At 35.9% G+C, this 72,089-nt stretch overlaps 2 protein-coding genes across 2 annotated transcripts; both read right to left on the reverse strand.

Moving 5' to 3' along the window:
- Positions 1–34,860: 34,860 nt before the first annotated feature.
- LOC113111669 (peripheral myelin protein 22-like) lies at positions 34,861–44,220 on the reverse strand. Its single transcript, XM_026276641.1, has 5 exons — positions 44,064–44,220; positions 43,284–43,378; positions 42,940–43,033; positions 38,286–38,426; positions 34,861–37,070 (listed from the first exon to the last, which is right to left on the reverse strand). The coding sequence occupies exons 2-5, from the start codon at positions 43,359–43,361 to the stop codon at positions 36,910–36,912; spliced, it is 474 nt and encodes a 157-aa protein (XP_026132426.1). The 5' UTR covers positions 43,362–43,378; positions 44,064–44,220; the 3' UTR covers positions 34,861–36,909.
- A 10,019-nt stretch (positions 44,221–54,239) lies between these two features.
- LOC113112215 (tektin-3-like) lies at positions 54,240–59,352 on the reverse strand. The gene is made up of 8 exons (XM_026277650.1): positions 59,281–59,352; positions 57,969–58,567; positions 56,900–56,983; positions 56,505–56,575; positions 56,247–56,390; positions 55,449–55,671; positions 54,708–54,862; positions 54,240–54,575 (listed from the first exon to the last, which is right to left on the reverse strand). Exons 2-8 carry the CDS (start codon positions 58,539–58,541, stop codon positions 54,359–54,361), a joined length of 1,467 nt encoding a protein of 488 aa, XP_026133435.1. The 5' UTR covers positions 58,542–58,567; positions 59,281–59,352; the 3' UTR covers positions 54,240–54,358.
- Between the last annotated feature and the right edge of the window lie 12,737 nt (positions 59,353–72,089).

The following is a 72,089-nucleotide window of genomic DNA, read 5'->3' on the forward strand; positions in this document are numbered from 1 at the left end:
CCAACAGAAATGGGTCCTGAACACTGGCATTCTGAGAGAAAATGGGGGTGGAATGAAATCCAAAGGACTGAAAGAGAGAAAAAGAAGAATGAAAGCAGGAATAAACAATGCTGAAAGTGAAAAGGAAGTTGGAATGAAAGAAGTAAACTGTCTAAAAAGAGGAAAAGAACAAGGTAACGAGAAAAAGACAAGAACAAAAAATGGACCAAAATAGAAAGTGGTTTTGAAAGCCAAAACATTTTGTTTTCATGTGAATGTTTTCCGTCCATTATTACGAGGTGTAAACTTTGTTGCTGTATTATGTGGAGCTTCAAACTTCCTTTTTATTTTGAGTAAGTCAGTGAGTACGAGGGTGCACTCAATTCTTTTGAATGTGACGATAATTAAAACATGAATGAATGTAATGCTAATCCTCTCTTTCCCTGGTGTTGGCTAGATACAGGTTGCTCAGTACAGCAACGAGCAGAGACTGCCGATGGGCGCTTTGTGCACGGCTCTGAAAAGATCCGCCAGTCTGGGCCGATGAGACAGAGTTAAGGGGTCAGAATGGTCAGGCTGGTATAAATACTTCTCATTGTGCACATTAGGGAGATGCTCCCAGCAGGGAGTCTATAAAGCTCCAGAAGCAACACTAACACCCAATGCGCTGCTTCCCCCCATCCTGGAGAAACACCTCACGTCTTGCTGACAGAAACAAGCTGAGAGTGATGAGATGATGATGGCATTAAAGAGAAAAAGAGAACTTGCCATAAAGTTCCTTGGTTGTTTCCTAATTTATGAATTACATAATAAAAGTTGCTGTAACTTTACTTTGTGCTCTACTTTCTTTGCCTTCACAATACTGGGGACAAAAAGAACCTACATAGAAACTTTCATCAAATAGGTGAATCTTACAACACCTGTGAATAAAATGTTTATTGGTCAAATGTCAGTCTAAAGTAATCCAAAAATAAATGCATAATAATAATAATAATAATAATAATAATAATAATAATGTTTAGGAAAATAAAATGATACAGTACTTTAATTTGGGGAAAATATTCTATATTTTTTTTACCACTGTAATATTACAAAAACTAAGATTTAATATATAATGAAGGCATTTGCACATCATATGCACTGCTTTAATGCTGAATAATTCAAAAAGTTATAGAAATAGAGCAAGTGAAACATGAGGACACAATATGGCAATGATAATTGGATGGTAAATGTGCTTAATGGTCTTGAAAATAAATTGTAAAATATTACTGGTCCTAAATATTTAATTCTGGATTCATATTGGGTTAAATATAATCAGGACATTCTTGAAAGTGTTCCATGAGATTCCACCTCCTTTTAGCCATTTGTGTTCAGACAGAGTGTAATGTTAAAACATGTTAGAAAGAAGAAAGAGGGAAGGGTGGTTGATAGAAGTAGGGGCTATCTTGGGATACCCCCTCTCAGGAGGATAAGATGGGCAAACATGAAATCAAAGTGAAAAAGCCCCACAAAGGGGTGGCAGAGGAATGATTAGAGGAAGGGGGTGGATGGGGGCTCTTTTTTCCTTGTGGCTCCTTCCCAAAAAGTGCTGGGCCCCACAGTGCCATGAAAAGATCCCTTATACAGAAACTGGCTGTTCCGCCTGCCTCAGATTAGGCCCCAAACAGCCTGTCAGCCGAGACGGAGTATATATCTTTTATTTTATTACTCACTCACGCATCAGTTGGCCATGAGATACCCTGGTGGTATCCTGGGTTATTGTTCACAGCTGAGCCAGAGTCTGACCGAACATAGCCAGAGCAAAGAAAGTACATGTTTGAACACAGTCATGTGCCTACCACACACATGATGTTCTACAATATCATAATTAACAAAGACACACCATCCGTTATATGTGGAGCTTAAAGGAGAAGTCTTTATCATCAATAAAAAGAGCATTAGTGGCTCTTACGTCACAGGCCCATGTGAAAGGTCAACAAGCAGAGAGATTACAGGACGAATGCAAATTAAGTGAAGACTCAGAGTTAGAGTAAACATGGTAATCTTCATATTATTGTTCATATTTTCTCATGCTGTCTTAGAACCAGACATTTCAACCCAATCTCACGGCAATTCGTACATTTTTCACAAGGTGGCTTATTATACCACACTCGTACAAATTCATATGATTGTTGCCAAATCGTACGTATTTTACGAGTTGCACAATTGGTATGAATTTGTACGAATGACCTACACCTAACCCCGCCCCTAAACCTAAGCGTCACTGGGGTTTAGACAAATCGGTTAAAATCGTACGAGTGAGGTTGTACTAATTCGAAACTTCCAACTGATTTAAAAGTGTTTTGATTCACTAAAAAGAACCGGCTCAGAATTTTGCTCAGGATTCAGACTAGTCGCAAAAGGCTAATGCACGTGTTTTCGATTCCCTTCATTTATTATTCATTCTTTATTCATTTAAATGACTTCTGATTCAAGTCATTTACTCGGGAAATGGGAACTTACTAAAAGAAAGTAAAAGATGTACTAATAAGAAAATGGTAATTTGCTAAGGATTGGGAATTCATTGGGCGCGCTGTATTTTTCATATTCACTGAGTAAGAATCGCCTCTCAAGACACTTTCACTTTAGATACGAATAGAAGTCAGACTTCATTGGTTCAAATCAGACTTCACTGGTTCTCTGTAAATGGCTGAAACATATTAGTAAGCTAGTATGATGGTTTAGGATTGAATGGTCATGCTGTATGATTCATAAGATAAACGAGTAGCCTACACTGGATTTCACTGAGCAATACTTAGCAACTAATATTAATGCAGATACGTAAATCGGTTAAGAACCGTTCCATCTAAACGAATGAATGGCTTTCATGACGTTAGGTTTTAGCATGGTTCAAAATGGAATGGAAATGGTTCTGAATACTAGCATTAGGTGCTAACCAAACCTTGAATGCTGTCATATGACCACTCAGGTGGAATGGATCTGAAACTGTAAATTCCGATTACTATGCACTGGTACCATTTGAAACCTGGAGTTGGATTATATGCATTTTTGGTTTTATTTTGACAATCCTAATTAAACTCTAAGGAAGTTTATTTGTTTTTAAGAGAACAGGACCAATCCAAAGCACCCATTTTAGAGCAGGTTTTGCATTTGGGTTTTACAAACATCATGATATGGTGAGTTTTGTCCTCTTCCTGTATCTCTTCATGTGTAACAACCCAGTAAAGTGATCTGTTCACCTTTGTGTAGTTGGAAATCTAACAATACTTTCTTAACAGCTTGTGTTCAATCACCGTGCAGCAATTCAATTTGAAGTAGGTTGCAGATGTGGATGTAAAATATATGGCTTTGCAGTATTTAGCCCAGATGATGATGTGAAAGCCAAGCAGTGCGTCTTATGCAGCTATGATTGAGCTTTCTTCATGAGCCCCCTGGCTGGTCCTTTGTAAACCCTTGGCTCTAAATGTCTTACAATAAAGATGTCTCATGCACCAAAAATTATAGATTTTTAAAGGCAACGGTGCTTCGTTTTTTAAAGGAACCTGGTGCATTTCCCAATGTCAGGAGATTGATGTCATAGGTAATATACTGGCTATGAAGCGAAAGGACAATTTATGGTTTATGCAGTTGAAAAGTAAAAAATAAGCCAGGTTATTACCATCACCTGGACTGTTTTCCATGTTTTCAGAGAGAGAGGGTGAGGAAAATGCATTGGGTGGAAAATGCAAAGACCTGGTTTTGCTTTGGCCAAAGGAACTTTAGTTTTGAAAGGGGTCCATCTGGGTTTTTTTTTAAAGGCAGCAGAGGTACCGTCTGCTCCCTAAATCTTCCATCCCATAACCACTATGAAATAATCCCCTGACAGCTTGCCAAACTGGGAGAGGGGGTGGGATGCAGCGGGGTAACCAAAGCTGCTTTGTTCACCCTGTTTGACCGACTGACATTGAGTCTTTTAAGCAGGACTGTGAATGAATTGTGAATATGCTTGCAGACCTTGTGTTTTAATTATTGCATCAGTTGTAAATGTGTTAATGCATCAGTTGCATGTGTGCTTTTTTTGTATGTTTATTCTCTTCACACCTGATTAACATCATATGACGGCTGTGACTGGCATGCTTCAGGTGACCATGTGTTTGAGTACAGTAGGTTTTTCCTAATAATGCTGACGCGAGTGATGTCACACATTAGGTCATAACAGTGTCAGAGTCATAACAGAGGATCCTGTGGGATTGTACTGCTCAAAATTGTACCAATTAATGTCACATGTTCACAGACTGACCGTCTATTTGTTTAGTTGTAGTCTCACTGCACAGGAAACATGCTTTTAAACTGACCTGTGTGTTTACTCAAGTGATGCTGATGTCACTGTCTGCAAAAGGAGTGATTAATGTCTGCACTCACGAATTCAGAGGAAAAATAGAGAGCGTGGGGGACTTATTGAGAGAGAAAAAAAAATTTGAGAGAAAGATCCAAATGACAACGCATGGTGAATCACTGTCAAATACTCTTGAACCTGATATTAAGCTTTGTCCACATGCAGTGTGTGTTTGAATGTGTTTGCATTTTCTATGCCTTTTACTGTAAGATTTATAAAATACTTGATCTGAATAGGAATGAAGGGAAAACATTGCTGTTCATCAGACAGATAATATTGTTGGAAAAGCTAATTTATCTTAAGCATGACATTCTCCTCTCTTCTTGTTAAGAAACTGCTGAGAGTTGCTGAGAGATTTGATATGTTAGAGAAAAAAGCTGTTTATTTTTTTTTTTAAGAATGGCTAATTTGTTTCTAAATGTTTAGCATTATATTTTTATTATTATTTTTCGCAAGTATTAAAGTGCAAAATAAATGTTTACATTACACACACACACACACATATATATATATATATATATATATATATATATATATATATATATATATATGTGTGTGTGTGTGTGTGTGTGTGTGTGTGTGTGTGTGTGTGTGTGCATGTGTGTGTGTGTGTGTTTTATTTTATTTTATTTTATTTTATTTAAATGAGATTGATACTGGGTCATTTGTCTTAAAGGAATATTCCAAGTTAAAAACACATTCTAAAATAAATCCTTAAAAAAGGGCACATTGTATCATATTAAAACAAAGGAATTTTTTGTTTTGTCTTTTGAATTTTGCACTTCATTACGTTGTTTTACAGTTAATATAAATGTTTGTAAAATGAATGGATAATATCTTGGCAGAAAATGACCACTATCTCTCTCTCTCTCTCTCTCTCTCTCTCTCTCTCTCTCTCTAAATACAGTTAAATCTCTTCTCTTCTCTTCTCTTCTCTTCTCTTCTCTTCTCTTCTCTTCTCTTCTCTTCTCTTCTCTTCTCTCATTATAAATAGAATCCTCGTCATTAAACTGCTCATTTCAAGGACACTCAAATGAGTCGAAGGCATCATTACAGTTAAGAGTGTGTGTTAAGAGCATCTGTAGTGTTAAAACGAGAAGCGAAGCTTCCGCCACTTAAACACTTCAGCCAATCAGACGTCCTGTCAAGCACATGAGGGGAAGTGTCAAGGTATTTGTGCTGTGATTACCATAAGTGCTTTCCTCTGTTCAAGCGCTGGTATAACTAATTAAAAAAGCCAATTATCCCACTCAGACTGGATTTCCAAGAGACACGTCCCAAAGGTTAACAGGCATCTTTAATCTGTTTTTTCCAAGCTCCCTGGCTCAGACTGACTGTATCTAACAACCACACAGCAAGCGTTTATCACAGGATCTGATCCCAAAGGGACACACAGTGCTCTCATTGGCTGAACATCTCATGAATAAACAGGAAAACATATCTCATCTAGGTTTAGGTATAAAACAGGTTACTGGAATCATAGGGATCTGTCAAGCATGTGCTCTGCTAGATAAACGCATTTGTACATTAGCACAGCTTCACATTCTTGGTCACCTTATGCACTGAATTTCAACTAGCTCTGCAAAATATCCCAGAGGCTTGCACTAACGTTCTCTAACCATAACTAATCTCAGAGGCCTGATCTTTGGGTGGAAGAATGTTGCCCAGCCGAGGACTTGCTCGGCCTGCAGACCAAACTTTTCCATCCTCCATCCTGCCACGACAGATTCACTGTAATCTAGCAGATCAAAGGAGAACAGGCCAATCCGATTCCCATAATCCAGTCTAAGGGTGACTTTTGTGCATATTTTTTAAGCCTCTAACGTCTAGTCAAGTAAGTTATCGCATATTTACCTTTGAAAAGCAAGGGCTCATTGACTATTTTTAACACACCATTCAAATTTTAAAGATGCTCTCAATTCTAGATTTTTTTTTTCAGTAGTAGTGTTTCAATATAACTCATCAGAATGTAAATATTTGCTTTTTTAAAACCATTTTCTCTTTCTCACAGAAACATCCCTGTTCTCAGACTGTGAAAGGAGACATTGCCATTGTACTCGTAAATGCATGTGTAAATGGATTATTCACCCTTAACTCCAATTCATGAGGTTCAACTCACCAGCCAGACAATAAGGAGATCTATATTTAACAGTAGCATAGCTGTGGAATGCAGCCGTCCACCAGGCATCTCAAGAATGATAATTAGCATATTGTGTCTGACAGCTCAATCATTTTGCATGGCCCGTATGGAGATCAGGGCTTTGACTCGCTGAAGTAGGGAACAATTACAGACTGTGTCTCAGCACGTTTTATTTTTTTTATTTTTTTTATTGATCCCCCTGTACGATCACACTGTATTTTGGTTAACACCCCTCTCAGCATTCACACAGCTTAGCAGGCAGACAGGTGGTGTGCAGTGCATTGAGATGCCGATGAGTGTCTGAATATGTTCCAGGCAGGACGGGTTGATGCTTGAAGATGTTTTTCAAGAAACAGTTATGAACACAGTAACTACCTGTGTACTATTTTTATTTTTATTTGAATTCTTTATAATAATTAAAATTTGGCTTCAATTAAAATTCAAAACCGAGCTCAGCGTATTACACTGCCAGATCAATTCAAAACACTGCAACCTTGGCTAATTGGAATGTGTCAAAAGTTACGGTAAAAGAGCTCAAAGACTTGTAGATGCAAGCTAAAATGGGATATTTACTTCAGCAAATATTTTTTTTATCTCACAATCGGTTTGGTTTAGAGTAGGAGAAGTGTAAGTGGTACCAGGGTTGCCAGGTCTGTGAAACAAATCCAGTTCAATTGGTACTTAAAACTTGCCCAATCATGGCCAAATCCAACCCAATCATGTTCCAGGGAAAAATGGCAATCAAAACTTCTTGCAGGGATTCCACCTTCAATCTCGTTCTGAGGGGCAGGGGGTTTCGCTTCAAACCGCGAACTAAAATAAAATCCTGCAGCAACATTATAAAAGTAGCCTAATTCCACAGGAAAACTACTGACTTGGCAACGTATTATTTTCAAATGTGATAAAGAATCAACCTTTTAGTACCACTCTCCAAACTTTTAATTTCTGAACTGCTGTGATATGCAAAACAGCCAGCATTTTTAGTGCTACTCACTGGACATTTTACTTCGATAGTTTGTGAAACTTGCCAGAAGCAATGTAGTTTGTTGCTGCACACACATTTTTCCTATGATCCTGGGTTGGAATAGTGTTTATCTTGTTGAGAAATTTGTTTGTTTTTAAGATTGGGCACAAATAGAATCAGGCATTGTCCGAGCAAATGTGCATTAGGATTCTTCTGTTTACTGTGTAGAACTGCCAGTTGAAAGCAATATTATGGCTTTATTTCTCATGACCAGCCTCTTAGAAGTTATATGGTGCTTAGAAAGAAGGTTTAAACTTATCCACTTGACAGGTGTAGCTTTTCACTTTTGATTCTGAAGGTCTTTTGCAAAACTCATCCCACATAATTTCAAGCTAATTTGGCAGCAGCTCTAAGGGAGGAAGACTGCAGTTCGTCATTGCTCTTTGACACAACGCTAACATTGGATGTGTAGGTGCATTTTGTGATGCAGACTGCCTCGCTTGTTCCATTGAGTTTTTGTCTGTAACATTTCAAGTCCTGACATACAAAGGTTGCTCAGGTTAGACAAATTACCATGTTTTGCTTGTTTGAATTAGTTTTGTAAACCTAACCCCGAACTTTAGTTCTGCATACCTTTAATAACACAAATAATCTATTTTCTTGGTCTCCTTCTCTTACTCCAATAAATTGTGCAGTGACTCTAAAAAGCCACCTAAAGCCCTAATCCTAACCTAACCCCAACCCTAACCCTAACCCTAATTTGGAAACTTCTGATTTATTTACATATTTTGGTGTTTCTTCAACTATGGTAGAAGAACTTGTACAGTAACAATAACCACCATTAGACATGCACACACACACACACACATATATATATATATATATATATATGTGTGTGTGTGTGTGTGTGTGTGTACATGTGTGTGTGTACATGTGTGTGTATTATTATTATTATTATTATTATTATTATTATTATTTAAAAAAATTATTTTTATTTTCTTTTTCATTTATTTATTTATTTATTTTGATGTGTTGATTGAAACACATGAATACAGAGATCACTGATGTCCACTGACATTACTTTCTCTACACAAAAAAAAACTAAATTTTAAGAATCTCACTAAGAGAACAATTGTAACCCTTTATTCAGCTCATTGTGTTGTGTGTGTAAATTTCCATGTTTCAGCATTTGAATTGCTGCCATTTCCCTCTGAGTGGGTCCAGATGAACCAGGGTGGTCATCAGGCCCATAGCACACATTTATCAGTTCTGCTTTTAACACACCAGATCCAGATGAAAATTAATGCAAATCCAACTCACTGATTAATGTGGTTTCTGTGCCATGGTTTCAAAATTGTACCCCATGCTGCACTTCACTTCTTGTTTTCCAGTGTGTCTAGACCAAGTATTTTGAAGCGAGCAGGAGAAAGAGATTTAAAAGAGTTGGAGGATATAACCTGTGGGATAGACTCCTCCTAGTGGCAGATGCTGCAATGGCAACTAGTGCGATGGCCATTATTAAGGAGCTGATAAACTAAGAGATCAGGGTTAAGACTCAGATCAACGTTAGCCACAGGGGACAGGTGTGACTGATCTCCCCTCTCTCTGCCTGCCGGCCGGGGCTGGTGGGTCCGAGCCTGGGTGCTGTCTGGGTTACTAGCCCCTGGGACAAGTCAAAGGGAGCCTCAGGGAGTGGATTGCAGGGTCCTGAGGTGCAGTCCTCATGGGGATTCCCAAAGCCCCTAACCAACCCCCACCAGACTTTGAACTCATATCAAAACAAATGGGGCGTAAATTATAGACATACAGCCATTCCTGCTGGTGTGATTTGCTCTTGTATTTGCAAAGGTGCACGGGCTTCTGCTTGATCAATCATGTGGAAGAGTAATTGTATTTGTATGAGTTCATACTTTGGTCCCCATTTCAAAGCAATTTGGTGACATTTACCGAAACTGAATTCAGTGCAATCACTGATGTATAACGTTCAAATAAAATACAATACCCAACTCAAAAGGTCGTTCAAATTTATCGAGATTAGCTAGTTGTTTTTTTTTTTTGCATTTCTACTCAAATTCCCAACCGGCTGCGCTGGAACATTTGCGTTGCACAAAAGCATTCTGGATCCTTTTAAGAAACCCCAGTCTTTCCGTTCCATACGTTCATTGAATGACTACATCATTAAAATCATTCAAGAACATTCAAGCATTTGCATGTGACCACACTCTCCCCGTCTCACCCTCATCAATCCACTCGAATTTCACTGAAATGAGCGTCACAAAATAACACATCATGGAAAATGTTTTCCAAAAGAACCTCATCAAAACAGCAACCAGATTTTTAGAAAGCTAGCCAGCTTCGTCCATTGTAATTGAATAAGATGTTCTTGAGTGAACTTTGCTGCATGTTCTGATTTGTCTCGGTGATGGCACCATTTGTTATTTGACTCCCCGCAAAGTTTAACACGATACAAGGTTGTGTTATGTAGACAATGTTAGTCACATATATAGTACAACAATTAATATAAAAAAATGTGCTCTATTACAGAAACAATAATGCATTATGAACACAAAGTTCATAATACGTTGCAAGTTTCATACTATATTTATTTTATTATTTTTTTATTATTATTTTTTTCTTATATCATTTCTTCATTTTAAACACAATCTGATCAAATTACAGTTATGCTCAGAATAATACATTGTGTTTTAAGTATATCTTTCAGTAGGCTAATTGTCTCCAATAATTCCCAATATTCTCTGAAACAAGTCTTGATATCTTACACATTTTTACTTTTCGTTTGAAGGTTGCTGCAATTAACTTTCAGCCATTAAAACCTACTAAAAATAAGTACATTCTGTGGGCCACAAACACATGTATTTTATAGAGAATTTGTTCCACCAATGATATTTAAAATGCATCACTTGAAAACACTTTTTTGTTTGTCTTTTTTCTTTAAGGGGCGTCTGAGAACTGTGAAGGCTGTGACAATGATTAATGAAGTACTGATGCATAAAGGGACCCCACAACTGGGGTTTCATGGGGACACAGGCCATGTCCCCAGATAACCCCACCCAGTTGTGTATTGGCACACCTGCTTGCCAGTCACACTGGACCCCTTTCCTTGTCTTTCTACGTCACCATCTCTTTCTTCCTCCATGCATCTGCATGATATCTAAAGGAGGTGGCACCAAAGAAAATCAACTCTAATGAAACAGGAAAGGGGCACCCACAAGAGCAGCGGAGCAAATTGCATCCATGTTTATGTTGCACAGCGGAGATGAAAGACTCTGGTCGGTTGATGATTGATGGGCCGGCAGTATTGCACAGATCCGGGTTGGTCAGTCGCAAAGGATCCTAAGATGCCGATAGCAATGGTCAGGAACTTATGAGTGTGGAGGTGGTCTTTCCTGGAGTTAATTAATCCCCATGGACCCCAGATGCCACTGTACATTTGGTGGCTGGTGGCTTAATAGGACTGTGGGTGATGTAGAAGTTTCTGGAAGCTCATATGGCAGCTGGTATGGGGTGAATATGGCAGGGTTGGCATATTTGGCAAACACATTGGGTCTGATTGAGTCACTGGTGCCAGTGTGTGCGAGGGTTTGTCATACTAAGTAGCACCAGAATGCCTTCCTGCATCAACTTCTTCTGTGTGTATATGTTTGGGACATGATAATTAATGTGTCTACAGATGCATACAGACAGGCACTGGAGCTGTGACAAATGAACAGTAAATCTCAATCTATTTTTCTGGGTCGCACACATACACGGCACGCTCAGGGTTTCTTTGCTGGAAACTGGCCTTGACAGCGACACCTGTTTTCCTTGTTAAAGTCTACTGATTTTGATAGCTGACATTTCTTCATAATAACATCAGAACATAGTAATCCGTTTCCTAATTTCATAATGCATGCAGTCAAACAGAGATTGCACTTGCAGCCAGACATTTATATTAGCATATTATTTATTTACTCTAGAACGATTAGAGTAATATTCATCATACATTTTGGGGGGGGGGGGGGTTGTTATTGTCCGTGTGCAATACATTTGAAACCATATTATTTCTAGGTTCCATTAGTAGAATGCATTAGTAAGTGTCAAAAATATGTATGTGCCTGTTGGTTGGTGTAAATCAAGTATGGAGGACACACTTTCTTCTAGCTTATTTTTTCTCATTCTCTCAATGGAAATGCAAATTGTCAATGGTAAAGCTCTCAGAGGAAATAATAGTTAATAGAATAACTTTCTGCAGTTTTAAACCCTGTAATGGATTAAGGGGTTGAGGAAAACCTGCATATAATTAAATAATAAACATTAAGTCAGAATGTTCTAGAAAAGAGAACTTTTTGTTTTGGCAATTTGGAGAACAACCTAAAGCGAGGGGAAAAAGCTCTCAGACATAAGACATCAGTGTTCAGAATTGAAGTCGAAATTGCCCTGGTTACTCTACCACATTGCAGTAATGGTGTTTTCACATCATTGTTCTTGTACTCGAGTTTACAACCCAGTGCTTTCACATTGCCTCTAACATCTGTCTTGTTGTAGACTTCTGTTGATAACTTAATTTTGTTACACTGCTGTTGTTTTTCTATTATTGTTCAAATTAAAATAACTGTCGCTGACCCGATTCGTAATTATTACTGAAAATGAGATTGTATGGACTTCAACATTATTTGAAAACGTGCACGGTTAACCTCCATTGACGTCAGTACAATAATAAAAGCATCAAACGGCTTGACAGCATTTCAGACAATTATTCATCCATGTTTATGAATAATCCGTCATAAATGTTCTTTGTCATACTTCATTGTACGCCTTTATTCATATAAATATAGCCATGACTGCATAGACTTAGTCACGCTGGCACTGACATTCCATTCCACAGTTATGAGCGCTCGCTCCGGTTATGGGATGTCTAATCTCTTTCCCTCGCTCTCTCTTCGAGATATCCTGCGTCGAGTAGTTATTCTTGGATGCTGAGGCAGTATGAAGCTTATTTCCCCTGCTGCAATCTCAGGCTGATAATGGTCTGTCATTAAGGCTGAGGCATGTGGTACAGTGGGAGGAGGTTGAGTCAAACCAGCATCGCCACATTAGGTAGGAACGACGATGAATCTAAACTGTAACATGCATAGGCCCACATACAGGAATAGTTACAGTGAACAATGATATGTTCTTTGAATGTGAATCTAGAATCAACAAATGCTTGAGTAAAAGTGTTTTTATTAGTTTGTCAAGTGAACTTGGCAATTGTAGGTTATATTATCAACAGCAGCTGTCAAATTTAAGCAACAAAATGACATCAACTATTAACGAGTGCAGTAGTGGTGCACGTGATTGGCTTCCTAATGCAAATGGATATTATAGTTGAATAGATAGCAAGTAGATTGCAAAGTCATCCATTTTCAGTCTGACCTGTTGATCTCAAGGATTCTGAGTGACAGAAATCGCTGTTAATTTGATCGACCTATATGCTATTGGTTGAAGTTGCATCTGTTACCGACCTTATTCTACCGACTTATTCTACACTGCATGCATTGCATGCAAGCTTGCAAAGTCTAAAATACTCCAAACAGCTCAAACACATAATAATAGCGGCAAATGTTTAACATTTAAGCATGTGAATATTTGTCTTATTCACTTTGTGCATGTCTGTTAGAAAAGACTTATCTGGCCCAGTGCCATCTACAGCAACTTAACATCTCTAGAAAATAGTTTTGACATGGCGTTTCTCAACTGCTTTTTGATCACCAAATCTGGTCTCTTTATTGAAATTGAACATTAAAATATTCATTCAACATTTCTTAATTTAACTTTTTTTCATATATTTAACCTCTAAGTACCTTAATCTTTGAGAATTACAAAATGTATGCTTTCATAGAGTCACATGTTGTGCACTCAAAAGGGGTCATTATCCAGGCTGTTTTCCGTGGTTCTTTTGTGTTCCCTGCCTGTCATACTTATGACGTCAAACATGCATGTAGCATCCATTCAGATATGTCTCTAACCAGATGGGTTTAGCGCACAGATTGTTCTCTCCTAACTCTAACAGACTACTCATCCATATGTCCATACCAGCTGATACATGTGAACATGTGCTATGACACATACGTAGGAGTCTTGTTGAGAGACTGTCCTTGAATTTCGGTTCTTTGATGGCATATTAATTTATGTTTTGTTTAGCGTTTTCTAAAAAGAATGAAACGTTTTTGACTTGATGAAAGTCAATGTGTTTGAAAACAATGTTGGATCCCACTGATTTCCAAACACCTGGACTCTTTGGACTTTTTAAGCACAAATTGTTGGTGATTTCTTCAGTTTGTGATTTAAAAAGAAATGCATACGAGTTTGAAACAACATGAGGTTGAGTAAAAGGTGACCGTTTTAATTTCGGGGGAACCATCCAGTTTAGTTTGGAGAAACTTGTTTTGAGAATATTTGAGTAAAACTGAAACCGGTTTGTGTGCAGTTAAAACAGTGTAGATAACACAATGGTCTGAAAAGAAATGGCAGTTTTTATGGTATCGTCTAACCCATTGGGCTTTGATCCCCTGTTTCAAAGATTATTCTTTGAAGAAAACATTTTGAATTCTTAATGTCACTGATTCAGAAATTCTGACATTCATAAGCATCACTCAAAGATTAGCAAATTGAGCTACCCATTTACTTTCAAAGGAGATGACCCTCATTACAGAAATGAGCCTTTTTTCCATATAACTGACGGAATGCTTTATTGTAGCACTTCTATCATCTCTTTCTTACACACTGGACACAAGCACACATCATAATAAAGATGATGCACGTCACATAGCGATGGCCGTTCTTAGCGTGGCTGATCTGTCAGTCTCTCCCCGTGGTCTCTGTCGGCAGGGCTGTCGTGCTGTGATAAGCCCTGTGGCATTTTCATCGCTGCTTTGGCTGCACAGACTGCATTTCCATAAGAAAAGACAGAAAACCCACGACACCGGAGACCTCCCCTCAAAGCCTTCGCCTCATGTTCAAAGTTCGGATTAGCAATCTGTCCTCTCAAATCCCTTCAAACTGGCCTGAGCCCGGCAGACCCAGATGCATCAGGCATTCAGGAGATAACTGGTGTGTGAAAGGGGACAAGGGAATGTGGGGTGACGGTGGAGGTACCTCAACATATCTCTGGTGTCCCTGCGCTAATAGTAGTCATGGTGTAGCATAGATGACCCCTGACCCTAAAAAAAAAACTTTCACAAAGGTCACTCGCTGTTTGCTGGTCCTGTCGGGTGATACACCCACATAGTCATCAGTGTACAAGTTGGGTTTGTTATCAGTTCTTTCTGTGAAGGTCGCGTTATCGCGTGTTGTGTATGCATGTTGAAGTTGTCATGGAAGTTGTATAGACATCAGAATCAGAGTATATTCCATTTTTAATTTTAAAATGAGACTGTGAAGTTGGTTGTAGCGGTTGTGTTCCTTGGTGTTTATTCAATCAGCATAACATTTTTCTAAAACATTTCCAAGAGCACAATAAGTAGATGTGACTTAAAGACCATTCAATTTCTTTTTAAAAATATATCCCTGACCACCTTCTTTCTTTCTTTCTTTCTTTCTTTCTTTCTTTCTTTCTTTCTTTCTTTCTTTCTTTCTTTCTTTCTTTCTTTCATATACCCTATACCCTATTTAAAGTATTTTTATTTGTATTTTACTTTATTTGTAATCATTCAAATTAGTAAATATGTTGTCTAGATTTAATAAGGGATTTTTACTTATTATTTTATATTTTTTATATGTTGTAGTGTAGTACGTACATTAAACAAGAAAGACAGTGCATTATAAAAGCATTCAGAGATCACAAAATAAAAAATAAATAAAAATAAAATGTATAAAATGCTAATTGTAAAAAAATATATATAAATAAATGAATGCAGAAATATATATATATATATATAAATATATATATTAAGGTCTCTTGCCATATGGGGCAACGCTATAATACCTTCATGCACAAAATCAGAAATACACAAAATTTCTTTTTTTATATTTGCTTTTTTTGTTTGTTTTGTGTGAAATGTGAAATGCAAGTCTTTCAAAAGGCCAGATTGATTTTGTTGTTGTTTATTAACAAATATTCAAAGGAAAATGTCATCAGCATCAATATCTAAAAGAAAAATACCTCTTTTCAACTGGAGCTCTCAGCTCAGACAGTCCTATGATTGGCAAACACTCTTAATGTGAGAGTGGTATTATTTAAATGATGGCTTTATTTAAACAGTATGTAGCGAGGATGATGCAGTGGGCTAATTTTACTAACGCTAGGGTGCTGAAACTATTATGATTATGTCAAATGCTACAAATCGTATCAAACTGAAAGTCATGAACCATATCACACTTTATTCAAACATGACGGGTTAAGATCTGTCTTGGTGAGGTTTAAAAGCCTTTCTTTTTAATTGGAACTAAATATGCAAAGTATCTTGTTGCTATTATCATATTTCAGGCAACTTTTTCTTGCAAAAGATAAATGATTTAGAAAACTCTTAGGGAGTAATGCTAATTCATCCAGACATGTTAGGAGATGGATAATGCACACACTTTGATTGCGGGTCCGGGGGGCTCCCCCACACCGGCAATCAAAGTGTGTGCATTATCCATCTCCTAACATGTCTGGATGAATTAGCATGCCTCCCTAAGAGTTTTCTAAATCATTTTTCTTATTCTTGATATTCTTGAAAAATTATGTCTTAATTCAAGCTTTGAATAGTCGACTCATTAAATTGATGTAATCCAAGATTCTCATTAACATGTAGCTTAATTCAGCATATTTACTATTATGAATTAAATATTGTCCTAATTAAATGCACAGCAGTTAATTGAAAGGAGATATCGTGTTCAGACAACATCCTTTGGGATGTCGTTGTGACTAAGAGCATCAGAAAGAGATATTATTTGGTAAAAATCACGTATTTCCTTGTATACATTGTTCAACAGCAATTTATTTTACAGTTGTGTTGCAAATGTACATAATATGTGACCATGGACCACAAAACCTTAAGTGTAAATTTTTTTCATAATTGAATAATTGCTTTCCATTGATGTATGGTTTATTATGATCGGACGTTTGACCGAGATACAACTATTTGAAAATCTGGAATCTGATGGAGCAAAAAAATCTAAATACTGATACTTTAAAGTTGTCCAAATGAATGCTTAACAATGCACATTACTAATCAAAAATAAGTTTTGATATATTTTTGGTAGGATAGGGAATTTACAAAGTATCTTCATGGAACATAACCTTTACTTAATATCCTAATGATTTTTGGCATAAAAGTTAAATTCATAATTTTGACCTATACAATGTTTTTTTGGCTATTGCTAAAAATATACCCCAGCAACTTAAGACTGGTTTTGTGGTCCTGGTTTTGTGTGCACAATTTGGCAGCTATATGAAACAAATTTCTGTCCATCACCTGGATTTTAGTTTTGAACGCTCAGTAGACACAAGCTTTACTTGTATGCCCATTATCTTTAGATGGTCACCAAGTAGACTGACTTTCTTTAAATGGCTTTACTATCATTCTCACTGCACCATGGGATGAGGTAGAGTGTTCATCAGCTAGACTGCATTAGAAAGTAATATGGCTTCTGGTGTTTCTCCAAACCAAATTTGCGCCCATTGTATATTGCAGCCAGAGAGTGCAATGTTAATATCTTATCATTCTGGCCACATCTTCAGTCCACTTGTCTCTGAGCTCTAATGAGGCCTTATGTTTCAACAGCATCTAATGGAGAACAAATGCACTCAGTGCAACAGAATTAGCACAGAATCACAGACCACGCTCCACCTCGCCACTGCTACAGGGATTCATTAACCAGGGTAAATACGAAATCCTCTCTGTGTTCGCCAATTAGCCAGTGCTGAGACAAGTGCCTAATTGATGCTGCTTTTCCAAATTGGGGATAAATGCAGCAGAGTAGAATATTATGATTATGATCCCTATTATTTATGTTATTATTAAATCAAGTCTCTTCAGGTTGGCTGCTATGACTGCTCTCTCTGCCTCACTTACATAATTCATTTCTGTATTATTGTTTTCACTCTGCTTTGTGGTTACTTTGTTTTCATTCTCGTTTTTTATCATTTATTTTCTTTATCTTCTTTATTTATTTATTCCCACACATCCACCACCTTGTTGGTATCCACGTCATGGTAGCCTGAGGTTTTTAACTGGCCTTTATTGTTGCATGCTCATATATATAATACAACAATATGAGTTTTTAATTGCCATTTACTCATAAATATAAATGTTCTTGACTGGTATTGATGATTCCATGAAGAACATCCATGGAAAATATTCAATGGAAAAAGTCCTTAACGGTGGGAAAGGGTTCTTTAGATTATTAAAATATTTTTCACGCTAAGAAAAAAAACGGTTCTTTTAATAACTTCAGTGAGAGGTACCTTGGGTAACCAAAAATTGTTGAATGATGAATGAACCAGTTTTGGTTCCTCGGTGGCACTGTTGTGAAAAGCCTATATTAGAACCTTTATTTTAGGAGTGCTTTTAATCCATAGAAACCTTCCATTCAGCAAAGGGCTCTTTATAGTGAAAAAAAAGGTTTTTTAGATTTTTAAAAAATGTCCTCCAGTCTAAGAACAAATGGTAATTTGAAGAACTGTTCAGTGAAAGGTTCTTTGATGAACTAGTAACGGCTTTAGATCCTTTATTTTAAAGGGTTAAAACAATTTTCACTTTTCTTTAAAGAATCCGTGGTTTCGCTTGTTTACTCTCTTTCAGGACTGTCATGTTGTTTATCCATACTCTTTTGACAGGTAGGAGAGTTAACTTGCCAATCAAGCCTAACGTTCTTCTAAGGTTCCTTTCCCTGACTCTTTTCTTCTCTAGAATGGACCTATTGAATCCATCACTTGGGAGACTATGGGACAATGGAAGCCAAGCTCTTGATGGGCGTTTGAGGGGGAAGGTGCTGAGAGTTTTGGGGGGATGCGGTGAGAGCCCAATCTCTCTTTGAGCTCTCGAATAAGAAATAGAGTTCACTGCAGCGTGAATGCAGGGCCATCCCTTCCTCTGTGGCGGCGGTATAGGTGGAAGTCGTCATTGTACGCAGGTTAAGCTCTTTGGAATCGGCAACACAGAGACGGCCCTGGGTTTTCAAGTGCGCTGAGGTGTAAACATTCACCAGGTTGGAGGATTGTTTCAAAGTAGGATTCAGAATGCAAAGAGGAGGGGATAGATATATGTTTGTGTGGGACCTGATTCACCTCTTCAAACAAGGATTAAGTTGAATTTTCCAGCCTCAGTAACATTTTATAATGGGGTTTGTCTCCGTTCCATGGGGTTGTTCATTAGCTCTGTCACCCTCACTTTCTCATGTTAAAAATCTAATTTCCATTAAAGCCTTTAATGGTTGTGATTCATGTTAACAATTACAAGATCCATGTGGTCTCATCTTATATTTTGTGTGCTTAATGCAGCTACACTTGAAGTGGATCAAAACCTTTCATCAAAGTTCAAACTTCAAAAATGCGATCTCTGTTTCGCAATGAAACTTTATTGCTAACAATTGCCACATTCTGTCTTGTAATTGCGACTTTATATCTCACAATTGTACTTTATTTCTTATTTTAATCTCATGTCAAGGTAATATATATTTTTACAAATTTCCATTAAATTAGGTACCAAAATAGTACATACTGTACCAGAATTGTGTAAAAGCTAAATGTCCTTAAAAAATCTAACACTGGTTGATTTAAGATTGCATTTAATTTAGCATGTTTTCATTGCTGCTTTTGCAACTATTTGTTAATTTCTGAACCTTTTAAATGAAACTGGAACTTGGATCCACAGATGTTCTGAATAGAATGAATTTAACGGTTCAGATGTAGGACGTTCACAAAGTTATTCAAGAAGCAAATACTTCCCCTTTGTACTTCAAACCACTTGCTAGTGCAGGTGGCTCATTTTTTTTTTTTTTACTGTGACTTTCAGTTCTCTGAGAGAGACACTCATTGTTCTTGTTCTTCACTGTGCCAAGTTTCCAGCATTTTAATGAACGTGTCATTGCATGCCATTGTTAATACTGATGCTGTTCCAAGCAAAAATGAGGATGCTTATCCTATGTGATCCAGACTGCTGATGTTTCCTGTGGCTAACAGTAATGACCTTTACCATCCAACACACACATCGCACAAATAGTTCATTGGTGCTTCAACCGCTGCAGACATCTGCTACCTTTCAGTGAGGTCTAATTTAGCATTGCTTCTAGGAGGTCAGAGAGCAGCAAGGGGGAAGTTGTGGTTCTACATTCATTTTGAAAGTATTACTGCAACATCCCAGTGAAACAAAAGTGAACTGGGCCCCAGACCGCAATGGACGGTGAGTTGGAGTCAATGAGCTCGATGATGTTTGATTTATGACATACAAAAGAACTCATCCGCTGTGTTTCATGAGGAGAGGTGCAAACCAGATTTGAATGAAAAGAGGTTATAAAAAACCTTTTAGTTATAACCAGTTATTGAGGCACATTAGCCAAAGAATAAATCCATTAGCACCAATCAATCCCCCATTATCTTCTATTTTCTTGTAATTGGGTCCGCGAAGGGTCCTGGACGGCTTTTGTGACTGACGATAGTAAATCTCATTGTGTCCATGTAGCTCTCACCCTGCAATAACCAGGACATTGAAAGGCCTGTTACTTCACACCAGGTTTAGGGTGGAAAAATGGGTATCAGGCCCATTGTTCTCTTTTCTCACTGTTGCCAGCTGTAATGAAGGGCTAGGGTTTGCAGTGCATAAACAGGCCAATGGGAAGCCCTCTTCTTCACCATATGAAGGTAATTCATTGCTCTCTCTTTTGGAAGGGCCCTATTGAAATTAATCAGCCTCCTCCTTCCTCTCCTCTGCCTTTGACTCTTTTCTGCATAGTCTTTGAGACAATGCATTTTTACAACAAGTCATTACTCAGTTAATAAGTAACTTGACTGGACCTTAAAAAGAGATTTGGGCTCATTGTTGAAGGTTGTACAATGGAAAGTTAGCTCAATCTCAAGAGGCCGTCTAAGATTACAGTACATAAGACAGTCAAAGAAAAGGATTCCTTTCTCTTTTCAAGAGTCTTTCATTATCATTTGAATGCCTTGGTTCTTAAGCGAAGTTCTAATGCCTAGATTTTTCTCAACATGAGATCCTTTTACAAGTTTGAATCTAAACATTTTTCAAAATTAAAGTGGCTGTTCTGAGATCTTGGTGAATGTGCTGAATATAATATCAATAATAGTATATTAAGTGTTTGAGTGGCAGATTTTTGGATTTATTTCTCTTATTTCTATTATTATTATTATTATTATTATACATTCTTGTCACAAAAAATGCCTAACGTGTGCCGGGAAGAGCTTCTGGATGTTTCACACTGTCCCCAGACAGGTCATGTGGTGAAAGTCTCTGTAATTACAGGGGAGTGCTCATTACTTTATAGTCATTATCCAAGGGTCATGACACCTCAGTTTTGAGAAGAACAGCTGGTAGCCAGAGCTGGGGTCCAGCCCAGAGCTGCTCAAATGACCCACAATCCACCTGCCTTCTGGAGACCATCTCCATCATATCAGGAAGACCCCACAGACAAACACTGAGCGAACAAAGGTTCCCCCACGGCTACAGCAAGCTGTTACGAATCAGGCAGAGGACAACTTCATAACATGAGCATTAGCATATGAGGAGGGGGGAAATGCCAGTTCATCAGACCCCCTGGCACTCTTAAATGGTCGATAAGGGCTCGCCAGCATCCCAGAGCACAATCAACGCAGAGAGAAAGAGTGTGAGGGAAAGTGTGTGTAAGGATGTCACCTGCGTCTCATGGCCTCAGGCGGAGGAGAGTCCTTGTCGTTATCTGATGGATTGTGTTTGTGTGTGTGCTGGGAGCTTTGAGTCAGTGGCCTTTCTTTACTTTTTAATTAACAATCCTTCTTTCTTTTTTCTCCCTTCTTCTTCTCCTCTTCCTGTCTTCCTACTTGTCTTTCATTTCTATTCCTTATTATTTTTATTGTAAATGTTAAGGTTGTCAGATTAAAATGGTTATTAATTAATTAAATAATTACTTTCATCGTTTTTGGATGGATGGATATTTATTTTGTGTGTGTTTGTGTCTGTCTGTCTGTATATATATATATATATATATATATATATATATATATATATATATATATATATATATATATATATATATATACACAGTATATAGTGTGTGTGTGTGTGTGTGTGTGTGTGTGTGTGTGCGTGTGTGTGTGTGTGTGTGTGTAGATAGATAGAATTTTGGTGTATATTTTAATGTGCATAAATTTGACTAGATTAACAGACCTAGTTTAAACACAAAATTTGAAATCCATATAGCTTCATGTAAGTGACATTTTGCAATGAGCCCCTGATGCCAAATAAAGGTCACTAAATGTGAAATTGATGGCCTGTCAATAGATCAATCCTGTTACATCATCAGTTTAAACTCAATGAGATGTTTAAAGTCAATGAGATGTTGCCAGATTGGCAGTGAGTTGACATGATTATAGGTTACACATTAACCAGACGACTCTTCATGCGATTCTGGATGAACCAAGAGAACAAATAAACCCTCTACACAGCTCTAGGTGCTCAATCAAACATGCTTTTAATGATTTGAGGTCTTCCTGCTGTCCTTGAGTTTACAGTCCCACTTATTTCTCTACGGTTCACGACCCTGATAATATCAGTCATCAGCTCCTCACCGCACGGAGTGACTCATCTGAGAGCCTTTAGAGCCTGTGGTGTGATTTAGACCCTAGGACACATCTAGAAATATGCATTCTGCATGCCAGACGCTCTCACTGCCTGCTGTCTCCAGCGGCTTGCCTCTTCTGTCACGTTCCGTTCAGAAGAGTGATAGTGTTCTTCGTCAATTCCTCCTCCTCCTCTGGTTCATCAATGTTTCTCTGTTGCTGCAGACAGCTGCTGGTCTCTGATGGAGAGGCACACTGATGGACAGCAAACTGTGCTTGCTAAGTCACTGCTCTGACAGATGGGAGGTGTGTGTGTTTGTGTGTGTGTGTGTGTGTTTATTTGTTTGTTGTAATGATTCATTGAATTCAGTTCAGTCAATGTGTGTCTGTGTACTATCTATCTATCTATCTATCTATCTATCTATCTATCTATCTATCTATCTATCTATCTATCTATCTATCTATCTATCTATCTATCCATCCATCCATCCATCCATCCATCCATCCATCCATCCAGAACTATATAATGAATATAATGTCATGAATTATATATTCATATAATTTAGTACATTAAAAAAGTCCAAAAAATGTGAATGTGTGTGTGTATGTGTGTGTGTACTATAGGTTTTAGTGTGTTGTTTAGTCATTACATTGACATTACAAGCCCATTTTGTACAGTAATAATTTAGTTCTTGCTTATTTGTATATGCAAATAATTGATTTTAAATAGCATAATGCATTTACCTTTGATAACAGTGCACTGAATATGAAAATTAAAAGCATTTGCGCCAATTTCTGCTTTTTTAACCTCCTCGCTGACTTTAACAGATTAGCTAATTCTATTATTAGATGTAGTGTGTCATCTGCTCATTAAATTAACATTACAAATGCATTCTGTATGAGAATCATTTAGTTTATGCTTATTTGTGTACACTAGTATTTATGCATAGCAAGTTGCAACACATTCATCTTGCATTATCATGCATTAAATATGAAAATGAAAAGCATTTGCAGCAATTTCTTGGCTTTTACCCCCCTGCTGACTTTAATGTATTACTTAATTTTATTATAAGTTGTAATGTGTCATCTATTCATTAAATTTAGATTAGAATAATTAAAAGTCCTTCTGGAGACAATGTAAAATGTTGTATATGCCTTCCTACAAATAGCACGGTAAGTGTGCTATCTGCACCTGAGCCTGCCCCTGGGCCGATCTGTTATCAATTATCTCTTCCTAACTTCTTATATCCTCCTCCTATCATGGGTTCTTTCTCAAACATCCATGTCTTTTGATTAACGCCTCTCGTTCTTTTAATACCCTCTCTTTCATCCCCCACTCCAGAGTTAAATATTTCCCTGTGGTGCCATGTGGTTGTTTACTTCCTGTAGTGATCGACTTCATCATGTGCACAGATTTCAGACCCCAGGGCCCAGTTCTGCAACTCTTTTAAGTGTCCTTGTCTCACTGGGGCACCTGGCTTTCTCTGCCCTTTAAATACAATCGTGCACTTTGTTTCGTAAGGTGTTTTTAACTCTTTCAAGTTCCATTGGTCGTCACACTATCAAAGGCTGTGGGGTTATTGCCTCAGAATCCTCCCAAAGGCCAAACAGCTCTTTTAAGTTTTATGCACGTGTCTCACAAACATCTCAGTATTTTCGAAAAAAAAAGAAAAGAAATTTTGTTTTTTTTTTAAATATTATAACAACAACAAAATAATTGTAATGTTATGATTGCATTTTCCCCCATTTCTTTTATTAATAGAAAGGTCAAAAGAGCAGCATTGAAGTGTTTTTTTTTTTTTTTTTTTTTTTTTTTTGACACTTTTAGTTCAGTTTTTGGTCACCACTTTAAAAAAAAAGTTTAATAATTTTGCTGAAAATGTACACATCTTCAGGGCATCTGAGATGTACAGTAGATGTCTTTTTTTTTCTTCTATTAGAACAGATTTGTAGAAAGTTTGCATTACATCATTTGCTCACCAATGGATCCTCTGCAGTGAATGGGTGCCGTCAGAATGTGACATGAAAAGCTACTTTTTTTATATTTTTTTCATTCATTGAAAAAGTCCATCCACAACAGTGCTTGATTGGCGCATATTTCTCTTCTGATTCAGATGAGATGTGAAATCTGTGTCCTGAAGTAAAACAAACTTCAGCAATTTGTATTGCCAAAGCATTTGTATCATAGCAGCATATAAGACAAATCGTAGTGCAAATAAATGCATGGTTTATTTATAATATTCATGCATATTCCATTATATTTACTCCTCCCTCAATTTTACATGACCTGTTCTTTAGGTTTAGAGGGCAAGGGGGATCCAGCATAGATGGTTTAGCCCTTGTTGAGCTGACCGCTCTGACCCCAGATGCTGTCCAGATGCAGGTTAGTGCTCAGGTGCAGGGGTCTGTCTATGTGAATTATAGCCAACGTTATGAACTGAAACAGAAAGGTCCAAAACAAGACTACATATAACAGAGTGAACTATATATCACAGGACATTGCTAAAGCATTGAATCGTAAGTTCCTTTCTTGACCATTGAGGGATGTACACACTGATCAACGCTGGACATTGCACACAGACAGAAAACAGCAGGGGAGCAAGTTGCCAATATTCTGGTGCTCAAAACATCAACTGCTCTCAGAGTAATATAATTAAGCTCTAATGCTGTTTACCAGACACATAATGGCTATTTGATGTCTAACTCACTTAAGAAGCAAAAGGTTATTGTGAAAGTAGAATAATCAATAGTATCAAATGTAATTGGAAACAGTCATGAATGTAATAAGCAATTTCATTTGATTTATCCAGTTGACAAGCACTTTTATCCAAAGTGGCTTGGAGAACATTCAGGATGTTTTATCAGTGTAAGTGTTTCAAGGGAATTGAGCCGTAACCTTAATGGAATAGTCCAGATTCAATATAAATTAAGCTTAATCAAATTTTTGATCATCACAAAAATAATGACAACTCAAACCCCCCACTTTAAGCAAAATTTGAGAGGATTAAAAAACAGAAAAACAGAAAGGTGACACTTCAAATTTTATAAACCATTTAAATGTTACTGTCAAAAGTGAATTATATGAGATGTAAACTTTTTTTTAAGATCTATCTATTTGATATATTTGACAACAAAGGAGCTTCCATTAAATATTTAATTTTATCTTAAATTAAATGTTTTATTTTTTTTCGAAATGTAAGTGACTGTTAATATTTTATCTTGTTTTATAAATGTAATCAATTTATATATATATATATATATATAGATATAATTTACATCTATATATATATATATCTATATATCTATATATATATATATATATATATATATATAGATATAATTTACATCTATATATATATATATATATATATATATATATATATATATATAGCTTCCATTCAATATTTATTTTATTATTTTCTTTCAATGTGAATTTCTATTAATATTTATTTTATTTTTTAACATTTGTATTTCAGTAAATTCAAACTTTAGAGTTTCATAAAAGCATTTTAATTTAACAAATTCATAAAATGGGATACAACTTTATTTCCACACTAAAATCTTTGCTATTTGTACTATTAAAGGGTAATTGGCCCCTTTCACTTCTATTGTAAATGCCTCCCTCCAACCTTAATAAAAAGTGGAGAATTTAGTGGAAAAGACCCTTTTTGTGGTAATCCTTCTTATGCTACAAATACTGTTGATTGAACTGAACTGTACTCGTAATATTCCTTTAAAGCTGATTGCACACAGCCGCTAATGTTGTTTATGCCTGCAGCAAACACACATTTTATTGAATATTTTCAAAAGGGACACTTTTGAGATAACCAAACAAATGCTTACAGTCAGCCACTTTTGCACTGGCCTGAAAGTCCTCTCCGGCCGGCCCGCAGGAGAAGTACTCTGTGGTCATGTTGAATGGTCCCTGGGCACTGTTCCGCATGCACTAACAGAAATAAAAGCTCTTTAATAGCTGACTGTATCGTTTACCCTCATGAACCTGACACATCCTCCTTTACTCTTGTAGCAAGTGCAGTAAAACCCAATGAAGCAGGGAAATATGTTTACCATATGGCCTTTGAATGTAAGCTGGGGTCAAAGGGCAGAGAAAGGACACCCGCATTTCTCCAAGTACCAAACTGAAGTGTGAGAATACTGGTAGTGTGAACATTATCCAGATGTATGAGTGAAAGTGTGTGTGAACGTTGCCCCATGCATTGACCTTTACCTTTTAAGATAGATATCATAGAGCTACATTGTTTTGGAAAATCGGTCATAAATGTAGGTTTTATTTTGATGTATAATACCTGACTGTAATACATACTGTGGAGCATTATTTTATATTATTTTATTCAATATTTTAATTAACAATATTTTAATTATATTAAAATATATATATATAAAATATAATAAATAACAATAACAACAACAATGAAAAATTACAGTAATATCCTTAATATAATGTTACAATATAGTATTTTATATAATTATTATTTTTAATTTTGTATAATTATTGTTGTTGTTGTCGTTGTAACTGTTACTAAAATAATTAAAACAAAAATTATTATTGCTATTTTAATTGTAGTTTTAGTAGTAGTAACAACAACAACAACAACAACAACAAAAATATACTACTGCACTAATTTAAAAAAAATTATAATGTTAGCAATAATTATTATTGCATATTTTGATTGTATTAGTAGTAATAGTAGTAGTAGTAGTAATAATTTGTAATTATAGTAAAGTGTTCTTTGTGAAATCTATTTTTCGATCATCTTTATTTATTTATTTGTAATTATAATTATTCTTATTTATTTTTCAACTGTTGATGCGTTAGAAATGTGTTTGTTGGCCCTGATGTTGTGAGTTCTTGCAGTATCAGCATGGCTGTGATGGATATTATGAATAGGATTTATCGTGGTCCGATTGCTGCATTAATCTCTGCTGCTGCGATTGCTCTCTGCGGTTTGTAGATTAATGGTGATTGGCTTTTTCAGGGCTATCCAAGAGCTCAAACTGAAGTCTGATAATTAGGTTTACTAATCACGCTTACATTAACCCTGACCTTTCACCTCCTTTTTTACTTGTTTCTCTCCCTTTCTTTTCTTTACTTCGCTCTCACTCTCACCCACATCATCTTCCCATTGAGTCTGAACCTGCCATTTTTCTTATCTAGGTCCTTAGTTCTGTTTTTCAAATGAAAATGATCATAATTATTTGCGCATATGGGCCTTTAATGCCATGAATAAATCAGAGAGATATCTTTCAGGTGGCCTGTGGATATGGAAGTCATTTCTAACTAGTTGTAATAATAAATTGCATGCAGAACAATGCAGTTCAGCTGAAGTTCACTGTGCTGACCAGCTGGGGGCAGTGCACCTTATATTCTCAATTGAAGACCAAAAAATTCTTATTTTTTATCTACTGTTCTCAAAATATCTAAAGTCCTTGTACTGCCCTGCTAGATTTATTTTTCGTAATATTTTGTTTATGTGTGTATCTTTAACAGACAATAAACAATAACAACATTAACACTATTTTATGCAGTACAATTGATTTTTAGAATTGTGTCCCGAAAAAAAAAAAAGTTTATTTATCCATGTATCTGTTTTATTTCATTTAATTTTATTTCATATTTAACAATGCAAACTTTCATTTACCATAATCTAGGCCTTGCAGTGATTTATTTAATTTCTTCAGTTTTTGGCTTTTTGTTGCAAGTTCAGACTTAGAATCATAAAAGCTGGGCTTGCAATCAGGTAAAAATACATTTGATTAATATATGAAAAGTTAACTTCATATTCTGTTGTATATAGCAGTTATAAGTGTTTGATGATGCACGGTCACACAAACTTGTGGGATATCTTGAGTAGAGTATTTTCTCTTGTTTGTGACTGTATTAATTCAGTGGTCCTCATGTTTGGTCTCTGGTTGTCTGTAATGGTGCTGGCATGGCTCCAGTGTGATTTGGGAATCCCAGCTCTCCCAGCTCAGTGGAGCTTGCTTGAAATCCAAGAACAGCAGTGGAGGTATGTTTTAGGAATGTGCTTAAAGACATGTGTGTTCAGACTGACATTATTCACACCTTTAGAGAACAATGTATAAGGGCAGAGACTCCGACCCACAATCCTTCACTCGCAGAAAACTAGATATAAAGCCTTATTATGGATGTGGGGCTAAATTATCATAATATGAGTATGTGGCCATAAATCATGAAAAAAGTGTTTTATATGTAAGGAACAAAAGAGCTCACATAATTTTTTTATATATATATTTTTTTTACATTAAAATTCTCTACCTGTCATCCTCAGGCAGATTTACATCTTAAAAATGAATGTGGGCCTGGTATTAAAGAGAATGGAAATTCTCTCACCCATTTTCATTAGCTTTGACTCTAGTTTTTTAGCTTGTTTTTTTAAGCAGTTTATAGCTGTCAAAGCTTATGGACAAACTGGTGTCATTTAAAAATGTATGATGTTATTGAAGTTCTGGGTTCTAAAGTTTTATTATTATTATTATTATTATTATGAAAATGTATTTTAGTTTCAGTTTTCCCAGTCAAGTTTTTTTTTTTTTTTCAGTTTTGTTGTTGTTTTTAATTATTTAAAAATGTTATAGCTGCCAAAGTTAATGTGCAAATTGGTGTCATTTAAAAATTTTTTATTCTATTTTATAAAAATGTTTTTTTTTTTCTTTTTTTTTTTTCAATTAAGTCTTTTTAGTCAACAAAATGACGTATAAATTTGCCATTTAAAAATATGATTTATATACAAATATAATTGAAATAAATATATAAACATATAAATATGTACACTTTTATTCAGTAAGCTGATTTTTTTTTTTTTATCATTTTACAATTTATCATTTACGAAAACAAAATAGTTCTAAGTAAATAAATATAAATAAATACATAATATACCTTTTTTTCCAAAATATTCTGGACTAATTAGATAGCTTTATGTAAGCTAAATAATAAAATGTAAGATGCTGTTCATTAAAAATCTTGCTTGACAGTCACGGCCGATATTCACTTTTATTATACGAATGAGCAGCTTGGATATTCTGCTTTAAATAAGTCCTTTTGTGCTAAATAATGACAAAAGCTTCATTTTTGGGTGAACCGTTCCTTTAAGACTAATTCATCATAGTTTGAGTGTTAAACAGAGGAAATATATTGTCCGTCTCATCACCCCTGAATTCTCTCCTTTCAAAGCCTTTATTATGACCAGATCGTCTGTTCTCATGCATTAGCATGATTGAGTATGATAGATGGCACTGAAAAGGTTCAATTTAGTCTGAGACTCCATAAGCGGCAAGTGCTTCCTTCATCTGGACGGCATGATGGACAGACTCCAGTGCAGAGGGCAGATCTGGCTTTGATGACCTTCAGCCTGGACTTGACCTTGAAACCCTTAAATCGAGCCACTCGGGAGCAAATCTGGGGCCTCCGGAGCGAAAGGCCTTTTGTGACTGTGAAGAATGAACGTTTGCACCAGCGGACGGAGGAGGAGAGAAGATAAAACAGCAGGTCCGTTCTGACCCGGTGGAACGTTGCCCTGGGGAAGACCGTGTTTCTGGGACACAGCTCGTGGATGACCTCTGGGTGAGGAGGGATCAGGTTCTAAACAAGCACACGCATATTACTGGATTTATGAAGCCGCTGGGGGACTGGGGCAATAATGTGAGGGTCACCTTTGATAGGAGGTGGACTGTGTGTGTGTGTGTGAGTGAAAGGTGATGTCTGTGCATGTGTGAAGGGTCAAGGGGTGTTTGTCCAGATTGTTTGCAAGCATATAAATATGTTTATGCACTGGCGTGTGCATGCACAGCGGGTAAAATTAAGTATTGAACACATTGCCATTTTTCTCAATGCATATATTTCTTAAGGTGCTGTTGACATAGTAATCAAGTAATCCACACATAGAAAGAAAACAAGACAAATAATTTCAGAAATGAAGTTCTGTGTAATAAATTAGAATGACACAGGGAAAAAGTATTGAACACATGAAGAAAGGCAGGTGTGAAAAGGAATGGAAAGCCTGTATGGAAGGCCTGTATACACACTCACCATGCAGGACTCCATTGCTGAAGAAAAATCATGTTACTGCAAAATACTAGGAGAATATAGTCTGGTCAGATGAGTCCAAAATGTAACTCTTTGGAGGCCATAATACACACCATGTTTGGAAGTCAAATAGCACTGCACATCATGGTGTGGCACTGGCAAAACTCATATAAATGAAGGAAGAATGAATGGAAAAATGTACTGAGACATTCTTGATAAATCTGCTGTGTCTACCAGGATGATGAAGAAGAAACAAGGGTGGATATTTCAGCAAGACAATGATCCCAAACACAGCCAAGGAAACCCTCAATTGGTTTCAGAGAATGAAAATAAAGCAGCAAGAATGGCCCAACCTTATACCAGCTGTATGTTTGTGATTTTGAGTCCAAAATTGAGTCTAAATTGGCTTTTTGGCAAGTAAATGAAATAATCTGACAATTCAAATCAAAGACATGCTAAACTGGCTACTGAAGAAAACATCTGGTTTGACTTGGAACTAATTTGGTAAAAATATTTGAAGGCAAAATTGAAGACAGTTGTTTTAAATTGTAATATTTACTGCTGTTTTTACTATATTTCCATTCAAATGTGAAATATAAAATGTATAAATGTGTTTGTTATAAATGAATTTACTGTCACTTTTGATCCTTGATGTATAAAAGTATTTTTAAAATAAAATAAAAACTTAATTCAAGCTAATGCTATCATGGTTTCCACAAAAACATTAATACATGAATAAATAAAACATTAATAAATGCTTCTAAAGCACCAAATCTGCATTTTAGAATAATTTATAGGGAAATATATTCATTACATTTTAAAATGTAATCAACCATAAAACAGTTGTTATTGTAAAAATATTTCACAATAAAAAATGTTTCTATCATCAAATTTGAAAGAAAAATATTTTAAACAATTGTAGCTTTTACTGTCACATTACATCAGTTTGATGCATCCTTGCTGTATAAAAGTATTAATTTCTTTCACAATTAATAAAAGAAATGACAGTTTCTGAGGGAAATAGCATAGGCTTCTTATATTTTAAAATGCAATCAAATAGGAAACAGTTAAATTATAATTCAATTATAATAATATTTCAAAATACTACTGTTTTTACTGGAATATCAGTGTATGTTCTACATGTTTTTACTGTCACTTGTGATCAATTTGATGCATCCTTGCTGTATAAAAGTTTTAATTTCTTTCAAAAACTTATTTAAAAGTTCATGGTTTTAGAAAACTTTAAATTAAATTGATATTTTACACTTGTTTTTTTTACTGTATTTTTGATCAAATAAATGCCGTTTTGATGAGAAAAGACACCTTTCAAATTATTATAAACTATATTATGATAGCAGAAATATTTGTTTCTTTGTTTGTAATAATTACTTACTCACTCTAAATTGAAAATCTGACATTTTTATGGCTAATACATTTTCTCAAGTATGGCAAGAAGTAAATTTAAGATCTTGTGCACGTGTGTACGAGGGGTCAAACTGCTGTAGGTTTGCTGTCCTGATCGAAACCAGCTGTGTACTCATTAGCCGTTTCTTTTATTAATTAATAAAATATACTTAAGTTACAAATTCCCCGAGCCAATGATGCTTTGTGCAGGTGATAGCCAGCAGATGGTGGTTTCAGGCAGAAAATAGCCCCCTCCTTTGCTTTATAAAAGCTCCATTTGCATTTCATGAGGCTTAATTGTGTCTCTTGTCCCGCAGTCCATGGTCCAGCGATGCTATGCCTGTCAGAGAGAGCTTCAGAGCCACTGAAGGAGGCCTGATAGATTAAGGTGGACCTTCTGTTTGTGTCCTGTCCCATTGTGTTCCAGAAATGAAGGAATATTATCTCCCTGAAGACTGGAGAATGGATAGCGGAGGCGTTAATGACATTGGGTGGGTAGAATTAAAGGGCTGAGACATGGGCGGGGGGCAGAGGAGACTGAGAGGGACACGATGGATAATGTCATTATTTTGTAGTCTTGTTCTTGACCCGGAGGACGTAAACAATTACGGTGGCGACAGAGGAGGGGCGTACAGGGCATAAACAAAGCTTGTGCTGTCTAAAGCTGGCGGGATGTGTTTACTATCCTGTTGTGTCCGTGGATCAACTCCTAAAAAGTGTGATTGTGTTCTGTTTTGAGTCAGTGAGACCTTTTTGGGACTTGTTTCGTTATTGCATTTCCCACCTATTACAGTTACTGTATATGAACATCTGCATGTAATATTTTTTTATTGTTTATGCCAAAAATTTTGCTTTTATTACCTAATGTTTTTTATTAGTGTTTTACAGCATCTCTAGGGCTTTTGGAAAGTGGACGGGGTGCAGCAAATCATTCTGACAGGCTTAAGTTGCAGAGGTTTCTCTGGTCACATATATTAATTACCATCATTATGAGACACTTGGGTAATATTAATTTGTCTGCCTTACAGAGATGTTCCCAAGAGAGCCCAACATCATCTGATTCCTTCAAATAGTCATTATGAGTATTTATATCTATAATTTATGGTTAAATAAAGAAGCATGCGTTTTTTTGTGGGCATTTTAAATGATGAAATGCTGTTAAAGTATCCAGTTTAGATCAATTTGGCAAAAAATACATTGCAAAGATGCAATTGTATTTATAAATAAAATAATAAAATGTGTTACATGTATTTATATTTGCAGTAAGCTAAATAAATATAGCAAAAATTGCATTGTAAACACTGCAATATACAGCAACTAAAATATTTTACATGCATTTATGTAGCAAGTAAATACATTTTGAAAAATGACCAAATGCATTTGTTGTATTAATAAATAAAACATTTTACATTCATATATATTTAGAGCAAATAAATAATTAAATAAATATGCCAAAAAAAAAGCTCATTTTATTTATAAAAAATAGCATAGTTGTATATTTGTTATGTAAATCTTAATATACATTTGTCTCCTGTGGAATCACTCTATAATAAAATGTGAGCAGGAAATTCACCTATTCAGATTTTGTTCAGTGATTTTACAGAGCATGTGAAAAACTCACCCAGCAAACAAAGTTCAGCTAAATGAAGACTGATGATTCCACTGCTGAGAAGTTCATGAACGGTGTAATTCCATTAAATGGACTGTGACACCTTGTGAAATGGTCTGTGACATTTTCTTTCTCGTCTCTCTTTTCCCTTATTTGTTTTGTTCTTGAACTCTTCTAGTCTTTAACTCTGTTATATATATATATTATAATTATAATTACAATAATATTATAATTATTTGTGTTAAAAGTTTTTCAGATGTTATTGACCAAGTTATCATGAATCTCACTAGAGGGCAGCATGGTGCTTTTTCATTTAATATCAGTATTCCAATCAATGTTGCATAAGCTTTTTATGCATAATAGTAACCCTAGAATGTGATCAAACCGTTTAAAATATCTATCTAGATATCTAACCATTTTTATATGTTATGCAGTTATCCCAACGGTCACAATTGTTTCACACACTTTTCCAAAATAGTAAAAAAAAATAATAATAATAATAATAATTATTGATTATTTCAAAGGGTTACTAATGACACATAATTTGGATATTTCCATATCTGGGAAATTTTTTTTTTTTTTTTTATTAAGAATCTTGGGGAAAATACCATGAATCCGTTTGTTTTTTTTTTTTTTTTGTTTTTTTTTTTTTTTTTGTTTTTTTTTTTTTTTGTAAGAGTTATCTAACACGAGACATATTTAATAATATTGAATAACTTATCTAGTGATAAGTTTAGTGTCTTTGTACACTTTAGTGATTTGTAGCCGTCAGACAACTATTCTGTATACACTCTCTGAGTCCCAAAAACATGTGCTAAGAATGTTTTGCTAACATGTTTCACGTTCAATTTTCCTTAAAATTTTAATAACGCTTTTACTTATTTATGTGAACCTTAGATGAAACTTGAAGGTTATTAATTTGATCATTTTTCGAACATTATGGAAACATTAGTTTGGAATGTTCTCTGAACGAGTAGGAAGTAGCAAGTTTTAAAAACAGTACACTTAACATTCTGAAATTAAAATGTTTCAGAATATCGCTCCATGAACGATGCATAAATCGTGATTTTGTGCTAACGTTTTAATAACATTAAATAGAGCCTACCAGATAACTTTGAACGAGCATTTTATTAACGTTAGACAGGCCTACATTTGTTCATAACTTTGCGTGAATGTTTCCCGAAGGTTCAAAGTTCCCTGATAGCTGTGCTGTTGTTGAATGTGACGCTTATAGGATGTGTAATTAATAATGCATTTAGAAATCAATATCAAGCATGGCATCTATTAAAATGGTAATTTCTAACGCTGGATGGCAGTGTTTCACATATTTCTCATCAAGTTGCACTTATTAAATTACACCACTAAGTGGCACTATTTTCTGACAATCTTTTTTTTTAGATCAGTGGTCTTCTACTATGACTGAAGAAGAATATATATATTGCTATTTGCATTTTATGTTTTATGAATTGCTGTCAAAACCATTGACATTTTTGGATCACCATCCAACAGATGAAACCACTGGTTCATTTTAAATCGTGCATGTTTTTTTTTTTTTTTTTTTTTTTCAGAAAGTGAAAAGAGAGACAATTTCGTGGCAAGCAGTATTTCTTTTTAATAGCTTTTAATAAACACACAAACACAAGCTTTCATAAAAGAGGCGAGTCAGAGGCACAGAGTTGGGTTCTCGTGAATGAACAGTCTTCATCAGAGCTCACACTCCTTCAGACACGGCTTACAGTACAGCTGTTTCCAGAAGGAGCACCACCACATTCAATTAAATTCAAATATTTCACTGTCTACAATTGTTTAGCAAGATCAAACGAATACAACACGATTCGGTTGTTATTTCAGGTTTTAGCCTTACGTTGTGAAGTGACGACTGCAATCTAAAGTATAATAATGTAGGGAATTGAGCACATGCAACATTTTCCAGTGCTGGTCCCATGTCAGAACAGACCACATATTGATTATAAATTTATATATATTGATATTTTAAGGGGACTATCATTAACTGCTACATACAGAAATCCCTTTACACACAAGAAAGATAAAGTATCATAAACTGTTTAATTGCAGGTAAAATTAATTGTCCTGCAATTCATACAAGTTACTTGTTCAGTCACAGAAGGGGATTTAGTTAGACATTCACCAGGCCATTACAACCATGAAAACAGGCAACATGATCAGTTCATCATAACAAAACATCATTTATTGTTTTGGAGTTGCAGGAGAAGCAATCTAGTACATGGTCCTCAGAATAGGGCCTTTACTTGTAAGTAATACGTTTCTCTTTTAATACAATCACATGCTATTACAGTACACTGAGAATTACTGTGAGTTATGTGAGTAGAAACGGAGCATCTCAGAAACGGTAGACATCGCAGCATGTTATATTTCAAATACTGAAAGATCTTTCCATGCATGCAGGTGTTATGATGTGTCCACCATCATGTTATCAGTGGTCAGTTCATAACACATTTTTACACAACAAAACTGCCACTTGGATGCTTTAAAATATGTTTTTCTGGATATATTGTGTATATAGAAGATTTTAAGCTGTCATTTTGATACTTTACCTATACCTTTATTTCACGTTTGTTTTATATTGATATACTTGTCTGATTTGAATATGAAGGGTGTTCACCTCAACTGTTTAATTAAATGCCCCTATTATATCAAAACTTAACGAGTGACCAAATCCATCAAACATTATACATCTGAATTGTATTTGGATGATATAAGTGATATTTATTAAATCTCAAATCCTAATACTGCTCTTAAAAGTTACTTAACTAAAATCAATAATTCCTAGTTTTCGGTTTTTACTACAGTTCCTCCATCGCAATCTCCCAAATCTAAACTAATAACCCCGTTATTAAGAACACATTTTGTTTGTTTTATTATAAAATGACCCTTTTTTTTCGGTGAGTACTGTATATACAGCATTGTGTTACAGGCACAAGCACAAAATATTCAATGGCGTTCAGATTTTGGCGTTCAGTCATGTTACGTCCTTCTAAATAAAGTCTAAATGGCTATTAGTTAAAGGAATGGTAAATACATAGCACCATTTTTTTGTTTGAAAACAAAGAAAAACTATAAAACAAAACACAAAAAAAGCTTTCAAAACTGCCGATCTAATGACGGTGTTTAGGTTACTTCCTCTCTAAATTCTCAATGCAGCTTCACTGAAAACGCTTCCTTTCATTGTCCATATAATTTAATACGTGCACTTTGGTTAAAATACATCGAAAACCTTTTTATAAGTATTTTTTGGCCTTGTAAGGAAAGAAAAATTGACACAAACGCACACATTTCTGCGACAAACACACACTCTAGGCACTTAATTAGCTAAAAGAAAAGCTCTCAGAGGTTCTTTGTCAACAGAGCAAACATAAAATACTATGTACATGTATGTAAAAAGTGTTATAAATAGGTTTTAAACCAAAGATACTATATACACATCTTCAGATGATGACAGTATTGAATAGGTCTTTTCGGGGTGGCAGCGGGGTTGGTTTTGACTGACCCCCTGGGTGAAGATACTACGTGATTTCACTTCTTTGTGGGTGCAGTGTGATACTTTGGCTTCATAGCTGTATTTCCAGGTGATGGCCACTAGAGAGAGGTGCCCCCTCACTCTCGTTTTCTCAAGACGACGTAGATTAAGCCGCTTATGAAGGCCAGAGGGAAGGCTACCCAGGCCAGGATGTAGGAAAAGCCATAGAACTCTGACTGATGGACCCATTCAAAGTTCATGACAGTATAAATGATAGCTCCACTCATAACGAAAAGACCTGGGGGAAGAGGAAGACGAGAACAATTAACTGTCTAGAAATTGTATTGATGTTACCTTATAGCAGCCATTCTCTTCAGTGTCACATGATTCTTCAGAAATCATTGTAATAGCTGATTCTGTTAGATGATAGATTAATCTAATATCCAATAATGTGTGTTGTAACCGAGTATGACATCATTGTTTACTTGTTTACAGCAGTTAATATTGAATATTACCTGTTCCTAATATTTACTATTTACCTAAGAAATGCTGTTTTTGGCCTATTCTTGACTGTAAGGTATGCATGAGAGGGAGCAAAAATATGACCTGGCACTTTCAGCACTTTCTTTTATGTCAGGCAGACCACAGACCACCCCCAGCGTGCCAGTCTTGACATTTCATCTTGTGGCAGCGGCTGTGTCTCCGGTGCCAACTCAGTGGGCACCTGTGACTGTCTGGCTTTGTGCTGTTTCCACCCTCGGCTCTCCTCTGACATTTAGCTTTCAATTAATGTCCGTCCTCTCTGATGCGAGTCGCAGATATGAACTCTAAAAGCCCTCGGTACGTACTGAAAGATCAAGCATTCGTGGCGCCCACAGAACTATTCATTATCCAGGCGCAGTAATGAGCTCTAATAATACTCCGTCTTCATTACATCCCAAAGACCCGAGAATTTAATTAAACATTTCGAATGAGAGCTATCATTTTGACATTAGCTCCGGTTACAATACAGTAAATGACTGTAAAACTCCATATCTGATCTCTTACACGGATTGTTTTTCAGAAATGAAGAGAAACGCTTGCTGGTTTTGGCTATGTATAACTCTGCGTGCCGGATGATTTCATCTTAAGGAATCGTAACCAAATCATCTGCAGGAAGTGAGCGCATTATAGGTTCTCCTGCACTGTCTGTGGTTTAATGAGAGTTGACAGGACTCATTAGACTAACAAGACCAAGGCCAAAGGTCTTTCATGTCGCCGAATGAAAGCAAATACATCTCCATAGGAAGCCAGTAGACGTCCCATAGATAATCTTTTATTAATAAATGGTAATTGATCTCAGATCACCTGAGCCTGCTAGCTTAAATGCATATGCAGTTTATCGCTCTCCTTCATTTCAACAGCGAACACTTTGGGTCCATTAACATTGCATGAAGATGTCAGCATGTTATGTCGATCTTATTAGCATCTGCAAACAATCAAACCGATCTATTGATGTTCACATTATACTCACTAGCAAAGATCTGGAACGCTCCAGTGAGGAAGAAGCGTCCGCCCTTCTGGAGAGTAAAGAGCTGGCAGAAGAACAGGAAGAGAGACAGGAAGCTGAAGATGATTGACAGGATCATGAGAGCTTGGACTGCCTGGATCCAAACTGAAAAACAGAAAGCATTTCAACACATGAGTGCATTTCCTTACTCCTGAAACCACTTAGGGCCGTTTGAGCTTTGCAGTAATAAAAACCTCTTGGGGTGGAGACCGTCATTTTAAATGATCACGAAAGGACATTAAGCAGGTCATTATTCCTTTTCTCATCTGCTGTTCTTGATTGATCACGAATGATGCACTGGTATAGTTGCACTTTTACATTGGTGTGCAATTGGAGATGTGCACTTAGATATATCTATGCATTATTGATAATAACAGAGGTGAGTATGCAAAAAAAAAAAAAAAAAAATTGTATTGCTTCATATTGACCTCTTGTTGTTGCATTTAAAGTTTTGATGGCTGTTTCGTGGATATAAAGAGCACTGGAGAATCCAGGAACTCTTAATGCATTGAACAATCACATAATAAGGTTTCTGTTCCTAAAAGCTCTTAGTGGGTTACCAGCACCTGATATTGATCCTCTCTTGACATTCAAGGACCATAACACGGCAACTAACAAGGGGCTCCATTAACTCTATATTACCTGCATTTGATGGCTTTAAAAAAAGAACAGCGTGTCATTTTTATCCTGCATTAGAGCCATTCCAGCCTCTTCCATGTGTGGACAGGAAATTAAAGGCTTGATTTTTTTTTTTTTTTTTTTTTTTTTACCATCTTAGGTCTCTTGTTGTCACAAGGCTGCACTTTTTTAAATTTAAAATACAGTAATATATTAATAATACATTTGGGGTGTGGTTTTTTGTGTATATTTATTTGGTCCTTGCTGAATAGAAGTAATTTCATTCCAAAAAATTGAGGGTTAGTATAAACTGTTTCACATGACAAAAGCTTTGAACAATATGTTCTTCCATCAAATGAAAGTCAATAGCGTGCTGTGAGAATGGTTTGAGGGAGTTTGGGATTGATGAGGAATGGCATGGCAGATGTTTTAGGTTAATGTTTAGCGTGTATTCTGGCTTTGGAATGTCCCATTATGTACAAATCGCTCAGTATTTCTGTTTATCCATTGCTATACTCAGAGTTTTAAAGGGATACTTCACCTTAAATCCTAATTTTGTCATCAGTTACTCATTTTGTTTAAAACCTGTATGACTTCTGTCTTCTACTGAATATTAAGCAATGTTTTAACAGTTTTTGCCCATACTAGGATTGCAATGGGGTTCAAACTTCCACTCAATGTCAATGGGGTCCAAATCGTTATACATTTTTAAAAAATAAAGTAAAATAAACATTTATAGTTCAATGAAGAACCTTTAAAATACATGAAACCTTTCTATTGCACAAACTGTTCTTAATAATGGGAATAATAAAGGTTCTTTAGATTAATAAAATCCTCTTCACTCTATGAAACACCAAGTTATTTTAATAACTGTTTGATAAAAGGTTATTTTAGGAACCCAAAATGGTTCTCCAATGCCAAAACCGCCTTTTGGAAGCTTTAATTTTAAGGGAGTACAGACAAAAAAACAAGACATTTTTCCACACAAGTTTCTTATTTGTTTCCACATAAGAAAGTCGTAAAGAAATGACAACAATGAATACAGGCCCATTCACACCAAGAACCATAACTATAACAACAACTATATTAGGGTCAACACAGTAAACCTCTGTTATGCTCTCTGCCCCTGTAAATGCTCATAAACTCTGATTGACTATCAATGCTTTAACCTGCTGAAAAAAAGATGACTTGTGAAATGTGAAAGGAATAGTTCACCAAATTCTGTCATTATTCAACTTTAAGCAAGTGTTTTGCTTTTCTTCTAAATCAAACAGTAAAAGGTGTCAGTGAAAAGTGTGAGCATGAACATGTCATAGCCCTCTTTCTATCTCAGTCTCTACCTTTCATGCCCAAGCAGTAATAAGTGGAATGTATGGGTTGTCCAGCATGTCTATTTCTTATCCAAAGGTCATTCCTGTAGAATCAGGTTTCCACCTCTCTCTCTCTTTCCTATCATGTTCAGCTGCGTCTGCCGCTCCCCTTATAGCCACTAGAACTGTCAAACCCCAAAAGCAGATCGACCTACTACAGACGAAAACAAAACCAGAGCCACTACTCCAGCTTTCAGCAAAAACCAGATCCTCTACTAAAGTCAGTTTACAATGTTACATTGCTTGCTTCCAGCATTGAATAGATTAGAAACATTTGATCGGAAAATAGAAAATCTGCCCTCTCAAGATCATAAACAAATCAACTACGTTTTACTTTTGTGGGGAAGAATTGGCATGCTCAGGCACACATGGATAACCCTAAAAGGACAAGAAAAACCCATAAACGGTTTGTGCTTGTAACAATCTCAGAATGGAAACAACTATGGAAATGGCATTTGTTTTTCTCCGAACATCTCATAGGAGACCACGTGAGGAGTCTATTCTAGTATGCATCCATAAATACTAGGTTCTGCTACTATCTGTGTTTTGCACCCACACAATTCAAACGATACAATACATCTCTCTCAACAATGAAGTAAAAATAGAAGCGCATCCCCTCGTACAGTCTATTTACTCACTGTTACTAAGTTTATCTACTCTCACAGAGTAGTTTCCTGATATAAGGTGCGGTAGTAGTCATTTTGAGCTTGACAACACCCTATGTATTTCTGTCTGCAGTCATGCTTTTAAGACAGGGATTTGTATTTCAGGACAGAAGGTTTGGTTTTGGAAAGCGGGGGCCTTGTGTTTGCATTTAGAGGGGTACATATGGTCCTGGGTGTAAAGAATGTGGCTTAACAGATGATAAATATGCACTGCGAAACATAACATAGGGGTGTGAGTTCGTGCGCTGATACTAGACTGTCATAACCCCAGTTTGGTCCATGAAATGGCTCTCTATAACAAGATGATGAATAGGCTTTCATGCATGCTTTAGCTGCCAGTTTTGAGTAGCTTCACCATGCCAGCTGTTCTGCATCACTCCCGGTGTAAAACACACCATTCAGGTGATCTTAGGATGCCTTTGGACTCGGTTTGATTGCTTGTTTCCAAAACAGGTTTGATTTAAACCTCTCGATGTGTCCCTGAAGTTTGGCGTTAGTGAGATTTTTGCTCACCAAGGCTCCATTTATTTGAACAAAAATACAGAAATGTTGTGAAATATTATTATAATTAAAAATATCTGTTTCGTTTTAATATATTTTAAAATAGAATTTAGACCTGTGATGGCAAAGCCGAATTTTCAGCAACCATTAGTCACATGATCAGCATCACATGATCCTTCAGAAATCATTCGATATGCTGATTCGGTGCTAAAAACATTTCTTGATTTTGAATTTCTATTATTATCAATGATGAAACTAGTATTGCTTGATGTTTTGGTGGAAACTAATACATTTACTGGAAAAGTCTTTACTGTTGCCATCAATTTAATTTGTTCTCACAATAGTGTACACAAAGGTTCATATTTTAACTGTTAATGTTTGTGTGCAAAATAAGCCATCTATAACATTCTAATTAAAGACCAATCTGATCATTATATGCACCAATGAAAAGACTTTCTTCACAGCCTAAATGCCCCTTAATGCCAGCTTAAGTGGTAACTGAAAAAGCAGCCTTTTTCCAGCAGCGTAGCAGCGACACGCGAGCGAGCGAGCGCAGGAGAGCGGGACAGAAAAACCCTGTGTGCCATCCCCCGCACCACGCCCTAAACAAACACGCCACATTATAGGTGCTACGCCAACTGACTGAGAGCTATGAAATAACACAGCAAAGCATTCTGGTCCTGCCTCATTACCAAAGTGCGCATAGAGGCGTTTCCCGCTCTGAACTATGACATCATATCACCCTCCAAAAACAGCCAATAGTGTAACAGTGATCTAATTGAGAATGTGCATTACTTAAAATACTCTTTTGAATATATATTTAATGCATTAAAGAGCACCATTTTTCATTATTTCTTTAATATTCTGGTAACCACATGGCAACAATAGCTAAAAAATGACCACATAAATTTGTATTTTGACAAAAACTTCAATAATAAATGTTTCTCTCTCAAACTGCCTTCATTCTTGTGCTAACAAACCTGTCGCTGGCATTTGGATTTGTTGGTGTGACTCAAATCATGCCGCGTTCGGCTTATGGTGTTCTGATGCAATGCCATTACAGCCAGATCAGTCTAAATCCATGCTTTGATTGCTTTACCTCTTCCCCACCCTATATGTTCTATGAGCTCAGCTCCGGCAACCAGACTATTTATACAGAGCTGATGTTGAAGAGGGGTCTGTTGTGGGTTGAAACTGCATGCTTGAATTCTCACCCCTAGATGGCAGTATATAGGTGTGAGGCAGAGTGGGCACGCCCACCACAAAGTGTGGTAAACAGGCAAAGGGGCTTTGACAGTTATGCCAGGATCGAGCCCTACGTGAATAACGTGCTATGTGTAACATACCGAAGGTGGCAGACATTTTCCTAACTTGAAATAAATATTATTGCACCCTTTTTTTTATTTTTTTTAGTTTTATCATGCATTCTTTCTTAAACAAATCTAAAATATAGCAGGATCTTACCTCCAGTGTCAGCAGGGTTACATGTGGAGATTCCATTCAATGTGGTACAGTTTGTCCAGAGGTCCGAACTGCTGTTGGGGTTACCAACCCATGCCTGTTAAATTGAAGAATACTCATTAGCATGGCTTAAACACATCCAAAATATTCTCCTTCAGCTTGTTTTAGTGCCCGATGGGGGCTTGATTTTATAAATGACTCCAAATTGATTGAATTGTCAACTTAATATCAGAAAGACTGTAGATAGACAGACAGTTAGATAGATGGAGAGAGAGAGAGAGAGAGAGAGAGAGAGAGGGGGCATCTCTAATAATCTTTATTAATAAATCAAGCTTCAGAATACTTACACTGACTATAGTTGACACGAAGAGCAGAACCAGTGCTGCCACATGCAAGACGACGATTCCCAGTAAGAGGAGCAGCATGATGTTTCCTTAAGGTTCTGTGCAAACACCGAAACACATTTTTATATAAAACACATCAATGACCAATTATTAGTTATAATCTACCTCTTTAATATTATTATTATTATTATTTTTTGATATTGGATTTAGGTAATTAATAATTATTTAAAAAATATATATTTAAATGTTAATAAATAATATTTTTGTGTCACTGGGGTTTAATATAATATAATCTAATATTCAAGCGTTTATCTATCTATCTATCTATCTATCTATCTATCTATATATATATATCTATATATATATATATATATATATATATATATATATATATATATATATATATATATATATAAACATTGCCACATGGTATATATCTTTTCATATAAATTAGTCTTTGAATTATTAAAACTTTCTTGATCTTCTAATAATTGCAGTTCAGAACGCAGTTAGTTGACATCATCTACATCATTTTCACCATCAGTTTTGGCGCAAAAGAGTGTCACAACGAAGTTGATAAGTGCAAAAAACCAGCGACACACATTCTATAATAATTAGGCAACGAGATGTGTCTCTCTATAAAGTTAGCCTAGATATAATTGTATGGATGAATAAAAGCATGACAATGTCTTTCTTATCATGAAGGCAAGATTTACTCTCCACACTCTTTAATACTCAAAAACAGGCAACGTACGTTTACATTGCAATATAACTCCAACTTACTGCGAGCAAAGCGAAAGTAAGTCCACAAAAAGGATGGAAACGCCGAAATGCAGCCGCGCCACTCGTGTCAAAAGTACTGCGTATTTCCAAAGTCCAGATCCCTGCGACTAGATTAATATGCTGGATGGAGCAGCGGCTTTAAAGAGTCTCATTATGGGAACACTACGCCCTTTTTGTGCGTGGCTACGTCAGGCGCGCCCCTCTTCACAGCAACAGATCCACAGCGCACACTGTGCGTAAGAGCGCAGGAAAACCACCGGGTACTTAGTCACACAGACTCAACCAGGGCTATGTTTGGTTCTCATGGATACCAGCGTGGTTGAGGGGGGAAAAAAAAGCAATTTGTGCTAGTAGGTTTGTAAGCTATGTGTAAAGCAGTTGCTGGATCATGTTGGTTAATCATAATGGTAAAATAAATAAATAAATAAATTGTTTCGTTTAAATGAAAAAAAAAAAAAAAAAAAAAAGTTGTATCCATAATGACAGAGGCGTCATTATTTCTTGCATAACTGTAACACTTTAAACTGGAATAATGTCTTTATCCTTATAACAGTCATGGTTAAACTGCAAACACATGATCAGAACAGAATTAGTTTGACTTTGAACTCTGGATTGTTTCTAAAGCAATAGAGCACACTGTTAAACCTTGCTGTATTTTCTAGGGTAAATAACTGTAAAATAGCCAGTGTTTTGATGTATCATCTGGGAACAGTATTTTACTGTAAAAAAAAAAAAAACCTGGTAATGTCTAACAGAGCAGGCAGTAAAGGAATACTGCTATCCGATGACAGTACTGCATTTAATGTTTTCATTTGTGGCTGTTCACATAAACAAGCACAAACAATTTGGGGGCTTTTTTTTCCTTGGCTCATTTGGAAATTGCGCCATGTTCATTTTCTTTGGTGGTTGCTATGGGAATGAGCCAAACAAACGTGTTAAATGGTTACTCTCCGTTCTCTCTGACACCGTCTGTGTGAAAATGAGTATGGCCATTAGCTGGCCTTTGGGAGGCCTCCAGGAATTTGCAGAATTCCTTTACAAGAGATCCCCCTCCCTTCTTCTCTCCCTCTCATCAGACATCAAATGGGAAGTCAATAAAAAAGAGGCGGGGCTGAAAGAGTGTTGAGTGTTCCTCCTGATATGAAAGATAGTTCATAGAGTGTTCAGATAATCAGGGAATGACAATGGACAACAGTGATACATTTCAAATGTATTTAATCTATTATAATTTATTTTATTATTGATTTTGTGTATATATATATATATATATATATATATATATATATATATATATATATATATATATATATATATATATATATATATATATATATATATATATATTCTTTTTTTTTTAACTCAGTCTATTGTTTTGCTTCCCCTGCTTTGTCTGTTTGATGACATGATCTGTGGCTTCTACTTCACAGTCTTATCAGGGGTCAACTGTGTTGTCAGAGGCTCTTTGTGATGTTGATTGCATTCGTACGCTGTCACTACCTCTGCTGGTTAACATACTATTTAACTACACTTTACATGCTATTTTAATATTCAATATGCATTGGAAAACATTTAGTGTCCTTGAAGGGTTTATATATACCTTATATAGCTGCATTGCAAATCTAAATAGATAAAATACATGGATTTTAATGATGGATTTTGAGGTTTATTATCCAGTAAGTTTAGGTCATATGAGGATGGGAACTGAACTGATCCAAATTCCTCGTTGCATATCTGTGAGAGTCAACACTTTTTTTTTTAACCAGTCATGAGACAGTGGCTTGTTGTTCTTGCTTATCACCCATTGACTCAAGCAAGGAGCAATAATCCCTGTGGTACTATGGAATGTTCTGGTGTTCCAGTTACACTAAATAGAGATAACATGGGGAATGCAAGCCTGACATGTGTGTAAACGGGGCCTTGTGTCCTCCATTATATTTGACTTTCCTTTGCTCAGTCAGAGAAGACAGCTGTGATTGTAACCGTACTGTCCAAGCACTTTCTGTAAATTATTAAATAAATTATTTATTGAAATAAACTGCAAGCTGCAACATTATTAGATATGGACTGCCTAACTTCCACAGATTCATTATTACTATGTGTGGCATATATTATATTTATATATATTTTTTATTTTACTGCAGTGTGTTTTTTAATCATATACTAAATGCATAGAAATGGTTAAATGTTACTAAATTAGTAATTATACAAATAAGAATATTTTGTTCAAATACCATTAGCCTGAGTATGACATCCCACTTATTTAATTTAATGGCCTCCTTTCTGTTTGTCTGGCCGACTTCCCAAGGATCAGCTATATTAGAGCAGACACACTTTGCAGATGTTCTTCCATTATGTGAGCAATACTGCATTCATTAAAAATGCTGAGTTATACTGGCAGTCACCCATAAAGGACATTTTCTTTAAAACGTTTCAGTCACTAAAAATATATAACTTGCACTGATATATACCGTAAATGCATAATTATGTAACATCCGTATAGAAGAGCATTATCAACTGTATGCAGGGAGAGTAACAGGTACTATATCTTTGAGTTGCATGTATGTTTTTGTGAAAAGTGGGTTCATCTCATAGGTTTAATGGTTTGTATACTGCACAAAGTGTATATTCTATGGCCCTACACCAACCATACACCTAAACCTAACCCTTACTTTCCCCCCAAAAAACTAATTCTGTATGATTTATAAGCGTTTTGAAAAATGGGTACATGGGTTATGTCCTCATAAGTCACCCTCTCCTTGTAATACCTGTGTCATACCCATGTCATTATATAGAGTTGTGTCCTGATATGTCACAAAAACAAGAGCACAAACACACCCACACTCCCACACACACACACACACCACCTGACCAGGCCCTAATGTTACACTCTGCAGTCATTAAGTGTGTGTGATTTACATTTGTGAGTCACTGAATTACAAGACCAGACCTAAGAGCAGGGGTGTGTGTTTTAGGGTGGGTACGTGGGTTAAGTGTTTGTGTGCGCCCACATTTTAAAAGATTTCTCCAGGATTTATCAGACTTGTTTGGGTTTGTAAAGTGGTTTTGACTCCTTGACACTAAATCCCTGGAAACAGAAGACGAACAACAGCATGTGTCCTTGATAAAAGTGCTTGATTCTCTGTTTACACGCCTAATATACAAACTCAAGGACTTTTTCACTGATAGGAACAAATGTATTATTATCATTTAGAGACAAGTTTCATGCCCTGGAAAAGTTCATTCTGAAAAAGAAAGGCCTTTCATAGATTGCAAAGGAAATAGAGAAAAAATAACAGAGAGGTCATGTGTTACAGTGATTTTACTCTGGTTAACAGTTGTTACACTCTCAAAAAAGGTACAAAAGCTGTCTAGGGTGATAGATTTTTCAGAAAGTACACTTTTGTACCTTTTAGGTGCTAATATGTACACTTTAGGTACTGATATGTGTCTTCAAGGTACCAAAATGGGCCGTTAGGTACAAAGGTGTACCTTTTGAAAAGGTACCACTCCAGGACAGCTTTGAACCTTTTTTTTTGTGTGTGTAAGCAAGACATTTTAAAATTATTACGGTGTGAGACCTGAGCCACATAGACACTCTTGCCAGTAAAACTGGCTGTTTTTGGTTGCCAAATAACAATAAATCAAATTAAGTTGATGTTCAGTCTCAAGGTTGTCTTTATTTTACTGTTTTATGAATAAACTCAAATTCTAATTTTACAATACTGTTTGCTATGAACTTTTATCAAAACACCCAGTCTTTAGAGGCATTATTTTGTTTAGTATTGTTTGTATGGTGGGGTGTTTGGATATTGTTCTGAATGTATTATCCTATACATGATACTTGTAATCATTCAATTAATTTAAATAGCCTTTTTAAGATCTGGCCAAGAGACAAAGATGAAAACTGGGGTTCTGTTGATTAATGAGTGCTTTCCATATCAGGTCAAATTAAATAAAGCTATTTCTAATAATATTTATATCACAAATGCATCAACAAATATACTTTTATTAATTAAAAATATTACTTTATTTAAATTTAATTGTGAAATTGGGAGGGAAAAGACCATTTTGATTCATAGTTTTTACATTAATAAAAGTAATGCATTTTTGCTTTAATGATATTTATTTAGGAGAAATTGTACTGACTTTAAAAAAGACATTCCTCATACCTTGTAAAACTCTTCTTTTCCCAAGATTCCAAGTGTTTTTCTCTCTTGCACAATTTAGAGACTTCAACCAAACACCGCTTATAGACTTTGCCAAAAGCAAGCATTTCGTAAGAAGTCCACCCACAGCGTATTCCTAACCTGCTGGGAAAACAAAACTGTTAAATGATAGGGTTACCACAGAACGCCTATCTGTTGTCATGCCTTCAGAGGGACATATTTGTCAGTTGAGGTTCTTGTTATCTCAGTAAAATAGCAGGAAACTCATCGGGGATATCCACTTCACACCCTGAGCAAAATTAGTTCTAGAATGGATCAGATTTTAGAAGTTCTACAAGAAAATGTAATCTCGTTCCACTACGAAGAACCTTTTATGGAATGAAAAGTTTCTTCATGAATCCCTCAATGCCAATAAAAAACCTTCTAAAGAATGGAGTAAAAAACTAAACGAAAAAACGAACTGTCTGTGGGAATAAAAACAGCGACCCTTTTATGACTCGAGGGGGTGTGAGTAAATAAAGGTCTTTCAAGGACTAGACAGATGTTTGGTTACTATTATACTAATTCAGACCTGTCATCATGTTTTCATTATGAGCCCTGAGCTCACACATACAGCATCTAGACAGTGTATAATATGACACACACACACACACACACAATGCAAGCTTTTAGATTTATATTCATGTATTTGTTGATCTGGTCTCTCAATTGCACTTCCCCTAGTTCCCATTCTGATGTTGTGTGTCACACTTCCTGTGGTTTCCCTAGAAACGAAGCCATAAATAAACACCAGCGGATAGTATAAAAGTAGAGACTGGACGCTTGAATCACCCCACAGCATGATTCAGCAGGAGACAGAGAGGATGGGAGAGACGGCGTCCACAGATTTAGTGTCGATAAGATCATCAGGTCAATTAAAGGATCAATCAGATGAAGCCTTCAGACGTCCAGCAGCCATTTCTGTAGACTTTTGGCTCCTGGCTGTATGACGCTAGTCATTATTTTGTGTGAATGTTAGAGGGCTGATAACCCTGTACGGTTTCATACTAATGAAGACGTTTGAGGTCACACAATCATGAACAACAGGGATTTCCCTTCTACCCGCTGTGTTTGTGGTTTAACTGCAGCTGATCAGGGTAGTTGTGCCCATATATCTTGTCTACTTCACGTTTCCTGTTTTATGTTACAGTATATCATTTTGTACCAGTTGAAGAAAAATGTTCTTTTCTTTCTCTCTTTGTATTTTCACTGCATTCTGTACAGCTCTATTGTTGAAGAATGTGAACTATTTCGTGACACAGAATGCATCCTTTAGTTCAGCTCTGTTCTCACTCAACCCTGAGGTCATTATCATTATTGGATGCACCTGAAATAAATTGCATTATGTCATAGACTGGCGCCACTGTCACTATGGTAACTAGTTTAAAAGATAGATATGGCAGTGTCAAAGAGCCTGTGTATTTATTTTCATGTTTCTCAGGCCATTTGTGCTGCTTTCAGGGAATAACCTCGGTTATACACCACTGTTCAGATCAGATGTTTATTTTTATTGATTGATTAATTGAAATACATCTCTTATGCTGAAACAGCCACAAATATTATTACAATTCAAAAGAACAGTTTCCTGTTGCAATATATGATCTGTGATGGCAAAGCTGAATTTTCAGCAGCCATTACTCCAGTATTTAGTATCAACTTATCCTTCAAAAATAATTTTAATATGGTGATTTTGTATTTAAGAAACATCATTATTTTCATTATTATTAATTTTAATGTTGAAAACAGCCGTGATGCTTAGTATGTTTGTGATAAACATTTTAATTTATTTTTGGATTTTTTTATTAGCAATACCTGAAGAACAGAATACATTAGAATCAAATAAACAGAATTTATTTGAAATTAAAAAAGTAGCATTTAAAATCTATTTTACGGTTGCTTTTGACCAATCTAATACATCCTTGCTGGCTAATTTTTTTTTTCTTTAAATGATAATAATATTAATAAAAACCTTGGACAAAACCCTGTTCTATAATAAAATAAAATAATTGAACACTTTCTTTTTTATCATTAATAGACTAAATTGAGCTGCGGTGCTCATGTGGGCCAAAAAAATATATATCAAAGTAACAAAGATAAAACTTTTATATGAAATAGGATACTGTTATCCCTGCGTAATCTCTACAGAGAGATGTGAAGATCTAATGAGAGAACTCTAATGAGAAAAGAGTTGGCCGGCTGGTTGGAGGTTAAAAATAAAGCCTGAATATGTCAAGACTGTAGTGAAGATTCCAGAGTACATTCTCTGAGGACAGGGTTAAGAGGAAAGGGCTAAGGCCAGTTATTTCTGTTGCCACTGAATCGTGTGTTTTGCTGAGGACAGAAAAGCACGCACGTCCCCAACTAAAGTCTTGACATAGATGTAAAGCGCTAAAGTGAGAGAAAGAGAGAGCGTGGAATCAGAGAACCTCTTCTCTGTCAGTAACTCCAATTATGTAATGCTGAGAGATTTTAAGAGCTCAGTAATGTGACATACACAATGGTAGAGGCTGTTTCAGAATGAGTGGGCTCTGGATTGCTTTCTGGAATGGAGGGAAGGGAGAATAGATATGTCAGAGGAGTGATAAATGGTAATGGAGACATCTTCCTTGTCCTCTTGGTCTTAAATAGTTTCTGCTCAAAACTAGACTGCTAATTGATTGAGAATTGAGAACATGTTTGCAAAGCCAGCATTAATGAATCTTTTTGCTTTGTCAAGTAAAATGGTTCCAATCAATGAGTCACCTTAGAACCATTACGTGTCTCCAAACAACACACGTTCCAAAATTAATTAGTGTTTTTGAATGCTTAATTTAAGTGAATGATTCAACAGTTTATATATCTGTTTCGTTGGTGTTTTTGAACAAATCGCTTGAATGAATGATGAAATGATTGGCACATCAGTCTCATTTGTCCTTAATTGAATAGTTTATGAACAAATCCAGTGAATGAATATGGCAATTCCTCCATAAGTTTATTTAGTTCCTGAATTAATTCATGTTTTTTTTTAAATGTTCTTGAGTGAAAAAAAAAAAATCCTGCACAAGTCCCCTTTGTTGCAAAATGAATAAATTAGTATTGTTATTTTTTTTTTTAAGAATAGTTTGAGTGACTGAATGGTTCATTCATAAGTCTCTTTCATTCCTAAATGAATCAGTGTTTTTGAACAGATTGCTTTAGTGAATGACTAAATGCTTCATTAATAAGTCTCTTTCATTCCAAAAATAAATCAGTGTCTTTGAACGAATTGCTTAAGTGATTGATTTTAATGACTCACTCGTAATACGTATTAGTCACCACCTATAAAAGACTCACTGTTTGATATCTCAGATTCTGCTCAGCTAATCAGTTTCAATGACCAGAACCAACTTTTGTAAAATTTCACATATTGTTATATTATGTGATTCATAAACAATTGACACTTACAGTATGAGTCAGTTATTTTTAATAATTCAGTCAAAAAGACCTGAAAAAACTGTCGTGCTTAAAAAAACTATTGAATCAGAATCATGATGAGTGGATTTTGAATCTGATTCAGAGTCATGAAGAGTCACTTTAGCCTCAGTTTAGCTTTGAATGGCTAAAGGTTACACACACCCCCGTGGTATTTTTATTGACCTGCATGGGCAACTTTCAGGGTTGTAAACTGTGTGTAAAGTGAAACATTCCACCATGTTGCCAGTGCCCAGCTGTGTTTGGACCACACTGAGATTCAAACTGTTACATGAATATGACTACACTGTACTGTTGGCAGATATCTTGGTCTAAAGTGGTGGTCTGTGTGTAAAACTCCATGAGAAAAAAACCATGGGATCCAACTTAAATTCAGGCACAGCTGGCCACTGGATTACTCTCGTGGGCTGGCAGGGCCCACTCAAATGTTATGTCTGTATGTTTCCTTTGCAGGAAACCATGAGAACCACACTTCAGAAGTGAAAATAATGTGGCGAAGAAGCCAGATGAAAACTGATAACTCATTACTCTGCATGAAGATCCTACAAATCCAGAAATGTAAATATTATCTGTGAGAAAATGGCCAATCCCTTCAGCATTAAATCACATACATTATAAGGCCTCCAGAATATAGTTTTTATGTCAACATCTGATCAAACAGAGTCATATTTGTCTTGAGCAACACATTTCTGCAATATTTCAAAGGTCAGGGTTGGGTATCCGGAATGAAGCTCTCGAGTACAATACTCAGACATGCTGAAATCAAAACTGCTTCAGTCTGACTACTGTAGCAAACATCTGAGACTCTGAGGACCCCTGTGTGCTCCAGATGATGAGAAACCTGAAAAGAACAGAGAACAGGGACTCCAGTATTTACTTGGTGCATTGCTTTCCTTGATAACAGACATGACAAGTGAACAGTCTGTCAGTCACCGGACAGGGGAACTGATGTGGTGTGGTGTTAAATGTTATTTGAAAATAGAAGACTGAAGATTCAGTTGACAGTTAGCAATCCCTGTGCTAAATCAGTGTTCCTGAGCAAGGCATCTGCACAGAGTTATTCAAGAGAAGCTGTTGGACTTAGGAGTGACTTTTACTGTTCAAAATGTGTATTATATTTAAAAGTGTAATTTATTCCTGTGATGGCAAAGCTTAATTTTCAGCAGCCGTTGATCCAGTCTTAAGTGTCACATGATCCTTCAGCAATTATAAAATGCTGAATTTCTGATCAATAAACTTTTTCTTCTTTTTTTTTTTTTTTCTGAAAACCATAATGCATTTTTTTTGGAAACCATTATGCATTTCTTTAAACAATCCATTCAAAAATGTTGAATCGTAGGGCATAAACTGTCACTTTTTTTTCTTTTTTTTTCACTTCCTCTTTTATGATCAGATGTATTTTAAACTGTTGACTTGACAGTAAAAATAAATATCTAAATACAAACATTTTGGTGCAATATATTTGAATGACTACTACTAAGTAATTTTTATAGTAAAGAAAAACCTCAGAAGAGATCTAAAATTATGCTTCTCAAATTTACCAGATTGTGGCCAAAAGTCAGACACAAATAATCGGAGCTATACTATTCAATTATCAACTGTATCTACTCTTTCTGTATTACAGCAATTGTCTTTTTGCAGTATATTTCCTACAGAATTTCAGGTGAATAATCTGAGACCAAATAAAGCTTAATTATGTCTTCTGAGATGTGTATATATTTTCATAAACGTGCTGTCAGATAGCACACAACTCATTGATTTTACGGATGTAACTACATAATCTCAAGTGCATCTTTCACTGTTAAGCATTCAGCCTACAGAGCATACTTTGATTTATGTAAAGAGTTTGAAATGTGTGTTTGAGCAGAACACCAGAGTGTTGTTTATAGGAGCAAACACGTTCCCCCTCTGAATCAATAAACCCAGATGCTGTGTGTACACTTAAATGTGAGTCTTGTTGCCGGTGGCATCTGTTTCTGAAGTGTGTGTTTGTACTTCAGAAGAACATGAGAACTACAGCGCCACTGTGCTTTGGTGTACTCAGGGAAGCGTGGAGTTAAGATCACTTTATCAGTGACAGCTCTCAAGTGGACCTCAGAACTAAACAAACAGAAGCAAGGTGCTCTGTCCACTGTCTGCAAACTGTCAGAATCATGTCACACCTGAGCAAAAACAAACCTGTTTACATTCTCAGTTCAACAGATGTCTGGAGCTCTTAAGATCACTTCTAAACTGAGCTTTGTATTTTATCTCTTCAAACTCTTTAATATTTTCTTAAGAATACTAACAAGGATTACATACAAAAATAGAGGATTTTCCTCCTGTATATATATATATATATATATATATATATATATATATATATATATATATATATATATATATATATATATATATATATATATGATACATAGATAGATAGATAGATAGATAGATAGATAGATAGATAGATAGATAGATAGATAGATAGATAGATAGATAGATAGATAGATAGACAGATAGACAGATAGATGTGATTAACTTAGTGAAACAATAAAAGTGAGGTGCAAAATGTTATTCCCCTTAATAAAAAGAACAAGACAAAAGCTGTTCTGATGCTAATCTTGTAGTTCATCTTTTGGAGAAGATTCTGGAAGGGGTCTAGGTGTATCCGACCAGACGAGGAGTGCTGGGAAAGCTCTTCCTCATTCCCATGCACTTCTCCTGATCCAGGAACAGAGAGTTGGCTTTAATTGACAGGTCATGCTCTAGAGCAACTTTGGTCTTCACCAGGGTCTGGAGAGTGTTCTCGGCCTCCATCAGTCTCTCTCTCAGTTTATGAATGTTGTCTTCGATCTCCCTCACCTCTGTTACCAGCCTGAGAAAGAGAGTAAGGGAGTAAAACAAGGAAAACAGGGGTTTGGCATCTGATTTTTGCATCACTGTGTAAATTTGTATGCAAAATAGTTTTTGTATCCAAACGGTTTCTTGACAGACATAATGCTATTACCTGTGATGAGGATTGTCTCTGCAGAGTTCGACGTTTGGTCTGCGAGACCTTTCTTCCAGGCGGGTCTGGGCAACTTTTAGTGGGTTCTCTTTGTCTCGGATTGCCTTTCTTAAAGCTTCAATCAGCATCTCGGTCTGGTAGATTTCCTGAAGGGTCTGAAAGCAAGGAGCAATGAATGAAAGCAAAAAAATGAAAGCGAGTTGATTGAAAAAAAGACAAAGTCAGTAATTTTTTGTGTCTGACTTCTTGACAAAAGTTCGCAAAGTTAAAAAGGTCCAGTCAAGTACTGTATATATCATAATTGACAATATAAAGCACTTTAATCTGAAATTAGGCTGGTATGTTGTTGTTTTTCTGGGCAAAATTCCCATCCACACAACCATGTCAGGATCCCTCACCAACACGATTTGATGTCATCTCATTTTGACCACTCAGCACCATGAATGATACTTCTTTATTGGTTACCTCACGCCTCTGATAACAGCCGTCAAGAACTTAAACACTATGGACAGCTGACAGCTTCTTCATGCTCTTCATTAACCTCCTTAACAACAGACTCTAGTGTTTAGAGCTTCCTGTCTACATCTTTAGGGCAGAAACACGCAGGCAATGTATTCTGGGTCTTGTCCAGTCAAAGTGAAGTGGTAAGGGGGAAGTAGGATAGATCCTATTATTACTAAACATCAAATGAGGAATGAGTGGTTGATAGTTTTGATGTGATGTTCAGCATCCTGTGGTTACCTTGGCCAGGTGGGTTTGCAGATTGTTCTTGGCATCTGCCATCTCAGAGATGCGGTTGGTAAAGGACACATTTAAACTGTTAAACTGGTTCCACATCTCGTTTGAAGTGGCACTGAGCAGGATCTCAATCTCATCACGGAGTTTATGAGAGGCGGCACGTTCGCTCTGAGAATGCAGGATGTTGTCGTCAGTAAACTTCGACCAGGAGTCGGGAAGACTGATACTGTTGAGATTAGAAAGAGAGTAAGCAGAGAAAATTATAACATCATTAGGCTGATAATCCTGACACTAACATATCCTAAAAATAGAATTTTCTTTTTTTTTTTTTTTAGTTCTATCATGACAACTCTCAGAAGATTTGACATGGTCATGTAGATGACAATGTCAATGTGTTTGGTCTTGGTGGAATAAATCTGCTACAATGCTGCGGCAGAGCATGTACCAAGACCCGTTACTCCAGTATATCCACAATATGCTGCTGTGAGCATGTAAGAAATATTGCTGCTGCAAATATAACATACAGTATATGAAATAACCCCCATATAGCATACACAAATCACTCCATAGCAGATCTATACAGGTGGAGCTGGGGAAGGTGGAGGGTTTCTGAAGCATGCTGCAACTACTACAGCAAGCACTAGCCAGGTATTTGAATTTTGAGAAGGAAGCTCATTGGCCGCTGATACAAAAAGAACCAATCAGCTGCACCATGTGATGACGTCATTATGTCAGACTGAGTCAGACCTATCGGACTGTGCCATCTAGAGTTTCATGACAGAACTTTGTAGTAAATCTCACGATGGGTCCATGCGATCGATCCCTCTATAGTAGCTGATTCCATCAGAGGTGTTCCTGAGATGGTGACACCTATCATCAATTCTCTGTGCTGTGACCTTGTCACTCAAATCTCTCTCCAACTCGTGCTGTGCGGCACGATTCGACCTGAGGATGATAATGAATATAATCACATGCCCTGCTTCAGAGATGCTTCATATGAAGGCAAAGTTGTATTTTTGGGTTCGAGGCTTTTTAAATAATGCTTTCTGCAAGACTCACGCTAGTTGAGCAATAGCTCTGTCTAAATGCCGCCTCATTCTCTCCTGACATGACTTAATCACTTCCACTTCCTGCAAAAAAAATGCTAAATTAACTTATATCAAATATAGAAAAATTAGACTCAAAATTAACACAGCTTACTCAGTCAGCTGTCTTGGGCATAGATAGGCTACTTTATACAGGAACTATATAAAATAGTTGACCTCAGAATGCCACAACTGACCATTCAGAATCAGGTATTCCAGAAAGTCATCTATTAAATCTAATGTGATCAAAATAAAAGCACAGTGGTTTAGAAAGCCGCATTCTTGATTAATTAACCCATATTGCTTATATTTGAGGCTGTTTTTGGTTTCAGTTGTTATGTGTTTAGATGAAAGCTCCGGTGACCTCACCTTAATTAAATCTTTCTCTACATCATCATGAACCAGATCAATGGACATCCGTTTCTCCCTGTGGAACAAACATTCCTGAGAAACCTGGAAAGAGAAAAAGAGTTAGAATAGGCTATTTATGTAGATGATACAATATCTATTTAATTTAATTTTTTATATATTTTAATTGTATTTTATTCTGTATGATTTTATTTTATTTTGATTTTTACAATGTTCAGCGCAGACAGAACTTTGACAAAGTAATGATAACTGATGACAGGACATCACACGGGATTACACATCCTCATTCAAAATGTGACAACGGAATCTCTAGTAAGCAATTACAACACTATGGAAACGTCTTGTGATCATTCCCGTGGTCTTTCCTGTTAGGTGACAGCAGTGTCACTACACTCATTCAGCACACTAGCAGTCAGCATGTTTTGGTGTGGTTCCTGTGGAAACAGTCTCTTACTGTGACTCAGATGGGTAACTCTGGAAAGACAGCGGTGGGACACATTGAGGTCACTGTAGATCTAGTGAGCTTTGAGCTCAGTGTGATTGAGTGTGTGTATCTTACACCCCACTAGGTTCTTTTACCAAAGTGGTTTCTAACAATGAGTCACCTGACACTCTACTGTGGGCTTTTCTAGTTACTGGGTCTTTAGCTAGATCACTGTGACCCAAATTAGGTGTGGGGCTGATAGAAAACCACTAGAGCTCTGCCATGCTACCATTCCAAGCACGGTTGGAATATTTGTTACAGCAGTAAAAGCAAGAAATGACCTTTAAATCTGTTTAGAGAGGTGAAATATAGTGTAATTTCTATTTAGCACCAAATGTTACATGCATAAAAAAAATCATGATTATATATATAATTAAAATATGTAACTTAAATATTTAAACTATTTATATATAAATTAAATATTATGTCAAATATATTAAATATATAATATATTTATTGTGTATATTTATGTTGTACATTTTTTCTACATATAGACATACATTTATATTTATGTATGTGTATTATTTATATAATTATTCACATAGAATTGTTACTTTTGTAAATTATATATGTGAATTATATTACCTGCAGTGGCCCTTCAGTTTCAGCAAGTGCTCTTTCCAGTCTTCTTTTCACATCCGTCAACGCTGATATCTCTGTCACCATGTTGTCTATCTCATGATTGAGCTCTGATCTCCAGAAGCTGATGTCGTTTAGTCTTTCTCCGATGTTCTTGCTGGTGGTGTCCTGAGTTCTACGGGTCATCTGGTCCTTATCCTGGATCATGCGGATTGTGTCCCTCCGAAGCCTTTCGGCACTGTTCCGGGACGACTCTGACTCCCTGTAGTTACTCTGGTTGGACTTGAACCAGTCCTCTGGCATGTAGCGTGCACTGAGAGCTGTCCTGTTAGAGGGGTAGAACATGGTCTTGGCCCGGACAAAGTCTAGGTTTTCTCTTTGAAGGGCTGATACAGTTGGGATAGCACTGCCACTTCTAAAGTAAGAATTAGTCCTCCAGGGCATGTTTGAATTCTGGTTGAGGGTCAAGGCTGGCTGGTGGCTCCTATAACTAGCTGCTGTGGTAGATATGGCCGGTAGGAAATGGCTTGATTTTGGCCGAGTGTAAGTGGCCATCTGAGTGGATGCAATTAGCTCCATGTGTCAATCAATTAGCCACCTTTTCCCTGTGAAATATAACAGACTTTGCTTTGGAATGTGTACTGCCACTTGTGGTTAATAACTGCATGCTTAGGCTGCCTTTGTATGTGTGTGTGTGTGTTGGTGTGTGTGTGTGTGTGTGTGTGTGTGTTTTGTGTTTGTTTGTTTCAGACATGGAAACACTGGCATTAGGCCATAATATCAGACTATATTTTTATGGTTTATAATTTAAGGTGAAAATGTAAAAGACACCAATTTATTAATGTTACATTTTTTAATGTTTATAATTAGAAATGGAAATATAGATATCAAAGTAATCTATCTGAACTATTTGAAAGTGCAATCTGTCAAGCTTTGTATGGCTAAAATGTGTTAACGTTATGAATGAAAGTTATCGTAACTTATACATACACGCAAAAGGCATTGGAATAATAACACTTGGTAGAAGTAACGCCTTAAAGCTCTTTCTTTTTAAATATTCTAATGATTATTTTCGTATCAATTTAAGTAGGTACTATACAAATATTTGCCTAATTGCAGGTCGCTTTAGATAAACTGAAAACGAATAATGCAAATTAAATGTCGGAACAGAATATTATTTGCATTGCATCGTTTTACCTTCTCCAAAATGCGCCAATCAGAGAAAAGTCAAACTTACTAAATACCTCGAGAAAGAATATTTGGAAAACTATACAATAGGTTCTTAAACAGATTAATTGAATATGTGTTGTAAACTCACCGTGTGTTTGAATCTCGTCTGTCACTCTGATGAAGCGCAAAGCTCTGTGCACTGCTGACAGGTGTAAGCGCGCACCTGTGCAGAACTGTGGACACCAATGTGCATGCGCGACTGATCGCGAGCGTCTCTGTGCGTTACTGACAGACAAGCCCTTCGGCGAGAATCATTCCGCGAATCATTTCCGTAAGAGCTCAATCGAAAGATCAGTTATCCAACACTACTGCTGGTTAAGAGGCTGATAACCAGTGACAACCAAACAGGGCAAGTCTATAGAAATAAACAAGAAGCATGAACATATCTATATACTGTGTGTGTGTGTGTGTGTGTGTGTGTGTGTGTGCTTGCGTGCGTGCGTGCGTGTGTGTGTGTGTGAGAGTGTGTGTGTATACATATATATGTACACACACTTATATAATAGGCTACAGTTTATCTCTGAACATATTCTCAGAAAAACGTCTAACTTCATGCTTTCTGGGCAGTCGGACTGTCTGATGAGTTAATGTGCAATTCTCTAGAAACCATTGAGAAAACATGAACTAGCAGTAACAGTTCAGCGGAGACAAAGTGACCAGCCGTGATGAACTGGGACAAAGGGTCATTCTGAGAGGACCATTTTATGCCAAGCATGCTACTGAATTTACAAACTCATATGCATCATTTTTTATCAATAAGATTAATATGTATTCATTAACAGGGTTTTTCGTTTGCAGCTGTAAATTTTAGTGCATGTAAGAACAATCCTCCTCAACTCTGCATGCAGGGCTGGTGTCTGAGAGTGCAGATACTCTGTGTATCTCTGGTCTAACGTTTCAGAAGTGATGACACATAAAAGTTGAGACTTCTGTCTGTGTGTTTCAGTGCAGCTTTTACTCGTGTCTCAAATGACCATCAAACAGAAAGTGTTTGCATAATGACACCTGCATATATGTGCAGAGAAAATAGTCTTTTATTTTTATTTCTACTAGGAAACAAGGCACAGTTAATATTTCACAGATGTAATATGGCAGAGTTCTTTCTGCTGGGGTGTGGCACATCTGGACAAGTAACACAGCTGGAAACGTGATTGTAAACGTTAAGTGCCTAGGGAGAAGCACCTCTGCCGACAGCTGTACTGTATTTATTGGCTGATGTTTTGTCCTATCTCGAGGATAAAAGATATTTAGCATTACTGGTATTTCAGCAAAAGTGTCCAGCTGGACTGAAGCAGGAATATTTCAATTTAAAGCACACACCCTTGAGAAACCCATTACTGCATATGCATTAAAATGTATTGTCACTTAATTAAAACATGAAATTATATCATCATTAACTCTATGTACATATATGCAATTATATTTAAAAAGTCATTACATTGTAAATGTGATTTTAGATACACCGTCTAATAATCCACAAGTAGACCACACAGTTTCAGTCCATTAATTAAGTTGAAACAAACCCAACTTCAAACTGTTGTTTCCGAACAAAATAAAAGTCCTTTATCCATAATATTGCCCTTTCCAAAGAAAAAGTCATGTTATCTGAATCAGGAGAGAAATATGCACACATCAAGTGAAAACAGTCCAAAACATTTCTACTAATATGATTTTGATGTGAGAGGACAACAGGTGATGGACTTTTACTGGAGGAAGCATAATGATGAATTATGACCAGAAGTGAAGGTTTAAAGTTAATGATCCAGATCTGAAAAGATACTTTAGTTTCAACACAATTCTGGAACCATAGAATGATGCTAAAGTTTTGTGTTTGCAACCACCAAACTGAAAGTCCGAAATTGAAATTCCATTGTTTTTCAAGAAAACTCACACTGTCAAGACTCCCATTATTTGTGTACACATTCATCTTTCTGAATGGAGGGAATCTGAGCTATGAATCAGTGAGTTAGGTGAGAGGACACCTTCTAATTATTGCATGGCCCCCAATACCTTCACCATGAGGATGGGTTACCGCTGCCTTATCAATGATTCATTCAACAGGAAGAGAGAACATGGGCTGTTTATCACAGTATCTATGTGTCCTGTTACAGCCCAGGCTAAGAGATGCACATATGTGCCCAGGACTGAGGCTGGGTGTCATGTGTTTTATCCCGGCTGGGCTTGTGTCTCTCAGTTCTGAAGAGGGTGTTGACATGCATTGACTCATGCAAAAGGAAAATGGCTTTGCGCTAAGTTCAAAGTCATTCTTCATAGACTGGAATGCAACATGTCTTACTGTGGAAGGAGGTGAGGATAAAAACCACAGACAATTTTTGTGGGATTATGTTTGTACTTTGCTACATTAAAAACTATACTATTATCAAAAATTATAATTAATCTATTGGTCAATTCTTTAATTTTGCATGGACAAATTCATTTTAAAATAATAAAAAAATATTATAAATATTATTATTATTATCATTATTATTATACTGGTCTAGTGGTTATTTATAACTTTAATATCAAAACATTAAATATTTTATAGCAACTAAATTGCATTAAGCTATTTATATGAAATATTTAAATATTAAATAATTGTTTGTGTTTCAATTATGTGTTTTCCAAAGTGCAACTGTGCTCACATTGTTGGGAGGTTGCTTTTACATTGCAAACATACAACAAAAGCTATACAATTAAAATAAAATTAATTTATGAATGTATTTTTAAACCATGAATGGCAAAATTATTTTCTTAATCTGTATTTTTGTATCTCTATATATTATATATATTAGAATTATATAATATTAATAGAATTATATTAGAATTATATAATATATTATATAATATATTAGCTTTGTAATGCAATGTTTTGGACTTTTGTTCCCTTCCTGTTGCTCTCTTTGCCAACAGACCAGTTTCTCAACGTGATCCTCCCCAACCAGCGCCCCTCTCTGTTATCCCACTGTGGGTTTTCTCCCTGATGTCTGTGTCTTTACTAAAATAACACTACATGAACTCCCTGTTAGGCAATCCAGCCAACAGCCTACAATAGGGAAAGAATAGTCACTCTTTTATTATTATTATTTTAATGTGGACATTTGATGAGTCTAGTCTAGTCTAGTATAGAAAAAGCAAGATAAATTACTTATTTTAGTCAGGATTTACTTTAAGTTGAATACAGGCTTCTTAAATTTGCTAACCACAGCATAAAAAAAGTGCAGTTTTAGATTTTGCTGCTTAACCGCAGCTTCTCACCAATTGGTTTAATATCACAAACCGTTCGTTTTCTATGTCAACAGGGTAAGCTGAGATTCAAAGGGCAATTGAGCCAGTGATCTACTGTATCACTCGACACACATTCTGACGTACACACACACACACACACACGCACACACACACACACACACACACACACACACACACACACACACAAACACATCAGACCTCATGGCATTGCCTCTCCCCACGTTGAATATGCCCTGTAAAGGCATGGAGAACAAACCCATGGTTGACGTCCATTGCCATCCAAACAGCAAACACCTCCCCAGTGCCCATCGGCTTCAATCTAGAACGTGAGTGTAACTTTAGAGTACCCTATATTTACCCTAGTACCATGCGTCTGGAGGGTCTGCGGTGTACTACTGCATGCCACGAATGTGTGAAAGGACAAACCCATTTTACGAACTCTATGGAGTCTTGCAAAGAGTATTCTGAGTATAGGTCTTCACAGATTTAATTGCAGCCATGTTTTGTACAACATTCATTTTTGCATGCTGTTCCATTAGTTATTTTATGTAAACATGCACTAGATAAACCTTTTTGACCACTTTCAAGTTTAACTCTCAAGTTAAAATCAGTTCAACATTTAAAAAAAAAGCATCTGCCTTTTTTTTTTTTTTTTTTTTGTAGTCCACTGTCCTGTGTTTTGCTTGTTTTGCATATTTTTTGACGGTCATGCGTCTTTTGCAGTGTCTCACTTATATTGTTTTAAAAAACATTGCATTCGAGTTAAAATAAGTTGAATTAAAAAAAAAAAAGTGCCTTGAGACCTTGCTGTTTTGTTCCCATACCACAAAAAAAAAAAAAAAAAAAAAAAAAAAAAAAAAATTGTTACAATGCAAAAGAATCAAAACGCTTATGTTTTATGTGAAAAAAAAAAAAACAAAAAAAAAAAACATGGTACATTGTAAAAGCAGAGCTCCAACCTGCAAAAAAGAGTTCTGTAAGAAGTGCCCTTTTAGAGATTAAAATATTTTTAGGTAATTATACATTTTAACAATGATCGGTTCAAAAGTTTGTTCAGAGATAGTTTGAAAATGGTGTGACAACATGCCAGTGTAGTGTGGTGTTGGGAAAAAGTAGTGGAAGGGATGCTCTGGGAGGGTTGGGTGGGATGGTTTTCATGTTAACACTGTGAGACCCGGCACTGGCTGGTATTCCAGAGGATCAGATGGATTGGGAGAGAGAAAGAACCTGATGGTTGATCACTCAGATGACGGCACTGCAGGCTTCAGGTTTCCATGCTGAAGAGGGTTTGATGGCTTGTTATCTGAGGTGAGGTAAGGATCAACCATTCCATCTACATTCCTCCTCGTTACTGGGCCATAATTCCATGCACCTCCACACAGAACACACATGGAAATGCTGACAGAGAGGAAGCAATGCTATGTACTATCTAAACACCATTGAAATTCAGGCACATTGCATCAGGAAAGGGCTCGGTCAGGTCTCTAATAATTTGGGGAGGGTCTGTGTTTATCTTTCCTCTCTGACTCCATCAAGTGTCAGTCACAGAGGATTGAACATCCTGCTTTGTTAAACTAGTGGCCTCTCTTTCCTCTCTAGCTGTATATTTATTCAAAATTGCATGCCATCAGTCGTGCATTTTCTTTAATGATCAAGAGATTGAGTGAGGTATACCGAGCTGGTCCCAGACATGTGTAAATATTTCAGAATAATATGTCTGAATTAGTGATCATGTTGGCAACATGGCAACCATAGTTTCCTCACTGTTGTCAACGGCTGCCATCACACCTGAACAGGACAGTCACTGAGCCATTAAATCTGACTGGCCAATAGCAGCCCCCTACTGAGACACAGGAATTTGGAATATAATTTGTCTTTGAGAGCTTCTAATTTAGAGATTGTGTGTGTGTGTGTGTGTGTGTGTGTGTGTGTCTTTGTGTGTGTCTTTGTGTGTGTGTGTGAAATAAATTTATTTAGCGTTTTTGCCAGTTTTTACTACTTGCTTCTGGGTGTTTATTATTAAATTAAATTAAATTAAATTAAATTAAATTAAATTAATTAAATTAAATTAAATTAAATTAATAAACAAGCAAACAAACAAATGAATGAATGTAAAAGTGGTGTAAAATTTTAATATTGTCACTTTCATTAATAACAGTTATTCTGCTGCTGCAATAGTTTTATGATTTCTTGTCAATTTTATATAGTACATCAGTTTATCAACAGCAATAAATATTTTTATTTTATTTTATTTTATTTTATTTTATTTTACAGTATAAATGGACAAATGATAAAATAATGGCATGTCTACATTTGGGGGGGTCAGTGTAAAGGCGAAGTTGCATTGTGATGATTATATTGTACTGAAATATATATTTAGCCTGGGATAAATAGAATCAGTGTTCATTTGGATTAGGCTCTTTGATTAATAGAAGTTTGTTCAGCAATAAAGATGATACAGTGCATGTCAGTAGAAGTGTGCTCAATCAACAATGTCAGTCAACACATTTGCTTTATGTTTTTGGCGTGTTTGCTTTAGTCTAGCTAAGATCATGTTTGAAAATCCTAGAATGTCTTAAACGGGAAACTTGTGGTGCTATGAGAAGCTTTAAGTGACGTTTGGAATGTTTCAGTTCAGGTGCTGGATCATGTGCTATTCAGATACTTAAGCCTCAGTGAATCTCCTCCTATAAATATTCCCAATGGGTGGTCTCTTTAATGGCTTATAGAAGCTATACGCTGAGGAGGGTGCATGATCCTAATTAAGGCTTGTGTATAAGAAAGTACATTTGCTATCTCTTTAGCTCAATTTTTGTCATTTCTGCTTTCAGCAGAAAGGTTATCGCCGGATAGCAATGTGCTCATTAGCACTCCTAATTTGGCTCCTAGACTATGTCTAGACCATCATTCAGTGGTAATGTTTAGAGTAGGTTTGCATTCTTCACTGTAGGTCTGTTGGAAAATCTTTAGAGGTACCAAGAATGGTACAGTATTGGATTACATAGTAGAACAGCACAGGCGCCAAGGATCAGATTAGGCCAAACCATGGGGGAAAGGGATGACAGATAAACCTTAGCATGGTGCATTTGTGCTTCTGAAAAGTGCAGGTCATAATAAATGGTCTAGACATGCAACCAGACCACAGAAGACATCTGGGCAAAGCGTAAATAATGCAGAACAAAACTGTTATGAGATGATATAACATTTGTCATGGCCAAGAGTAGAACATCAAAATACATCATTTCTGAAATAAGAGCGTTGTTAAGTACTTGACACAATCCAAATCTTCTTTAGTGCTTTACTAGTGTTATTTTATAGGCTGTAAGATTAGTATTTTTATATGAACGTGGGCCATAACAAGGTGTGACCAAAATAATTTTTTAGCAATTACAACAAATTTTGTGATTTAATTATTTTAATACCACAAGAAATTATTTTCTTAACGCCTTTTATCAAACTTTTCTATTATTATAAGTTGCAACATTGCTTGGAAACAGCATACATTTTCACCAATGATCTACACATATTTCTTGGCAAATGTTTTTTTTTTTTTTTATTATTTTGTAATTTTTGGAAAACCACTTCTCCATCTTTATTGCATGCAAAAGCTTTAAAAAAAATAAAGAAAATAAAAAATAAAATAAAATAAAATGCTAAATTACTTCTTTTAAAACTTAACTGCTTAAGCCTGATGTATATGCATTTTTTTTAAACGACAGACCCATTTTATTGTATGCAAAAAATGTAAAACAAATAAATGAAATATAAATTATACTACAAACTATGTATCATAAAATTGTAATAAAATAGAATCATACATTCGGCTATGTATATATACGTATATATATGGTTCAGTTGCACATTTCGGATCTTTATCTCACCAATAAATAAAAATGTAAATAGAAACAGGTTGAGAGAGTTTGACAACAGTATGAGGAAGGAGCTACAGACAGACACGATTAGACAGACAGACAAAGAAATGAAATTGAGAGATTGATATCGAGCATAGACAGACAAAAAGCACCACACATGTCCGACAGCTCGCTCAGGCTGCAGTCACAGAGCCAAAGTTCCTGCCTGCTGAGCATGAATGCAGGGCTCTGTTCACCGTCCCAGTCATCACATTCCTTCAGAGCCACACGGCCCAGCGGAGGAGAGGGCAGCAGCCGTGGAGCCTGGCCAGGACCTAACTTACAATACATCCAGTCTGCACACAGGCCTGCCAACAACCCCGTCACGCTCCCAAAATGTCACAGCTCATTGTCCGGTGGTTTGTCTCTGACGTAGGTGTGAAGAGCATTGTAGTCCTGAGGGATCACTTGGTCACTAAACACTCATTTTGAGATTAAACTAGCATGGTAAATGCTAGTTTTACCAACCGGAATATAGACACTATGTTGAGATCCTTCCATAGCGATAATCAAAACATCATGATTCACACTGCAGAAAACTTACAATAAGTATTTTATGGTTATAAAACAGTCAACCAGCAAATGATGCACGAATGTGTTACCGCTGGTATTTTTCCTTGTAGAGCAAGATACTTTTCTGCATCTTTATTACAATTATTATTTATTTATTTTATTTTTCTGTGGGTTAAGACTTTCTCATTCTCACCTAATTAATACAGCTAGCCATTTTATTTTCATGCAAAACCCCAAATAAGAGGCTACAAGATATAATTAGACTAGACAGAGGGGTAAAACAATACTAATAAATACTAATAAAATATATATATATTTTTTTTAAATAAATTACATCTAAAAATAATAAAATAATGAACCAAATAATCTAATATAAATATAATTCTTAAAATAATAATAATAATAATAATAATAATAATAATAATAATAATAATAATAATAATAATAATAATAATAATAATAATAATAAACCAATAAAAGTCTTTTTTAAAACTATTAAAGTCTTAACACTTTCAAAGCATGGTTCTTTATGGAACATTATAAAAAGTGTTTTATTAAGTGCCAAAAATGATTCTGCAGTTGTTACAACACAAAGAACCCTAATCTAGTACCATTTAGAACGAAAAAAAAAATTATTCAGAAAGCCTAAAAGGAGATTTAAGGAGTATACACAAACTCAAATGGTTTAAAAAGCCATAATATTGATCTTATCAGGTCTTAAAGTAGATATTTGCACCATCTTGCTCTAGGTTCCTCTGTGGTTTCTTCCTGACCTTTTGACTCATACCGACAGCGATGAACATGTTTATTATCATTTGTACAGGATTTCCTGTCATGCTTCACCTTATAGCCTAACTTTGTGTACCCAGAAACCTACTCCTCCAGCTATGAGAAATGTCTGATGTCATATGATGTATGCCTTTAAACACCCTTTAATTGTTTGCCTAAATCCCACCACCAAGTGTCATGCACGGGTGTTCCTCCAGATTTAGCACACACTGCTGTGGAGAAAATGATTTTGGAGTTGCATTAGGGTGGGTCCTTACTGCGGTTCTGTTTCCATTAGCCGCCTTAAACTGCATTCAAATGAGGAACAGTATTCTTGTTTTGTCAGCAAGTCGCATCAAAGCAATTTTTAAATGTCAGGAAATCAATTTATTTAGCCTATTTATTATTTTACTTTTTGTGGAAACTCTGCCTTCTCTGGTCAGTGAGTGTTACTTCAGCGGTTTGTGCCAGACGGGGAAAGGGCAACTCTGTGTTTTAATCTTTGGAGTTCAGCCAACTATGGAAGGAGTGTGTCATACGGTAAAATGTTACACATACACACATAAACACACAGAGAGAAGAAGGAGCAGATTCATACAGTCATATTAAACACATACAGTAAGTCCAAAAATACTAATATGGGGTGTAATAAGATGCCTCTCTCAAACCAAACTGGTACTGTTACATATGACAACTGTTGTTGTTTTTACTGACATAATCATAATCACAAATGAATCACACTACTAGAAAAGGCTTTCCTTAGTGCAGTTTGTCAGCACATATAGATTTAGAGCTTGCAAGTCAGCACTTAAAAATAAGAACAACCGCACCATGCAATGCACCAAAACAATACAATAAAAATAAATAAATCACCACCTTTCTTTACTTTCAGAAAGAATATATTCCTGAAAATTAGCATAAGGTGGATTTCATTGTGTTTTATGTTAATCATTTTCTTTTGAACTTTCTATTCATCAAACAATCCATCATTGTCTGCATAAAAATAATAAGCAGTGCAATCGTCTTCAACTGATGATAAAAATAAATTATGAATAAATTCTTGAGCACAAAATCAGTACTGGAAAGACTTGTGAAGGATCATGTGGCACTGAAGACTGGAGTAATGGCGGCATTTAAAGAATAAAATCACCCCTTTCCTCACTTTCAGGAAGGATCTATTACTTAGTTCCTGGAAATCAGCATTAGGTGGGATCTGATCATGTAGGATGTTACTCATGGAAGTATGGAAGTGTGAGCGGCCCATCACTGACTCAGCAGCAGAGCGTGCGGGGGCGTTTGCTCTCTTTTGTTGGACTGGTGGGTTAGTGTGACCCTGGAAGGGGTGCGGACCGCTCTCTCAAATGGACATGCTCTGAGTACATCAGAAAACTATTTGGTGTTTAAATGTGAGTAATTCTGGACACACATTTTTGGGACCGAGGTTTGTAATGCCTTCATGGAAAGCACCAAAATGTCAGAATATGAATCATTGGAAAGTAGAATCACATCTGGGAACCATACAATCTAAACCGAGTTGAAATGCCACATAACTTACAGCACTTTTTAAGTGACCTTTAATGTCTCTGATTGGTCACTTCAATAGAGCCATCGTCTGTGTTTCAATGCTGCCTGAAGACTTAATAAAGCACAATAAACTTTTAATAACTTATACACTTTTAGAAAGTAAGTAAAAATTGCTTTCCATATGATTTTATTCATTAAATTTGGACTAATTAATCTGCCACAGTAATAATGAAAAAAATTAGGGAGGGGCAATGAAAGATTTTTACAATTATTTAATATAAAATTAATATCATTTTAAAGAAATACTGTTATTTTCTACTTTATATTCATCAATGAATTCTTAACAAAGAAATAAATGTTTCCACAAACATTTTTAACACTGATAAGAAGAAATGTTTCTATATTTGACCCTGAAGACTAGAGAAACTGCTGACAATTCAGCTTTGTCATCACATGAATAAATCACATTTAAAAATATTTTAATCTAGAAAACTGTTATTTTAAATTGTGATATTATTTCACAATATAACTGATTTTGCTGTGTGGTCAAATAAATAGGCTTGGAAAACATTAGAGACTTGGCATCACCACACACACACACACACACACACACACACGCATATATATATATATATATATATATATATATATATATATATATATATATATATATATATATATATAATACTTTGCGGTTAATATTAATTATGTTTTCATATATTTTTTTATATTTGCACAATATTTACTCAACCCACCTGTATTCAGATATTTTACATTTACTTTAATTTACACTGTATAAATAGCATCCATCATTATTTTCACTCAGTGTAAACAAGACACTGCTTGTTATTTATTCTTGGTTATTTATAACTGAATCTACTGCTATACTTAGCTAGATAATAGTAGTATAATAGATGGTGCCTAAAAGACTCAGGTCTTGTGCAATAAAGTATATGAGGTCAGATTCACAGTTCTGTGTGGAAAATATTGGCATGTTGTTTCTCCAAACCCATGTGACTGATCTGAGCAAAACTGCTGTAATAAAGCCAACAGTGAAACAGCAGAGGTGAGTGCTGCCAGACTGTGCTCAGTGGCTGACTTCAGCAGCAGCAGCAGGCACAATGGTGTTACAGCTCGCCCCATCAAACCCCAACACACACACACACACACAGACTGACACATGACTAATGATTCTGAGAAGAAAATTCTTAATAGATAAATACGGACAAAAAGGTACTTCTAGAAACAGACACATACAAACCCACCAGCGAGTGAACAGAAGCAGGAACAGTTAAGATTTTTTTTTTTCAGAAGGTCACATATTTAACATTTCAGATGAATTTATGAGCATGGTCTCAAATCAAGCGCTATAGATGTGCCCATTGTATCTGTCAATCAAACGTGTTAATTAGGTGTGATCCAGAAATGTGGCTGTGGCTTGGAATGTGGAATCTTGCTAAGTTTTATGATTCGTTTGAAATATTATACACTGCATGTAAATCAGTTTTCAAACTAAAACATCATTGACTGAGCATGTATAAAGTATATTGATCAGGTACATTTAACATTTAAAACAGATAAATATTCTCAATCAGATGTAAGCACATTTATGATACTGAGTAAATTGACTTTAAATAAATATATATGGCGATATGAATGCAAAATATACTTTATCCAGTTCATTTTATTATGTAAATGTTTTAATGTCTGAATGTATGGATGTTAATGTGATGAAAAAAAAAAATGCAATTGCAACCTTTTATCTTACAATTCAGACTTTTTTTCTCTCGATTCCTAATTTCTTCCTCCTCTTTTCCCAATTTCTTCCTTAAAGTCAGAATTGCAAGATACAAACTTGCAAAAATTCATAATTGAGAGATATAAAGTAAATAAAATGTGAAACAGTGAGAAAAAAATATATATTAGTGCTGCCAAATGATTAATTGCAAATCAAAGTTTATGTTAACATAATATATGTGTGTGTACTGTGTATATTTATTATGTATATATAAATACACATGCATACAGTATATATTTTAAAAGACTTTATATATATATATATATATAGGCAATTCTAAGAAAATAACTGCAATAGAATTGCAATAAAATAAAATAAAAATTAATTCAAATTGCTAGTTAAAAATTGCTATTTTTGCTGAATTATATATATATTCTTTGATGAAAATGGGCTACAGGGAAAAAAGTAAAACTATTTTCAGGAATTTAAGGAAATTTGTGACACTTAAGCTGGCTTTCTATAAAACAACAATAATATAAAAAAATAATAGTAATAAATAATGGTAATAAAAAATCATATAATTTGAACTGAAGATATGATTTCAAAATACAAACATTTGTTGTTATTAACAAATTTTTGGACCTCACATCATGATATACAGTATTGTTATCAGTTCATTTTAAAAGTTTTAAAACCTAAACTAAATGCTACAGGGGAAGATGCAGCCAAGAGCCAGAAAGTTTCCGGGAACTGTATGAATAAGATTCCAGGCAGAATAAGATTCTCTCAGCCTGAAAACAGACATCAGTTGTCTGGAAAGATTCAGTTCTGTGTGAAACATGCTCCACTTTGGACAGCCCTCATGGTCAAAAACAAATCCAAAAAGACAAAAGGACTGTAATGTCCAAAACTCTGGTCCATTAAGGGGATAAAATATTTGAGTCTGCCTCTATTTGCGGGGTGACATTTTTCCAGTCTCTTCACCCTTTCATCCATCCACCCCCTGAGTCTGTGCGTCTGAAATGTCATGCGTCCCTGCTCGAGAAGCTCCTAACAAGACTGTGCTTTTCCTGTTTTCTCTGCACCATGTTGTCTGGGGATAGAGAACAGAGCTCCTCTTTCAGCCAGAACGGAGGACAGAAATTTGTGAGAGAGGGCTGGTTCATGAAAACAGTGGATTGTCTCACCATCCCATCC

The sequence above is a fragment of the Carassius auratus genome, chromosome 12 (assembly GCF_003368295.1).
Source record: "Carassius auratus strain Wakin chromosome 12, ASM336829v1, whole genome shotgun sequence".
Classification (NCBI taxonomy): Eukaryota; Metazoa; Chordata; class Actinopteri; order Cypriniformes; family Cyprinidae; genus Carassius; species Carassius auratus.

Bases quoted from the DNA above. Each gene is read 5' to 3' on its own strand.
- LOC113112215 (XM_026277650.1), bottom strand. From the start codon at position 58,541: ATGGAGCTAATTGCATCCACTCAGATGGCCACTTACACTCGGCCAAAA. The intron at 56,984-57,968 runs GTAATATAATTC...TTCTCTTTCCAG, and splicing joins AAACTGAAGGGCCACTGCAG to GTTTCTCAGGAATGTTTGTT. The intron at 56,576-56,899 runs GTGAGGTCACCG...TTTTTTTTGCAG, and splicing joins TAGAGAAAGATTTAATTAAG to GAAGTGGAAGTGATTAAGTC.
- LOC113111669 (XM_026276641.1), bottom strand. From the start codon at position 43,361: ATGCTGCTCCTCTTACTGGGAATCGTCGTCTTGCATGTGGCAGCACTG. The intron at 43,034-43,283 runs GTAAGTATTCTG...TCAATTTAACAG, and splicing joins TCGTGTCAACTATAGTCAGT to GCATGGGTTGGTAACCCCAA. The intron at 37,071-38,285 runs GTGAGTATAATG...CTCTTCCCCCAG, and splicing joins AGCGTTCCAGATCTTTGCTA to GTCTTTTCGTTATGAGTGGA.